At 40.4% G+C, this 72,089-nt stretch overlaps 1 protein-coding gene across 1 annotated transcript; it reads left to right on the forward strand.

Annotated features, from left to right (window-relative positions):
* Positions 1–14,190: 14,190 nt before the first annotated feature.
* CLCF1 (cardiotrophin like cytokine factor 1) lies at positions 14,191–40,820 on the forward strand. Its single transcript, XM_075217324.1, has 3 exons — positions 14,191–14,326; positions 18,107–18,270; positions 35,873–40,820. The coding sequence occupies exons 1-3, from the start codon at positions 14,311–14,313 to the stop codon at positions 36,362–36,364; spliced, it is 672 nt and encodes a 223-aa protein (XP_075073425.1). The 5' UTR covers positions 14,191–14,310; the 3' UTR covers positions 36,365–40,820.
* Positions 40,821–72,089: the final 31,269 nt, after the last annotated feature.

The following is a 72,089-nucleotide window of genomic DNA, read 5'->3' on the forward strand; positions in this document are numbered from 1 at the left end:
GAGCACACACCAAAATTCAAATGAAAATGTATCTTTAGATCCACTTGTACTTGATTATGGGAGAACATACGCTGAATTTCCGTGTTTATTTTAAAAACGCAACTTGCGTGCAGCTTTCATTTGAAGATGAATCAGACCCATTATTATCATATTATTAGTCTGTCTTATTTTCAGTCATAAATTTAGAAAATCATGGGCCTAGTTTGCAAAAAAGAATATATCTTTAGTTTTATTGCACCCTTATAAGCAAATCTTCAGTAATCATTGAATTTGAACCGAACTTCTTAGACCTTCTTAGATCTCCTCTCTTTCAGTGGCCCTTCATAGTTGTTTTTATTGTTACTTATTGAAGTGATAAAGAAGTCCCTTATAGAAGCATAGCATTTGATCATGTTAGGACTGACCAGAATGGGAAGACTTTGGCGTGAGTTGGTCAGCTTAACATATATTGCAATATGTGGAACTAACATTCCCTGTTTTTAATATAGAACAGTACTTGGTACAGCATTATGTGTTTGGAGAGTGCAGAGTATCCCTGTTTTCTTGTCTATACAATGTGGGCAACCCCCTCTTGCACCCCAGACTGTACATGGTGAGTGCAGAGGATCTATGTCTGTTTTTGTTTATACAATGTAAGTCCCATGACTCTTGCACCCCATTCTTTACATTAATTAATTCCAACTTGTGTCAGGTGAGTCCCAGGTCTCCCATGGCTGCTAGTGCTAGGGAAAGACTTGCCTTTAAAAGCTGTGTGCAGGTAAGCCTTAAGCCCAGATAAAATAGCATAGCATTTGATCATGTTAGGACTGGCCAGAATGGGAAGACTTTGGCGTGAGTTGGTCAGCTTAACATATATTGCAATATGTGGAACTAACATTCCCTGTTTTTAATATAGAACAGTACTTGGTACAGCATTAATTATGTGTTTGGAGAGTGCAGAGTATCCCTGTTTTCTTTTATATATATATATATACCATCCAATTTCAATAAGTATGACAGGTAATGTGCCCGGAGCACGATTCCCTCCTTGGAGATATAAAATGATAAATTGTTAGAAGTAAACATTTTTGGAGCAAATGGCTATCGTTATACATAGGTCATTTGCAATATACTATTTATGTGAAATAAATCTCATTTTTGCAACATAAGTTCAGAGCAATATAATAATGCAAACAAAACAACATATCCTCTCCCTGTGTGCCACTACCCTCTCCCATAATATAAGAGTTGTAAAACCAGAAATGATCACTAATGCATATCTCTGAGGCAAAATCTAACAGCTATGTATAAAAACAACCTGATATTTCTGTATTTGCATGTAACCAGTGTAACATAACATAGGATCTCTACAAACATTTCACCTTTGGAAATCAAATCCAATGTAAAAAGAATATGGTCATTCTCATAATGCCAAATGACAGGCAGCAGACCCAGGTTTTAATGATTTGACTCTGGACATTTTTTAAATCAGATCAACTGCTCAGTACAAGTCCTCTTATTTTGTACATTCAATTGTCAATATCTATACCAGTGGTCAAGTGGAATGGAATTTTATAGTTCTACAATGAAGGCAGTAGGAGAAGTGGCGAGATGGCATACCAATATATATACCACCATGCCAGCTACTGGTTTATACTTATTCTCTGGGATCTATATTTTAATATTTCATAAAGATGACAATATTAAACGCTTAAAATACATTATAGATAAGTTTAGTAAACATGTCATGTAGTACATGGCGTGCTTAAATACACCTGCTTAACAGGTTGGCAACTATGTTCTCAAGTTGGTTACAAGCTACAAAAAATTCCCTGCTGATGTGATTTTTGTAATGATTTTACCAACGATTGAAAATCCAGATGATCATGTAGATTTATGTGTACACACCTACACGGTTTAACGTCAGATCTGTGCTCTTCATCTGTGATAACCACCTGCTGGAAAGATTGTGACTCTGTAGAGATCTGCTCACACTGATGGTCGTGAGTGTATACACACTTCCTCATTTGTCCAGCATCATTTCATCGTTGATAGTGATTTTTAGTCAGTTTATAAAATCAAATCAAACAATACGATGTGCTTTGGTTCGATAAAACATGATTGTGGGAGTGTACATACTAATGCGATATTGTCCCTAACAGTCGTTTATCGTTTTATTGGCACGCTAATTGGTTTAAAAAACCTGCAGTTTGTTTGTACCCAGTTTCAGTCTTATTCAGTTTGCATACCTTTAGGTGCAGATAGTTGATGAACCACTCCATCTAGTGGGAACATCTAGGATTACATCTTAAATGTTATGATTAGGGTTCCCAGAATTTGGAAACAGAACACCGGGGCAATGTGATCATTGCTAAAAAAAATATTTCCTACGCTCCTTTTAGCTGCCAGCTGTAATAAAAAGTTATAGGTATCTATTCCCACTAACCATGTTAATCTAACGGTCCTAGCAGCCTAAGTTACAGGAAAATTAGCATATTGTGTTTAAGATTTCCAGTGGCAAAATCCAAGACCATTCTGGGTAAATCCAGACATATAGGAGCCCTTGTTACCCTGTAAGTCTCAATTAATGCTCAAATAGAACAAGATGTATAGGGAATTTAACAAAAATAAACATTGAAGTTTTTAATAAATTGATAGAAGTATTATGCATTACCTTCTGCTATTTCATCTTGGGTGTCCCTTGTTATGTAGAGCAGATAAACAGATAAAAGTTGCAATTGCTAAAGTCATAAAAAAACACAAACCAAACAATAAAAGCACTAATGCAGTGTCTGATCAAGTTAGCTGTAATAATTACTGCAGTGATTCAATGAAAACTAAAATTACAAATACTGTATATTTAAAAAACATATTGCACAATTAATTTAAAATAATACTTTTACAATAAGTTTACATTATTATTTATATACTCATAATTTTAGTTTTCATTGTATTGCTGCCTTAATACAACTTGTGTGATCAGGCATTGCATAAGAGCTCTTCTTTTGTTTGGTCAATCATCTTCCCAACAGTTAACAGAAGCTTCTTACCTAACTTCTCTATTTCTGTTTACCACACAACAGTAAACCCTACCTCTCGAAACTGTCCTTTGTTCCATACATCCAACATGTATCTAAATCCTGTTACAAACATCCCCAGAATACACACATATATCACACAAGACACTGGAAAACTTGAATTGTACTCATAATCTCATGTATTTTCTCTTGCAATTCCCTTCTTGCTGGTCATCACCTAACCAAACTTTTACCCCTACAACCCATTCTGAATGCAGCAGCAGGACTAATTATTCATGTTATCTAAACATCATCCCAAATATTGTACTTCCACTCCACTATCACTGTCAGTCCCTACACTGGTTTTCTGAGATTTACAGAATCCGATATAAAATACTTCTACTAATATAAAAAAGCCATTATTAAAAATGCACCCTTGTCTCAAAATATATCCGAAGTTGACACCTCCTTTCTGCTCAAGATTTGCGTATCTCATCTTCAGTTATTACTTGCTCCCATTCCCTGTTACAGGATGTTTGAGAGCTGCCCCCTCCTTACAACAAGATTTTCCCCCAAACATTAAAGCATTATTTGAAAACTCACTTTAGGCTAGTTTATGAAATCCCCAGGACACATTCTTAACCTCCCTAGGCTGTTCTACCTGGTTACCACTACTCTACACTGTTTAAATTTACATTTATTTTCTTTCTACTCTCAACCTACTGACCCACAAACCAGCATCCGTAGCAGAACGAAAAAAACAATGGGAAGATTGTCATGGGCGACAAATTGAGTGGAGAAATCTTTAATCAAGTAAATTGAGAATTATTTGGAACAATTTATTTAAAACCATACTTGCCTACTCTCCAAGAATTTCTGGGAGGCTCCCGAATATCGGAGAGTAGGCAACCCTCCCGGATCCTAAAAAATGCTGAATATCGGAGGGCGGGGCTTAATCACGTCATTAAGCCCCGCACCCCACTATTCAATGCAGTGAATTTAGGCTTTATATAGTGGAATAGTGAGGGAGTGGCTATGGTGACGCAAGACGTTACCACACTCCCCCTACCCCTATCACATGACCTGTCTTCCCGGAGGACATAGTCACAAGTCCGGCAACTATGTTTAAAACTAGATAATTGCATGTTGTGAAAATAGTTATTGATTTATGTTCAATTTCTTTACAGGTTTTTTTATGCTAACTGCCCATTTAAAGCTATAGAGTAGGGAAAACTGGTCGCTGACAGCTCGATTTATTAATACGACATAACTTCATAGTAAGTACGTTAGTAACAAAACAACACAAAATTATCTATGCTTTCACTGCCTGCTTTTATGTCTCAGGAGTTGCACTCAGCATTCCTTAATGTATGATTTACTACCTGAATGTGATGCATTGCACTATCCCAGACAGATACATTTGAAATGAGACATCCTGTTCTCTGATCTGGGACGATCAGGGCCGGATTAAGGGAATGGAGGCCCCTGGGCTAAGGGCGCCTCCATTCCCCCGTGAGGACCCCAATGTGAGCCACCCGCCGCCCCCCCCTGTACCCCGTGAGCCCCCCCCCAAGCGCTTACCTGTCACTGTAGTTCTCCGTCCCCGGCGCGCTGTAAGCTCCTTACTGAGGAGATCTTGCAAGAGTTCACTCGCGAGATCTCCTCAGTAAGCAGATTACTGAGCGTTGGTGGGGACGGAGGACCACAGTGACAGTGCTCAGCAGCATTGATCGGGCTGGGGGCGCCCCCGCCCCCGGACCGATCAATAATGCTGCTGAGGACTTTGAAGGGCCCCCTGGAAGCCCGAGGCCCCTGGGCTATAGCCCAGTTAGACCTCGGGTTAATCCGGCCCTGGGGTCGATAGCTGAATTCACAAAACTATTATATATATTTCAATATATGTTTTAACTATTTTGCTTTCAGCACTGATATCACATACAATGAAATGTATTTCAAACATGAAAGCAAATTTACAAATGTAATTTTTATATCTGGGCCTGTCATAACAGATTTTTGTGAATACTTAATTCAAATAATCCTTATTTACACACATAATAAACAAAATTTGATTTATTTTGTTAAAAGTACTTCTTTCAATATTATTACATGGATGCACTCTGTGCTACTATTAATACAGTTTTCAAAGTTTTTTTTTAAACCACTGTGTAATTCCCTAAAGATATTCAATATTGATAAAAATAACATTTAAAGTGTTTTTACAGTTTGCTTGTAAATGATAAATACTTCACACATCAATGTAAATAATTCTGTTAATATTATGTTAATACCAGATGTTTGTGAGTTGTGTCTATTTGAGGACAGAGCTTGAGCTGGAATAACAAGTAGGGGAAGTTTCTAAACATTCTGTAGCATTTTAATATATTCAGTTGTAATTTAAACACAAAAACATAAATAAGTGAATGCATTCATGTGTGTATGTATGTATACATGCACAAGTATTGTACATACATACTAGAATGTAAAAGTTATGCATGCAACATATATTTCCTTTCCTTTTAGTCACAGTGTTAATTAAGCCCAGCATTGGTATTTATTATTATCATCCTTTTATTTGTATAGGCCCAACATATTACACAGTGCTTGTGGAGAAAATGTAATCAGTCCCTGCCCCAGTGGGGCTTTCAATCTAAATTCTCTTATACCACTTTCATACTGCCGCCCCTGCAATATCCCGGGTTTTTGAAGCCGGGTTTTTGCAGGGACTCGGAGCGTCCCGACTCAGAAACACCATCCATACTGCACCTTGGACCCGGGAATTTCCTGGGTTGACCCCATTCATACTGCACAAGTCTGTGCACTGGCAATTTGTGGGAGTCATCACCAGAGCACTTTTAATTGGCTGAAAGCTGTAATATGGAAGAAAAAATCAATCTCTCTCTCTCTCTCTTCCCCCCCCCCCCCCCTCCCCTATGCAAAAACCCGGGTTGCACCATTCATAGTGCAGGCAACCCGGGTCCGACCCGGGAATTACCCCTCGATAAATCCCGGGTTGAAGATCCGGGTTTTTAGACCCGGGATTTTTCACTTGTACCATTCATACTGCACCAAGACCCGGGTCGTTTGAGCTCGACCCAGGAAAAACCCGGGATTTTGGTGCAGTATGAATGGGGTATTACATATACACAGATATCAGGGTCAACTTTATCAGAAGCCAAATAAACTACTAGTATGTTTTTGGACTGTGTAGCGAACACAGGGAGAATATACTAACAGATATTGCCCTGGTCACTTTGATAATTGATTTCTACATTTAATCACAGTACAACCCATTCCTCCAGAATAAATGCAAGTTGCTTACCCCCACTTACAAAGACCAATTTAATGCCTCACCCTCCTAAATCTCTTACCTTGTCAAGAAATACTCCCCTACTGGCCATCTACATTCTGTCAATGACCTTTGTCTGTCCTCATCACCTATCATCACCTCACACTCCCGCCTTCAGGACTTTGCCCGGGCTGCTACCCATATTTGGAACTCCCCGCCCAATCAGACTCGCACCCAACCTCGAATATTTTAGACGCTCCCTCAAAACTCATTTTTTTCCACACTTGCCCACACAGCCCCATCCTAAGACAAATCCCTCCACATGTTCCACCTCTATCGTCTCTTTACTACTCTAATCCTCTTAATGTTAACTCTCACAAGTTTGGCCCTCTTCTTATGTAGTTGTTTTCTCTATCATCATCATTTATTTATATAGTGCCAACATATTCCGTAGCGCTTTACAATTGGGGACAAACACAGTAAACTAATAAACAAACTGGGTAAAACAGACAAAAAGGTGAGAAGGCCCTGCTCGCAAGCTTACAATCTATGGTCTCTTGTATTGATTTTTACTGATTATATTGTTTTTCTTGTCCCTTATTATCTATTTTTTCTCCTGTTTCTTTTTTCTTGATTGTTCGGCACTGCAGATTCTGTGGCGTCATATAAATTAAGATGATGAATTATCATTTCTTATCACAATGATAAGAAATAATTTAACATTGCTATTTATTAAAATAGAAGCCTGTCCCACCAGTTAATGGTCTATAGCAGTGGATCCCAAGCGTACTGAGTTTGAGGCACCCTTAGGGTCTCCATAATTTTCTCAAGGCATCCCTAAGTCAAAATAATTACCAAGTAGTCCCCCACTTGTTAGATCTCCGTGGCACCCCAGGGAGCAGGGGCGCACAGTTTGGTAAATACTGGTCTATAGTAAAGTGATCGCAATTGCAATTGCTTTACTTACAAGTTCTGACCTGGCCTCTGCACTACGAATGCTCAGAATACAATTTGAGATAGGAAGGAGGGAAAGAGCACGAAACCTTCCGGGAAAGGATCCGAAGATCCCTCTCTTGCAATGCTCTCCCCACAGGATAGAACAGCTTACGAAATCTTCAGAAGGCGTTAGCTGTCAGGCTCAAGATAAAGGCTCTTGATAAATAGGACAAGACCACAGTCCCCACTGAGAATTACGGGGACTGCGGTATTCTGCGATAATTAGCCTAATGCAATGAGTTAAGCTTTTGTTAAACAGCCTATTAATTTAATTTTGTCTAAACCATGCGGTAACAGATGCATTTTTTGGAAAGGGTAAAAGCAGAAAAACCAGAGCAGAAACAAAATGAATGTGTGTGCTTATCCATGAACTATATGGGGATGAGTCATTCAGGAAAGTAAAGCAAAAAAAGGAAAGTTTGCTCCTAAACAAACCATGTTAGAATGTAAGGGGTGTAAATTAGTTTATTATTTTGCACTTAAGGAAAATACTGGGGTTTTTTCATCTAACACACAAATATTTGATAGCTTTATTTTTACACTGAAATATAAAGCTGATCTAGGACATGCTCTACCCCAACTATAAATCTGTGCCTACATTTTAAATTTACCTCCCCCTCAAATGCAACATGGTTTTGTCCAGATTCAAAGTTACTACTTTTTTATGCTTTGCTCTCCTTAATGACTCAGGCCCTATGTGTACAACAGTGAAATCCAAAGTCATGAAGGTGGTATATGTGCCATTCCAATTAAGATAAGTATAGCCGGTCCATATACTAGCTACATTTTGGTCTTTCCATGGTCCAACAAATGTACTACAGTGGAACACTGCACAGATATCAGTCTTCTCAACAAATCACATTATCACACCCCCAAAGTTGCCCCTTGAACCCCACTTCAGGGGATCTTCCAGAGGGGAGGCCCAAAAAGTAGGCAAGAATGATTTTCACTTTAGTGCAGTCCCACCCTGACCTACAATCCCGCAAATGGTTGCACAAAGCATTTGCATTTCACAAAGAGTAAATTGGGCATACACCTAGTTATGTGCTAGACAAATAGATGCAAGCACATAAAGTTCAGAGCGCTGCAACTTCATATTGTTTTGCACGTAGTAAACAACCTTTGCTGCTTCTTAGGTTTATATTCACATTTAGTAGTATAACAACTAGAACAGTGTAAGTGGTACTGTACAACTACAACGACAAATCTTTAAAACTGGTAATGTGTTTTAGGACTGGTTGCCAGTCCTTGCTTTATGTGTATCACGTTTACTAAAAAAATATATATATATTTTTTTTTAAATGTTCAAACCTATATTATAAACAATGAAAGAATTCCATTGGTCATTGGGAGAAAGAAGTTGCTAAAGGCTGGTGTGGTGACAAAGAATGCAGCAGCAGTGTGACTGAATGGAAAGTCTGCCAGATTCCCGCTCTCCGCTGAGTCAGGGCGGCTGAGGGAATATTTATCAATGGGCCTCACACCCCTTTCACCCGTGCCATCCTCCGGGTCACATGACTAACAGGTTACCAGGTCAATGTCTGAATGAAAGTCCAGGAAACACGACCTCTCTCACCATCCACACAGAAGGCGGTGTAATCATTGCCTTGTTACTCATTATCCGGCTATTGTCTCCGTGCATGTCTCTCTGTGTGTCTCTGTGTGTGCGCTGTCTCACCGCATGTTCGTCTGTCATCGGCTCCTGGCCGCAGAGTAATCTATTGCTGTTATGGAGCACAATATGTGTTTGTAACTCGTTCTTTACGAAGGAAGTAAATGTATTCCTGATACATGAACACCTAATGGTGAGGAACATGACTTAATCTGTAAATTATGATAGGAGGGCAATTGCCCCTGAGCCATCCTCGTTTTTACAGTTAAATCTGAGAGACCTGCATATCTTTATATTGTTAAAAGTCTTGAATACTGCTGCATGGGCCAATGACTTGTATTTGCCCCAACACCAAATATTGACAGCTGTTATGTTAATGTGTATACTTCAATAGTGGTATCTTGTTATCAGTGAATATATATTTTATTGAAACGATCGTTGGGCACTACTATGTAATGCTATATTGTTTCACTTATTTTTTTTTAATTGAATATTTTCTTTTGTTACTTTTGAACACTGCTGAGCAGGGACAGGATGAGATGGGGGTATCTGGCCCCTGGGCCGGTCCCATAGTGGGCTACCTTGGGCTGGATTACCTGCATTTTTTTTTTTACTTTAAAATAGGCTGCTGAGTTGAGTCTTGCCCCCTTAACCCCCGCTTAATATAAATATGTTAATAAAGGAATAACATTTTAATTAGTCTCCGTTTTGATGTCTTATAGTGCTGGTGTTCAACTTTCTTTGCTTTTGGAGATTGCCTTGGCCAAACAATCTATATTGTTTTACTATTTTCCAATGGCTACAATCAGGGCCGTAACTAGGGCTGTGTGATAGGGGCGAGCGCCCATGGCGCAACGCTGGAGGGGGGTGCAGTTTAGGAATATTTTAGGTTTATTTAGTTAAAATGGAGGTCTAGGGGGGCGGCATTTGTCTTTCTCGCCCCAGGCGCTAGAATTCTAACTTACGGCTCTGGCTACAATATAATACAATGGACACTGATTGGTACAATGTATTAGTACTCCTGAATGTAATATACTGGGCAATAGTGTGTACAACAACATTGGCCCTGGGGACAATGTGTTTGGCTTTGAAAGACACAGTGTTTGGACCTCATTATAATATGCTGTGTACTGATAGCTGCAATATACCTGCACTTCTGGATATACAATATTGGACACTTGTAGGTATAGTTTCCTGGTACTCCTTATTATGATATGCAATACACTGGTGGGTTCAAAAGAGTACTGAATATAATATGATGGATATAGACAAATAAAGTCACACACAACATTTTGCTTAACACTTTACCTGTCATTTGGACAGACTATTTCCTGACCGCATTTTTACTTTACCAAAAACATTTTCTGAATACAAAAATGAAAGGGAGCAATACACTGCTAATCAAATTGAATGACTTTTTGTGTGCATGGCTGTAATTATTAGAAGTTATTGGGATGATTAGGGATAATTTTTCTGAATGTTACTGTATTTTTGGGGACAGAAAGGTTTCCTTCCTACCAACGCAGTGTTCTCCCCAGCACCTAATCCCGGGTGCTCCATCCGGCTCTTGAAGTCCAACAGAGTCCTATTATAATAGAATAAACCATTGTTTCTCCTGTTAAAACAGGTACTACATGCAGCAGTGTATGTTTGGCCACTAATCCTGGTAGTGGCAGGTGTGGGCAATAACCACCAACATTTTTCAATATTATTACAAAATATTACAACTGCCCCCACACGGCTACATCTTAATGCCACCCGGCTGGCAACATTTTCTGGGGAGAACACTGCACTGTGAAAATACATTGTCAGCTTCCTCTGTGGGGTTTTGCTTTCCTCTGGATCAATACTGCTAGAATGTAGAAAATAGGTACATATTTATCAATTGCAACCTATGTACAATAAATTGAGCATTTGAATACTGATCTGAGACAGGATAACGGGCTTTGCACAGAGTAGGCCTCATTTTGAGTTAGGAGCAAATCCAGCTAAATAGACAAACAATAGTGCGATGCAAGGGGTACAAATTACATGTTTTATTGCATGCAGGTAAAATACTGCCTGTTTTGCATGTAGCAGACAAGCTTTATTTTTACACTTTATCAAAAAATGTATTTTGCTGAGACAGCTGAGCAATACTGCTTCACTGGGCCAGTCTCAGTGAATATGCACATACTGAGATAGCGATAACAGAACAGTCATTGAGGAGGTACAAGTACCATCATGATATTTGTAAAATAAGTTTCCCCCTTGCAGAGGCATACAGAAGCCATCACTGGCAGTGCTTTCACTGGCAGCTACCCTTTTCTGTATAGGGTGGAGCAACAAAGGCCTTATTGCCAGCGAAAAACACCCTTTTTCACCTCAATAGTCCTTTTTAACAGCAGTAAACTGAGACCTGTGAGTTAATGTTGACCTAGGATGCGCCCCCATCATTCTACATCTGTCCAAACATTTCAAAATCCCCTTTTCCCCACAGCACAACACAACATAGTTTTGCCAAGGTCCAAAATTGCACCACCAGGTGGATTTACAACCAACCAAATGAGGCCCAATAACTTAAAATACTTGAAGCAGTGCTTCATATGGATCCTTCCATACCTTAACTGATTCTGATTCAGGGGCATCTCTGTGGAAGCACATTAGTGATCTACCAGTATATCAGTCAGAGGTTTGTGTCCTGATAATTGTGTCTTACTAGGTCAGACATCAGTTCCTTGATGCCTGTGTATTGGAAAGAGTATGATTGTCTTGGTGCGGTTGTCTGTTTATCTGGTTACCTGTTTATTAACAGGAGATGATAGGTCCATGTTTAGATGTCTTTGTATTAGTAGGTGGTGTTAGCAATGGTGGAACTACCACCACTGCAGGACGTGCTGCTGCCCATAGGTGGTCCCCCCTCCTTGGGCCACGCTCTGGCCCAGTCATTACTTTATTGCGAATGCTTCGAACATGGTTAGATGAGAGCATCAAAAGAGCCGATCTGGGGCCAAGGAGGCTGAAGCAGCATTGCAGGGCCCTCCCCCACATTTTGCTATGAGGCCCAGTGATTAACTTTTCCACCCCTGGGTTTTAGGTCCATTTTCTGCTATTTTTGTATTAGGAGGTAAATGGTACTTGTTCTGATGTCTATGTACTAGGTGCAGGTGAGAGGTTCATGTTGTATTTAGAAGAGTAGATGGGATGTCCATGTTCTGTTGTCTGTCTATTAGTAGGAGGTAAATGGAGCTAGTTCTGATGTCAGTACTAGAAGGCGAAAAGACATCCATCTTGTGATGTTTGTGTATTAGAAGAAGGTGAGCTTCCATGTTCTGTTGTCTGTGTATTAGTAGGAGATAAGAGGCCTAGGTTCTGTTGTCTATCTATTAGGAAGAGTGGAATGGAGCTTGTTCTAATGTCTAAACTAGGAGACAAGACATCCATCTTATGAAGTATGTGTCTGTGTATTAGTCGGTGACAAGAGGCCCAGGTTCTGATGTCTGGGCATTAGAAGGAGATGAATACTACATGTTCTGTTGTTTGTGTATTAGAAGGAGATGAATGCTACATGTTCTGTTGTTTGTGTATTAGGAGTAGGTGAGAGGTTCAGGTTCTGATGCCAGTGTATTAGGAGTAGGTGAGAGGTTCAGGTTCTGATGCCTGTGTATTAGGAGTAGGTGAGAGGTTCAGGTTCTGATGCCTGTGTATTAGGAGTAGGTGAGAGGTTCAGGTTCTGATATCTTTGTATTGAGAGAAGGTGAAAGGTTCAGCTTCTGATGCCTGTGTATTAGGAGGAGGTGAAAGGTTCAGGTTGTGATGTCAGTGTTTTAGGAGGAGGTGAGAGGTTCAGGTTCTGATGTCAGTGTTTTAGGAGGAGGTGAGTGGTTCAGGTTCTGATGTCAGTGTTTTAGGAGGAGGTGAGAGGTTCAGGTTCTGATGTCAGTGTTTTAGGAGGAGGTGAGTGGTTTAGGTTCTGATGTTAGTGTTTTAGGAGGAGGTGAGAGGTTCAGATTCTGATGTCTGTGTATAAAAAGGAAGTGAGAAGTCCAGTTACTTATGTCTGTGTATTAGAGGAAACTGAGAGGTACATATTTTGACATATGTGTATTAAGTGGAGATAAGAGGGCCACATTCTGATGTCTGTGTATTGTGAGGAGTTGAGAAGATCATCTTGTGATGTATGTGTATTAGGAGGAGGTGAGAGGTTCAGGTCTGATGTTAGCGTATAAGAAGGAAGTGATAGGTCCAATTTCTTATGCCTGTGTATTAGGAGGACGTGAGAGGTTCATGTTCTAATCTCTGTGTATTAGGAAGAGGTGAGAGGTGCATGTTCTGATGTCTGTGTATTAGGAGGAGGTGAGAGGTTCAGGTTCTGATGTCTGTGCATTTGTAGGAGGTGAGAGGTCAATGTTCTGATAGCTGTGTTTTAGGACAAGGTGAGAGGTTCAGGTTCTGATGCCTGTTTATTAGAAGAAGGTGAGAGGTTCAGGTTCTGATGTCAGTGTGTTCTGAGGAGGTGAGAGGTGCAGGTTCTGATGTCTGTGTATTAAAAGGAGGTGAGAGATACCTGTTTTGATGTCTGTGCATTAGTAGGAAGTGAAAGGTCAGATGTCTGTGTATTAGAAGGAGGTGAAAAGTCCAGTTTCTTACATCTGTGTATTAGGGGGAGGTGATATGTACATATTTTGATATCAGTGTATTAAGAGGAGGTGAGAGGTCCAAGTAGTGATGTCTGTGTTATAGGAGGTGGATGGTCCTGATTCAGATGTCTATGTATAAGGAGGATGTGTGATGTCCAGGTTCTGATGTTTGTGTTTTAGGAAGAGGTGAGAGATCCATATTTTGATGTCTGCATAGTAGGAGATCTAATGTCCACCCCTCATGTCTTCATGTCCATATAACAGAACAAGCTAATTAATGTACTTGTTTCTAGAAGTGACAATTAGGTGGATGTAATACATATATCTCTTTCTTCATGAAAGTGTAATTTTATGTGAATAATAGATAATGTAAGGGAAAATATGAATCCTTGTAGTGAGTTTGCGAAAGGAACAGAAAACGTCCTCGGAGTGAACCACCCTGCCTCTCTCACCTTATCCTTCTCTTCATCTCTCACCCTCTTTGAGCCTGATAACTTTTTCTCTCTCGCTCTCTCCCTCCCTTTCTTTCTTTTCACTTCCTCTCTCTCTCTCTTTTTCTCTGTGGTTACTCATATGACGTCAGGGGAGAGGCTCCAATTCTCTCTCCCTCCCAAAAATTCCTGCTCCCCCCTCCTTTTTCTTCCCCTCGCTCTCTCCTCCTCTCCCTCCCCCCTCCCACAGATCACCCAGTCTGGTTTTAAAGGAAGGTAGGAGTGAGAAATGGCACTCTCTGCCCTGGCTAGAAAAGACACAGCTGGGCTACCAGCAGACAGTAGCCACTAACTTTCCTGGGGCCTCGACATGCTGCTTATCACAGGTACCCAGCTTCTACAAAGTTTTACATCCATCTCTGTTTTTTCCTTGCTGTCCATCTGGCTGGGCCGCTTCACTCTTCACCTCCATCACAATCACAATGCTCTCTGACTTATTCCTCCTTTCTCTGTCCTAAACTGTCTTTCACTCCCCCTTATTCCTTCATCTACATTAGTTCACTGTCTATCTTTCCTGCAGTGTCAAACTTCATCATGCTTTGTAAGTTGCCACTGACTTTTTGCTTGCTTACATTCACTTATTTTGAAATATGTCCTCTTTTTCGTTCACTGACTGCCAGCCATCATTCTTAGCGTGACTGTATCCCCATGCTTGTTGTCAAAGTTGGCTTTTCCTTCTTTCTCAAAAAAAAATGAATGCTGTATAGTACACACCTTTCAGAATGGAGTGAAGCATGGAAAATTGGCAAAAACTAGATAAACTGAGGTGGCTAAAGTCAACAGGAAAACTAAGAGGTGTGCTTAGGAGATAGGTAGCCACAGCGTCTGTGTCATTTAAGGGTGAAACATGAGAGGGGCCCTTGAGACAGACACTTGTATAAGAGTGTCAATATCAAAGACAGATTGTGACATCTCTCAAAGTTCCCCACCCAGAGCACTGACAAGCAGCACTCTAACACGCAGCTTGTCTAACTTGCTGGGCTCACCGCCCTGTCTCACACAGCTTCCTTCAATCTGTTCTGATGTTTCTAATCTTCTAAATATTTTCACACCTTGGTCCTCTCCATGTCGCTGTTTCACTGCATCTGTCCATCTCTCATTCTCCAGCACTGGTCCTCATTTCTGACTCTAGTACTCTAATATACTCTTCAACTCTCTCCTCATTCTCTTCTCCAAATATACCTCTGCCTTCTCTTCATGATTCTACACTAATTTTATAATTTCTTCCTCATCCTTGAGAAATCCTGCTTGTAACAGCTCTTCAACATCTCAGCTACACTTTTCTCTGTTGTATCTTCCTGTGTCTTGCTGATATCTTCTCCAGTTACTATTTTGCTTTTCTGAATCCTTTATATATTCTCTTTTTCTCTGTCCAATTCACATTTTGCTTAATTATTTTTTTTCTCCTTTAAAACTGTCTTTCTTGTCCTAAATATGCCAATTTTTGTATCTTGACCTCAAAATATCTGTTTTCCTCATTTTTGTTACTTGTTTGCTCTTCTCTGTTTTTTTTTTCTCCATCAAGAGCCCTCAGTCTCTGCATTGTTCATCTGTTTGACATCGTCATATCTTTGTTATGTTTTTCTTTCTCTTTGTTTTTCTTTTATTGTGTTTTATTTGACATTAGCTTTTTAAGTGACTTACACGCTGTTTCACATTCTTATATGTATTTTGCTTTATTAACCTCTTTTTAAATATTATCTCATGTCCTCCCAATGACCATTTTTTATTGGAATAAATAAATAGTCCTGGAAATGTTCAAGGACTTTAAGGAAGGAAAGTTGTTAAAGAAGATGTGCTGGACCCATCTCTAATTTCATATTTTTGTCCGAAAAGAATCTGGAATACCGTTCACAAATTAATTTGTTTTCTTAGCTTTGTTGTTTTTGGTTTTTTTAACTATTTATATTTGGTTTATCTCCTCTACTGTTTTCGTCTTTTTTTTTTTTGTACTTTTTGTCTTCTTTTTCCACTAATTTCCGGGGTACAAAAAAAATCTGGCATTTTTTAGGAAGTTGCAACAAAGGTTCCTGAACTCTTTCAATACTGAGGATAAAAATGTTTTGGAGTTATGGAGTTTTCCTATACCCTATGTCGTGTTTTCCATATAATATCCTAGTACATAGTTGTAGACAGGTTTCTTTGATTGCAATCTTTTCTATACCTCTTGGTCTGCTCTCCTATATTGTCATCTACTGTACGTTTCTAGTATCTTGTTCCTTCTTACACTTTTTTTACTTTTTGTCCCTCTTTTCTGCCTGCTTCCTCTCATTTCTGCAAGGCTCACATATGCTTCCCATTACATGTAAAAACAGAGTGAGGAACCAAAATAGAGATAGAGGTGTCAAAATATGAGAGCAAGAAATGAGAAAACAGGTCTATGGATTTATTTATTTTTAATTATTTTCAGAATTCCAACTCGGTGACCTCATACAATTTTCTGTTTTCACACAAATTTGCCGCTGTTTGCCAGCAGCGCTAGATACGTAGGTTTTCTGTGTGTGTGCAGTCAGACGGTTCTTCAGGGAACAGTGCTTTCAGTGGGCGGGCTGTGGGCCAGGTATAGCTCTTCAAAAATATAGAGAATGTTTTACAGCTCTTCAAGTGTAAACATGCCTCTTAGTTGTATCCTCTTTTTGGTTTCAACTATGAAATGTTCTGCAGAATACATAAATATACATCCAGGAATGTGTAGTTGGAACAGGTTGGTGAATTAGTGGTACAAGAAGTAAAAGAAATGCTCTGCAAAGAAGAGCTATTAGTTTTTGGATAGTAAAGGTGTAAAGACCAATATGTTCAGTTCCCATAAGAACAAAACCTACTTGTACTCTCGAGTACAAATATTTTTCGGGCGCACCAAAGATCCTCTGTTCTTAAGCATTGTTCCATTTTCAATTAATAATATATTCATTTACCCTTGTCTTCATTTAAAGTATAAGGGTTGTTATTAAACTACAACTACCAGTTAGGTGCTTGAGCAAAATAATGATATGTAAATATAGAAAATCTTTAAAGTTTTATTACTTGGCAGTATAGACTAGTTATTCAAAATATAGGATTATGACGTCCAACTATAATAAATACGGAGATTAATTTTTTTTGAGGGTTATAATCTGTTTTAGAGAGTAAACAATAAATCTGATGTAAATCAATTGTAAATGTTGAAATATTGATTTAGAGGTATGGTGTAATTGTGGAGGGGACTTTGCAGAACAGAAAGCTCTTTTAGATAAATTGGATATCGTTAGTATAAATTGTATATATTTTTAATATATTACAGGAGTTTTCCAGATAAGCCCTGCTATGTTTCTGCATATTTAGATTTGTACACATAATATTTTAACTGTTATTAAACGGCCGTAGAAAAATGTGATTTTGTCCAATCAATTTTGTATCAGTGAAACTATGCACAATGTCTGAATTGATCATTAGAAAATAATACGCCAACGCTTGGCAGTTATGTTTATTCCCGGGCGTATAGGACTTTCCATCCCTGGAAACAAGTATTTAAGAATATAATTGCAGATACATTTTTTTTTGTAAAAATTAATCATACATCTAGCTAAGGAGCGGAAACTAAAAATCATGCAGTAGGGAAGTGCACCAAAAACTGTCCTGCGATCTTTTGTCTCTGCTGGTCTATAATTAAGAAGGGGGAGTGATTGTGAAACGTTTCAACAACTTTGTTGAAAATTGCTTGTTTAAAATGCCCATCAGAAATTCCATCATCAAGTTTAGTAGGCTTTTATTTGTGAAATTATTGTGTGCCTTTATATTAGACATATACAATGGGTAATACCTGGACATTCTGTGAATAGATCATCTAATTGTGACATGTCTGTTATATTTTGTGCTTAATATGGTATATGCAGCTATTGGCAAATGTTACTTTTATACTGATATTTTCCTTTTTCCTCCTCTTTTTTTTCTGCTGTTTCCAACTCTTACTTTGTTTCCTACTTTGTCCCTGCACCTGTCTCTCTCTTTCTCTTAAACTTTCTCTTTCTTCCCCTCTTTTTACACTCTTTTCCCATGTACTCTCTCTTTTCTCTCTCTCTCTCTCTCTTTTTCCTCCCATACAAACTGGTCACTGCCTGTGTCTGAAGAGGGCTCCAAAAGAGTCCTATGTGCTATGCTGATGTCTCTCTTGCACGCGGTTTCTATCGATGCTTTAAATGTAACAGACCCTCTCGCTCGAAGCTCAATTCAAAAAAGCTACGATCTCACAAAATATCTGGAACACCAACTGCGCTCTCTGGCTGGGCCATACGTGAGTATCATGCTCTTCTACTACCTTTGTTTCTCTTATGTTATGTGACACCAGTATGTCTAGTATGTAGTCTAGTATGTTTGTTAATCATCAAAAAGCTTTCACAAAAATAAGATTAATTGTATGCTATTTTCCATTTATTTACAAACACTGGGGCAAGGCAGTGGAAGCAAGTGGAATTCCTGTAAAAGGTTGTTTGTAGGAATCAGGTTCAAATAAGAACTACATATGTTCAGAACGCAAGGGATTAAAATAAATGTAGTTTTATGGCATATTCCTGATTGCAAAATATGATATGTTCCAATGGGTGAGCGGCATGAGACAGCAATAGAAATGGGGCCCTTCTCAGCCCATAAACAGCGGACATAATTGACTAATGGCGCCATAAACATTTGTATCAGTGTGGTGTATGCTGTATTGATGTTTCATCACTATTGACAAAAAGGTAAGTTTCTGCAGCAGGAAAATTGGAAGTTTAGTACATTAGTTTGTTGGGTTTTGTTGCTGATACCACCGTACAATACAAGTCTATTCTGGATCTTCTGCAGAATATATTATGAATGTGCAGTGTCAATTCTGCCCTCCTCTAACGCTCGCACAATGACTTACTTGTAGCTCATCAAGAACTGACACAGACACTTGTTAGGATGCAAGTTGGCCGCTTTATTTGTAGATTTCATAAGCAGAGAATGCTGTTAACACATATTTTTATCTGCAATTATATATCTAGGCTATATATACACCCATATCTATCTAATTTCTTTTGTTACCACTAGCTGCATCACACATGCAGTGGCCTTGAAGATCTGGTTAAAAAGATCAGCCACACCAAACACTATCACCCCCTCTGGCCCTTGCCTGTTCCATACCACTAGACTCCTTTACCAATGTAGGGGTAACCCACATAAATTACGACTCACACAAACCATGCTGTGACATATAATTTTGCATGAAACTACTTTTCTCCACACCAGGCTAGTTTGGGAGGGCGGGAGACGTTGCTACTACTGTCTGAAAACACACATCCCCTTCTCTCTGTACATAGCTCCACTCTTCAACTAAACTCTCTCCCTAGCTACTTAACCAACCAATCTCTTTACCCTGCAATTCATATATTCCCATTATAATTTCTATCTCAGTCATGTTCTTCCACTAATCTTTGCTTGTTCTAGGGTCTTCTGTATGTAGGTTGTCAAGGAATAGTTGGAACAGAGTGGGATACTGCAGGAATTTAGAGACACTCGTAAAACTAGTGCCACATGTACACATTCCCATAGGAATTAAAACCTAATTGCATCCCTGAGCACAGTGACAATGTATTGTTTAGCACTGTACAAGAAAATTTGTATATTGTTACAGTGAAGAGGGTCCTTTCACATGGGAATCTTCTTTTATAGTCCAGAAGAAAATTACAAATAATAAATCCGAATAGATGCCAGCAACATATCTTTACACCAGGCCTCCAGTACCCAGCAAAGATATGCCTCCTAGGAAACGTATCTGGGGATACGTCCAAGTCTCATTAGGTTGCGTATCTTACTCTATTCAACATACGCTTGCCCGTCCTGATCCGCCTCTCCAGATGTAAGGGGCCTCAGACAAAAATACAATAAAGTTTAAATACAGACACACTTTGGTGTGTATACGCAATAAGGAAATGCACATAATTACGCCCCAGAAATGGACTTATGTCCACCTCTAAATGAGCCCCTATGCCTCTTCCTGTATAGCTGCATTGACCAACATACATTACGGTGGCATTTTAGAATAAAAAAGGTCTGTACTCATCCTCTTAATTATAGTTAACTGATGTATAAAAAAGAGTCCCAAGTTATATAAGAACTGATTGCACATAAACTGATATAGATGTAGTGTTCTGTATGCAGCAATGGGATAAGTCGATAGTAAAGTGCATGAATCTTTTATTATTCCTATATGCCATAAGAAATATTTAGTTGCTGCACCTTGTATTGCCCTGAGCCACTCTGTTCAACTACCTAGAACCAATTTTTCATACAACCTGGGCCACATCTTAGTGAAAACACACAGGTGTGAAAAAGGAACAATGTTAGTTTTAAGCTGAGAAGAAAAAAATGTAAAAGGCTTGGATGGGGGCAGTGTGAGGTCAGTATTTAAACCCCTCATTAGTGGCTTTGACCTTAGGGATTTTTTTTCTAAGACATACAGGGGCAGATTAAATTCCCTGCTTTGTTCTTTAGAACAACACGGATTGCACACTATTACGGCTACTAGGGTCATTTTAACGCAGATTTTTGCTCACGGCTCACAGAGCAGTGAGGAAAAATCAGCAGAGAAATTACCATATTAACGGTTATAGTGCGTGGGGAATTGAATCTGCCCCACAGACTCAATCTGTTAATAAAATAGGCTCAAGCAAAGCACTAATTCTTGTTGCTGCGGCATTTAATGTAAAATAAGAAGGATACAGTACATTCCCTCAGAATGTATTAATTTAATATTTAGCATACCCAATTAATGTCAGTATTTTGTGCTGACATCCAATGCCTGTCGTTATCAGTTATAAATACTTATGGGACCATTTATCTATATGTGTCACTGGAATTCCTCCTTTAATGTGTCAGTCACTGATCTACAGACAACAAAAGCTGCTATATTTGGAAAAGGTCATAAAAACAGCATAAGTTAACTCGGGAGATGGACTGTCCCCCTTGTGCTAGCCATAGCTTATTTAGATGTGATGTGCAGATTTTATCTCATGCGCACCAAGTACATGCTATTCTCCTCTCACAGGAGGTGCTTCTGCAAACTACAAGTGTGCCTAAGATTGCAGAAAAGGATGAAGAGGTGCACTTTGCAAAAAGTCCAACTTCCTACAACTTTAACAACTTTAGAACTCCCTTTTTCATTAAATAAAATGTTTCCATTTATCTACTAAAATACTGCTTAGTTTATAATATTTATGCGAGCTAGGGGAAATCAGAACTGTCCTTATTACACGTGTCACTTTTGTGTGTTTGAAGATTTTCTTTACTTTTGAAAAATTGTGCCTAAAAATATACTCTAGCAGCTGCTCCTATTAAAAATAAAGAATAAAAACCTGTGCGCCTAATCCATACTTTACAAGGAACGCCATCGCTCCTCCCAAGTCCTGCTACTGGCTGGTGCAAACTTCTGCTCCTCTGCAAACGCTGCCTTCCTGCTCTGCAAACCCAACAGCTAGATGCACCTCTGCAGATCAAGAAGCACTGTGCTGAACCTTGGTTGTTTTACGACCTCGGTTTTGTAGCTTCAAGGCCAGTAGAGGGCGAAAGTCTCTTCAATAGTCAAAACTTATTTTGGGCCATCTCAGTGCTACATTGTTTTAATATTCCTCCATAGACTTTTCATGTGCATTAATCTGCACTGTGACTCATAATAACATGTTATATATAGGATTACATGATAACCGTGGTGTATACTTGACATTTGCATTCACTTGGCGTTATATTGCTTTGCATGTTATAGGATGATTTTGCTAATTACTTTGGGAGTCATTTAGAAAAACTCCCCCAACCCATGCAGAATTGGCCATGACTAAGGAAATAAAGCTACTTTATAGTGTGTAAATGCGGACAAACACATACAGTTGGAGCAGAGCTTATTGCAGTGAATGGTGATCCATGACAGCTTCTCCCTAGTTCCTTTTCAGTAATGCTTACTCTTATGAATACCTCTTTAAAGTTTCATTGTGAGTCCTCTGAGAATATTAAAGTGTCTATTATATCATTCTTCTAAGATAAATATATATATACAAGCCTCTGAGAAGGGCTGCATATGTCATTAGGTACAAGTCTATGGACAGCTCAAGATGAAAATCGGCTTTTCCATGCTGCTTAACATAGATTTTTTTCCTTATTTTGATTTAACGTTAATTGTATTACTTGGTAATGTACAACATGCAGAGATGAATTATGGCAGCATATTTACTGAGTGTTGCAATGGGTGTGGTAAAAGACTACATGTTAATGCAAGGGCTGTAACTGGGATGGTTGAGGCTTTTAGAGACAAATGGAAGGTGCCTGAAGGCTCCTGATATTTGAATATTATTTTTTTAGGGGTTTTGTCATGTTTGTTTTATTATAAGATTTTTTTTTCTTTCCACAAGACAAATTGTCTTAAATTTAAAATTATTTTTTCAAAATATGTGAAATATTTTGCGATCTGTAGTGAATGATTCTTCACAGGGATAGAGGGAGGGCCTGAATTTTCTGCACCGTTTAGCACTTTTTGGTTTTTGCACCTTTTATTTGCACTTGGGGCACGAAAGCTCTGATCTTGGGCTTTCAATAAAATATTATTTTATACATGTAATTTGACTTTAGGCTTCACCAAAAACAATATCCAACCTCTTTGAAAGAGCAGACCCTGTAGATTTGTCTCTACTTACCCATCCTAACCAAATCACCATCACTTAATCTTCTGTTGGGAGTTAGTTACTGTATATGGGCTCTATTCAAAGATGAAGGAGGTGAAGTTAGCTGCAATCTGCCATAATATAAAATAACTGTTATTATGTCAAAATATGTTTGTAATTTTACTAATAAAACTATGCTTTATAGATTTAAAATATTTTGTTCTGATGATATACTGTGGCTGTTTACAGGGAAGATCTAGTATGGCTGTACCCTGCAATCCCATAAGGCTCTCTGCAAGTCAGGTAATGCCTAGTGACATAATAATGACATCATTGAGTTTCCCCAACATCCATTCAGCCATTGAACCCAGAGGGACTCAGCATTTGCATATTCAACGCACAGGTTACGCAACTCTGTACAGGTTATTTACGAACTGCAAAGAAAATGCTTTTTTATTTATAGCTGATTGGAACATTTTAAGGTATACATGAACTACCCAGTAAAATTGACATGTGCCTTCATTTTGAGGTTTGCGGATACTCCTGAAAATGTGTATGGTGGAACCACTACAAAGCCTAACTTATGTCCACTTTAAGACTCCTTCTTCATGCATGTCATCAACTTGCATAACATTTTTCTCCTAAAATACTCCCCTGCTTAGCCTCATTCATGAGAGTGCTGGGACATCGGGAATGTATTTATTACGCCAGCTCAATAATTCCATTCTGCAAATTGAAGCCTGGGAGCACTTGTGCGCCTTATTCTCACTTAACTACCCAATCTTTTACCTATCAGCGGTGCAAGCTTTTTCCCTCTCGTGGATGTTGACATTTTGGTCCCCTCACAATTTGATGGACCTTGAATATTTTTTAAGGGAAGAGTGGTATAGAATTGCAAAGTCCAGGGGTTAAATGTATCAAATAGCGATTTTTTTGCAAATTGCCGATATCCGACGACTTTGCATGGTAAATTTAAAGTGGCAATAGCTTTAAAGGCTACTTTTGCCTTTAAAGCTGTTGGCACTTTAAATTTACCAAGCAAAGTCGCCTGATATCGTCGATTTGCAAAAATCACTTTTTTTATATATTTACCCAAAGGTGTGCGAAGTTGACAGAGGCTTATTCTTAGTGCTATAATAAAAGCAAAATATGCTTCCATAAAGCATTAGTTTAGTGGTGTGCACAATTGTAGTTTCCACTCCTTTTTCCCAACAAAACTCTCCTATTTGTTTATTGGTTGCAAGGTCACATTAAGGGTGAAAAAAGGTCTGACATGGTTTATCTTCATTAGCTGGACCAGTAATAGTGATGGGTTCCAGTGCTGATCAATAAAGAAATATGTAAGAAGAACAATAACATGATCTGCAGCTGCAGGACTGGTTGTCTCATGCATGTATCCGCTTTGTATCTTGGGTGGTAATGCACTAAAATAATATATTTTTAAGTAGTAATAGGCATAGGCTAGATATGGTTAAATACTTTTTTACACGCTACCAGGGATTATATATGGAAAAGCTATTTAGAGAATTAAAAAGATAGACGTGGAAAGGTTTTATTAGAAAATACCAGGAAATATGCGGGTCGGTTATATAAAGGGGTGGGAGGGGCATACACGTCCTCAGTGGTGTATACACATAAACACAGGTGCAGATCAGTATACATTGCTTTATAAGACCCTCTCGTCTCCACGCTTTTCACTCTCTCCAGTTCTCAAGATGTTTGGCTCAGTGCGGTCTAAAATGAGACCGCTTCCGTTACACTGAGCCAAAAGAGGGCGAGAAACAGAGAGACAGATGTGTACAGAGTAAGATAGAGATTTAAAAGCAAAAAAGAAGAGGGGGAATCCATGGCGAGATGTACAAAAAAGAGCGAATGAAGCCACACAGTGTAGAAAAGAAAAGGTCTGAGGTAAATATACAGGAAGAAATCAAACAGGCAAAGGGTTATGAGAGTAAGATTGAAGTAAAAAGCGGCTGTGTTTTTGCTGAGAGAGCGCCTGGTTATAATATGAGACATGGCAGCGGTCTCGCTTTCTACACACTGTGTAAACTTTGTGTGATTAAAGGCAGCGCTCCCTATCTGTCTCTCTTCACGGACCTCTCCAACTTGGCTCTCTCTCTCTTTCCATCCTCCCCCTTCTTCAGCTTCTCCCCACCGCCTGTTTCTCCCTATTCCTTATTCCGATTTCTTTCTCTCGTTTCTCACGTTTTCCTTTTCTTCCTCTCCCTGGATTTTTTTTTCCTCACACACTTCTGTCACACTGCTGTGCTCCTTCCTGTCATGTAATTATATCTGTATTGCCCTGGGGTTTGGTACAAATTACAGGAACATCCTGCATTATGGGATCTGAATATTCTCACTGGGGGTAGGACCTTGCAGAGGCAAAAGCGATTGTCACAGTATCTTTCATACCTGGAAAGAGGGAACTCTCAGCTCTGATCCTGAAACTCTGGGCTTTTAGTTACATCTCAGGGTCATTCAGCAAATGGGCCTTTACAACAAACATAACAATGTCTTTTTGCCGTTGATGTTACATATTCTATGCTTTACAATTTCTGGCAGCTTTAAGAACTTATTGGTTATTTCCATACTTATAATCTAAAAAAGGAAATAACGGTTTAATTTATCTGTATATTTAATTGAGATATAGTGTACAAAAATTCTAATGTTAGGCACAGGTTCAGGAAAAAATGAATTTTCTTGTAAAGATGAATAGTATTTGTTTATTGTTTATCATCGGATATTGATATAGCTCCTCTGAGCTTAGAGACTAAGCAATCTATTTGTCATAGGGAGATTATCATAGGGGGAAGAGCCATAAATCCTTTTCACCTGAGATAGGGCTTCTTTATGTTTACCAACATAGCTATCGCCGACGGTTGCCTTTGCCAGTGCCTCCTGTGATAGGCTTTGCATGGGGAACCTATGTAAGAAGGACTGCATTGGTACCTGTACCGCTGCAATCTACTGTTTGCAATTGCCATCTCATGACGGCGATTGCATCAGCAATAGAGGAAAATATGCTTTATTTAATGAAATAAAGCATTTTTCCATTTAAATTATTTTAAAATTGTTCATTATTTTTTTCCTTTCAATTTTTTAACTATATTGAAAATTTTCTTTGAATCTGCTACTGGAAGCCTATGATCAAGCCTCTAGTGCAGTGTGACCTGGCAGTGCAGGGCCACGCATGCACAGAACAGCTCCCCTACTGGTCAGTGAAGAGGTAAGTCTTTGCTCATTGCCGAGGAGCTGATTATCGTTCAGCTGCACTGGCGGCCTTTTAATGATAATTAGCAGTGCTAGAAGACTTTCTATCACTGCTTTTTGTTAAATAGAGCCATAAATTCTCAACCACACACACTCGTGTCCAATTAATCTACCAGTAGATTTTTGGACTGTGGGAGGAAACCAGGGCACCCACAGGAAACCCACACAAACATGGGGAGAACATACAAACTGCACACGAATAGTTTCCTGGTCGGAATTTAGCTGTTTAAAAGAACACTGTTAGCATGCTGCCCATATAGTATATATTATCTCTGAAAGTTTCCGGTGATGAGTGTCTGTAGCACCAATGTTTTAACAGTGTCGTCCACATTTTGACTATAACTAATATGGGCATTTTAATTCAGCCTTTGTAAAATGCATTCTTATCAGTGCTATGTAGTTTTTATTTATTTCTTGCAATATAAATCAGACTCTATAAGTGATATTAGAAAAAGTGTACACCATGACAGTGAGACAGTCAATAGGAACAGTTCATTTTTATATAGTAATCTTATCGTTCTTATGCTATAAATACTGTAATAGTGGACTGTAGAAGAGCAGACTGTAAGGATGGTTGGAGGCAACAAAACACACTTGGAAAAAGTGGCAACCTCTGTAATCCCCAGTGGGCTAGGAAGAAAACAGAAGAGGGGCAGGACTCCAATGTCTGCTTTGTGCTATTGCGCATGCCCAGATCCCGCAAACCGGAAGTTTGGCTTTTCGCGCCGTTACTTTCAGTCAGACACTGAAGGGGACAAGTTGAATCGGAGTTAGCTGCGTGCCACATATATATATATATATTAGAGGAGTCTGCCACAAGTACCTGCACGGTAGTGCACTGTGTTAATCCTGCATCATATGTATATCTGCATCCACATATATGAGTGCATAAGCCTGCATAAATATCTGCATACAGGGACCTGTACTGCCAAAAGTGTATATTGCCTGCTGTACTACAAGTCAACCGTTGTGAGTACCTGCTTTCTGTTGTTATCCACTTTAATAAACAGAAACCTGTTTAAGTTGCAAAAGCGTTGTGGCTTAACATCCACATTAACACCGCTGAACACCTTTATCAACATCAAAAGGTATAACCAACACCGGGAAGGGGAGTGTCCTAACAGACAGTGAAAGTAGATGTGGGCATTGCTTGGTAAGATCATAGATGAACTTTATGTTGTCCTAATTTTCATTTTTAAAATGTTGGGGATTAAAATTAGGGCTGTCATCAGCTTGGGGATGTCCCCAGATTTTTACCTAGTACCGACAGCACAGATTGACCATTCTCGAAAACAGACACTCTGCCACTGCAAGGTGCAGGAACAACCTATCATTGTTGCGAAAATATGGTGAATTCTGGAAGCTCGTAGCCTGCAACGTAGGAGAAACAAAGGAAACAATCACCAGTGATATTTTTCTCTTGTGGTGATCCAAACTGGATGTAATGCAAAAAAGTCTTTGGGAATAGGGCAGGATTGATCTCTGACATGTCGTGTATGCTGTCCACACGGACTACAATAATATATGTAGAATAGAGATTACCGCAAGGGAATAATGTCGGTATCATTTTGTTATGTTGTACAGTCCTTCCTCTTGTTATTTAGATCACTATTTGCAAAGTGTTCTAGCAGCATTCTCCTATTGAATTGAGTCCAGGATAACATATCACAGATAGCTCTAAAATTAGTGTGCTGTTTTATTTTACCTAAAAATTTCTTACTTTTCCCAAATTTAGGGTTACCAAATATGCTTTTCATGCAGTCTCAGCACCACAAACAGTAGTATGTTTTTTAGCTTTATTTTTTTTTATTATTGCATTCACATGAGACCTCCCTTGTTTTGTTTTTCTCTTGTTTTTTTAAATCGAGTATTTCTATTGAAAGTTTTCACATAGAGGCGCGCGCTTATCCAATAGAGATGATAGGCTTGTTAAATTGGATAACAGAAATCTATGGAGACTGCAGTGATCAGTGTTAGACATGTTAAGTCATCTTTGATTTCTCCTGCTTTAACCCCTTGATATATTAAAAGAAAAGCTGTGATAGCCATTCTCTGGAGAAAGCAACTGTTTTTTTCCAGATTTTTGGCTCCTCGCAGCTTAGTAAATAGACCCCTTTGAGGTATTTATGCAGAGCTTCTCTACTCTCGTACATAAGTTGTTCATGCTTTCATATATCATTAACCAATGCAATCAATTGTGAATGTTAGGTGCCTCAGGTGCCATCCAACATCTAGCGAGTATGACCCTAGCCAGTGTTGTCAATTACAAATATATTTAAATAATTGTTTACTAAAACACTCCTCCAAAATAAGGCCAAAGAGGTAAATGTTAGGGCAAAAGGCAGGGGTTGCTACCACTGTGGAACATATACATTTCCACACCTCTTACCAAAATCTATGCACAACAGGCAAGCTCCAGGCCATGTGCCAAACAATACCAAAATGGATAGGGTAAACCCTATGAAAAATATAGGAATGCACTTGTTGAAACCTTAAGCAGGAGGTAGCCTCTTTTGTGCTACGGATCATCAAACTCCTGTCTTCATCTGAAATTTCACCCAAATCTTCTGCCCACTTAAGTCGAAGAGGATCAAGAGCTTCAGGTGGCACGTGAGGCAATAGGAGTGCATAAAGAGCAGATATCACCTTACGTGATCCCACCTTGCGCAAGACAACAAGTTGAGGAGCAACCTCACCAAATTGGGATCTAAAGACGTGGCGCAGTTGTAAATGTCTAAAGAAGTATAGGTTGGGTAGTGAAAACTCGGATCTCAACTGCTTGAAAGATTTTAGTTATTTATATAAACCTGGCAAAGGGTATGGATCCCCATTCTCTGCAACATTATGTCTTTAGTGAGCTTTGTCAATTCCCTGAGCCAATTGTTAAATCAGAGAGGAGTATCCGGATCGTGGCCTTCGTCCCCCATAAGCTTATGGTCCACTGACCAAACGTATTCTAATGAGAGCTACTTCATGAGACTTATGCCTTACCAAGAGTATATGCAATGGCCCCTGTGAGGGGTCTGTCGCTCATCCCAAAAAGTGTCTCAAAGATGTAATATTACCATCTGGGACAGTCCAACCTATAGGAAAAATATTGGATTTGGTCCAGTTTATTCTGAGACCAGAAAAATTGCCAAATGCATTTACCATCTCGAGAAGGTTAGTCACAGAGTTGTCAGGATCCACCAGAAAAAGATAACATATTATCATCATAAATCGCTATATTATCAGTGACTTCACCATACGAAGACTCTTAATATTTTGGTGGAAAAGTATGTGACAATTAAGCAGTTCTATGGCCAGGACAAAAAGGACAGCCGACATATTCTGGTCGCTGGCACAGAGTAATTAGCTTCAACAAGCAGATGAAACTGTCTCCCACACCAAAAGGAGCCAGTGCCTGCCACAGATATTCCCATTCGAGTCAAAGGCCTTGGCACTAACTAAGGACTCCACCATGGATCTGTCATCCATCTTCTGGGTCATCTGTAGATGAGTGTACAGTCATGGTGAAAGTTTTGAGAATTACACAAATATTGATTTGTTGGTTTAACCTTATTAAGTCTAATGGATACAATTTTAGCTAAAATTTTGATATCTGTGGTGATGAGAGATATGGGCTGTACAAATCTGGATATAGAGGATCCTTACACTCTTTAAGGATCATTATTATAAGGGGCTTGGACATAGAGGAGGGCAGGTTCCCGTTTTCTAGAAGGAGGACGATATTATCCTGTAGTTTAGGTATAAGAAACTGCATAAACGTTTTATAGACCTCAATTGCAATACCATCAACCCCTGGGACGTTTCTGTTAGGAATTGTGGTTATAGCCTGATCTATTTCTTCCTCCATAATGTGAGAACTCAAAAACTCAGCAGTATCCAATGAAAGTCAGGACATCTTGACTTTAGGTAGTTTGTCCGCTAAGAAACCATATATGAAACTTGTGACATATGCAATTGTTTATATAAATCAAAGAAATCATTTGCGATTTTATGTCCCACATAATACTTTGTGTGGTGGCAATCTACAATGATGATCGTCCTGGGATCGTCCTGTTAAACATTTCATCCCTGACAAGGCAAGCAAAGTATCTACCACCCATATCTGCCTAGAAATACTGATTGTGCCTAGACAAAAGCCTTTTCCGATTAGATTTATCAAAGAGATAATTGGACCACTCCCTCTGTTCGTACAGCCAGTTTAACATGACACCTCTTTAGATCTTCTCTATTGTCCACTCTAACAGAATCAATGTATAATGTATCTATTTGTAGCATATAGGACAACTTCTAATAAACCCATATTCCATAGATCTGTTACAGTTGTCTGTCAGAAAAGACATCCCAAGTGTTGCTTACAATAGATAAACAGTAAGGACATCACTGAATATTATCTGTTCTAATGCAATAGCGCCTATCACTCAGCAGTAGCTGTATGCAACACTCATTTCACTAAGAAATGGCAAAATACCAGAAATGGAACAGTTCTTGGACCTCTCACCAAACCCAAAATGTATCATTGACCGCGGGGACCCATAAATGACAGCGCACAGATATTTCTCTCCTATTAGTGTTTGTAAACATCCTCTTGGTAGAAGATGTAAAATAGTATAGTATATTTTTGATTGTTTATCAGCTTCCTTCTACTTCTTTGTGTGATTTTCCTCATTGCTGCTAGCAAAATATTCAAAGAAGAGAGATGACATAGATTCAGCAGGCATTCTAATAAAACATAGATCACATATTGTAGAATTTGAATTTATCACAGAATAACAGCACCTGCGTCACTACAAATATAAATTTCAAGCTAAAACTGGCAACTTAGAATTACTTTTAGCTTTCTTTAAACAGCAGTGTGGAGGATAAAAAAAAGCATGAAACACAGTGTAAGTCTGATTCAATTGACACTTTGCCTGGATGCACACTGGAACATTTACGTCCAATAATCGGGCAAATCAGCTGACATACAACTGTTCAGTCGCAAGCCGGGTTAGTGACACGATGGTCAAAAGTCGTTACAAAGTGTCGATTGTCTTCTCATTTGATTGGTCGTACTGTTTAATATTTTCCGACCAAAACACCTAATGATTATGTAGTATGTATAAATTTTCGATCGATCCTTGAGCAACTGCTGATAGTTCCCCGAGATGCAACTCCTTTGGGGGCATGTGTATGTTAATTTCTTATGTCTGTACCAGTTCCATGTGGTGAAGTGTCTGTACATCACTCATTTGGTAATTAGGTGCTTCTAGCAGTAAAGCAATAGCAGGTGTCTATTGCATTAATGTGTACAGAAAAAAAAAACAAGTCCCCTTGGGCCGGTTACAAAACATAAACAGGAAGAAGAATTTCGCAACAAAATTCCAATGCAGAACCTTAAAGGGATGTTGTGGAGTGTGGTGTTGTATGCAATATTGAGAACATGGAAAAGGGGAGAGGTGGGAGTGGGGGAGATGGAGGATGGTTTAAGACCAGGTCTGGGCTCCCCAGCGCCCAGAGGTCAAACCAAATAGAGCAATATGCGACCAGCTCCCTAGACAGAGCTATTCACAGGAATAGGGCGGAGATATTTTGGGCTTGATCAGGTTCTGGATTTTAACTGAAGAGACCATTGTAGATGAACCAATCACCCCAAATTTGGGAGAATTTATGGGTTTTCTTATTAAGGTATGCTGAAATTTTCTCCATGAATGCTAAATGCCAGAATTTATTAAGAAGTTGTTGTCTGGGGGAAGGGTTTGGATTTTTTCAATGTTTCGCAACAAGGCATCTGGCCATGTTGAGGATCTGAACAGACAATTTCTCTGAGTGTTTGTATAGGACCTCTATGGGGGAGCCAAGAAGAAAGGACCATGGGCATTTTGTAACTTGGACGGTAGTGACAGCGCTAATCATAGCCGCCACATCATCCCAGAAACAGGCTATTCCTGGGCAAGACCACCAGATGTGGACCCATGTTCCCCAGAGGCCCTCCAACATAAGACGGAAGTGGACCCATAGATTTTGTTCAGACGGGTAGGAACCAGATACTTGCATTTTTTTTAACAAGAGATGAGATGGAAGTCTTGGAGACCCTCTCTCTAATTGTCTCCCATGTGTCCTCATCTGGCGGTCTACCCAGGTCACTCTGCTCTTTATTTAAATTTCTTGGGCATATCGTTACATGGACCTCTTAAGTCATTTCAGCATTCTAATCTTTGCTCACTACAATATGGGTGTGAAAAGTCATTGCCTGGACGGTCAGTCTTTTGTGAATCGTCTAAAACGTGACTAGTGTGTACGCATTAATCGTCCGAGCGATTGGACCTTCTGTCGTAGACATTACGTCGGTTAGAAAATTCTTCAGTGTGTACCTAGACTTCGTTGTTGCTTCTTTGTAATGGGTTCTGAAAGATTCGGAAGCGGAAATACTTAAATATTATGTCTGATTAGAGAAAGCAAAGCTATCACAATAAACAATTAGTTTCCTTCTTTATACAGTGATTTAGCACTAATGAGTTATTTCGATCAAGGAAGTTGGATCTCTCAAAGACTTTGCTAGTTAGAGCAGTCTCCATTTAAATCAAATGTGTTAAATTGGCTAAGAACGTACATGTCTTTTATTAGTACAGTCATAGATTGCTGATTAGGAAACCACTAAACTATAAAGTGCAACAGGTTTCTGTAATGATCAACAAATCTCTAACAAGTGCAGTGTATATGAATTGCGCCATGGAGGGCAGGATGAGGGTGAATGGCCTGCTCTCCCAGGATACCTAGCTGGAATTTGAGTCTTCTGGAAATTCCGCGGAAGTTGGCAAGTATGCCTTAAAGTGTATTGTGATAAGAAGTTAAGCAGCTTAGGAATGCATATAGAAATAATAAAAAATGAAAATGCTATACAATTTTAGTACAAATGTAACTACAAATACCTAAATGGAATATTTTTCTGTATTATGAAATACTTGAGCACTGCAATATCATGTATAGAAAGCACATTATATTATTACCCTTCTCATCACATTATTGTAAGATTTACTTACCTGAGGTGTGACGTTCCCCTGATCCAGTGGGTTGCCCAATGCCTTCAATGGTTTGGTGCTGCTAAAAACTGGCTTATTTCAGACAGGGAAGCGGTAATGGTGCAAGTAAATCATCAAGGATCCCACCAATTCAGGAGATTGTTGCACCCTCGATATGTAAAATGCTGTGTGTTATCTTCATATAGTGAACTCCATCCAAAACTAAATTTAAAGTACTGGGTGGAGTTCTTTAAGTTTAAATATAACAGTTCTTTCTGGTATATTATTTAGGTTAATATTGTGTCAGGACTTGTTTGCTATCACGTTTCTAGGCACAAGAATTTAAGCAGGGTAAGGAAAAAAATGTTTATATACAATGGAAATGAAATGCAAAATATATTTTAATTGAAGCATGAAAGAAATTGATAAGATTTGCCCTGGTTTCTTGTGGTTTTTATTATTTCAGTTTTATTTATTAAAATACTTCATCATCATCATCATCACCATTTATTTATTATAGCGCCACTAATTCCGCAGCGCTGTACAGAGAACTCACATCAGTCCCTGCCCCATTGGAGCTTACAGTCTAAATTCCCTAACACACACAGACAGACTAGGGTCAATTTGTTAGCAGCCAATTAACCTACCAGTATGTTTTTGGAGTGTGGGAGGAAACCGGAGCACCCGGAGGAAACCCATGCAAACACGGGGAGAACATACAAACTCCTCACAGATAAGGCCATGGTCGGGAATTGAACTCATGACCCCAGTGCTGTGAGGCAGAAGTGCTAACCACTACGTCACTGTGCTGCCCACTTTAATATAGATGGCACCAAAATATGTTACTTGCTTTATAATAACAAAATTAACAATAAATCCCCCTCCCTAATTTAATAAAATTTTAACATTGAGCCATTTTAAGATCGGTTTTATTTTTACCTCTGATTTATCTTAGAGCTTTTTTTGAAAAGCCTTTATGTTGTAAAGTATTTCAAGGTCTGCTTCTTTAAGTTCCCAGAAGTGCTTACAAGTCTAGCTCAGAATGAAAACAAAATGTTCGGGGCCCAGAAATGGTACCGTGCCTTGGGCCTAGCAGAGTCTTAATTTGGTATTTAAAACCGCATCAGAGATTGCCAGCACGAGACTCCTATTTGTACTGAGCAGGAGAGTGCAGTCTGTGATGAGACTGATCCCTGTGTTTATTTGTTCCAGGAATGTCAGTACATAAACACATGGGATCAGTCAGTAGATATACATATACTCTGTGTGTACACACACAGATACACTTACACAACTACAGATTCCCCTAAGGCAATAATCAGCAATTTGTATACACAGGGTAGGCACAAGGTGTCATCGGATCCATGTATCTATGTATACTCTGACATAAACACTCTCTGCTGTATATACACACACATTCACATATAATTATCTCTTCAAGGTCTCCCCCCTTCCTCTGTTCGCTGACTAATTTTCCTCTCCTATTCGGCTCCTCTCTGTACGCTACCAAAAACACACTGCATGCTTCCCTTGGGGCTTGATTGCAAAACTAGTAACTCTTAGTGATGTATACATTGCCATGTACTTACATAACATGCAAATAAACAGGCTGACAACATTGTGTTATATAAGTAGACAGAACAAGACAGGTATGCTGTTGGAGTTTGATAGATGTGGAAAATACAACACATGCATTATATTCACACAGTCTTTTAGGATTGTACCTCATGATTAGTGTTCTCGGCATTTTTTAAATACCTCAAGTTTTCTCAGGCCATAAAATCTATCCCATACTTTCTTTTAGGTCCCGAATTAGGTAACACAGGTATAGAAACCTAGCTCAACTTGTCCTTAGTAGCTTTAATTATGGTAAAATAAGTATTGTACAGTAAGGATTTTGGATGGAAAATATGGGGACTGTCCTATGAAAATCAGACACATGGAACCCTACTCTGGTTAATACCTCAAAATGACTGTTTCCATTGTGAATAGGTGACAGGTACAGGTAGATCCTTTGTTGTGGCTCTAGTAGTAAAGTGACTCTAGCAGTCATATTGTAAGGGAAAAAGGATATAACGCTGAATTGCATTGACCAAGCAACAATATTTGATCACCACATGTCTCCTAAACGGAAGTATCTGCTTTAGAAATATTTTTTTCAGGTTAAGCAGTTGTCCAGTCTAATAGATGCATTGTGAGTAAGTAATTGCTTGGCAATAGGTAGGACTAAATGACAACTTATAGCCAATCAGATCATCACAATGCTCACAGCAGCACAGGATATTTCAGGAAAGGATTGTGCTGATCTTGTGAGAGGAAAGCTTTTGTAATTATGTTAGTGAGGACAGGGCTGTGTGTAACAGAGACAGTGCTCTGATATGAGGAGTGGAAGGTCTAAAGCTAATAGTTAGATTGGAGGAAGAAGAAGAGTAGTATAATTGAATCGCCCCATAGTAGGGAAGGGTTGGCAAATTTTAGCCAAGACTCAACTCAGCAGCCTATTAGGAACATTTTAAAGGAAAAAAAATGTAGATGGCCCAGTTACCCAGCCCAAAGTAACCCACTATGGGACCAGCCCCCAGCCCAGCCTGCCCCTGGGCACAGGCAATACCACTCTAGCCTCCCAGGCCACTGCTCTGCTCTCAAAAGAGCAGAATGTGGGTCTTAGCATGTGAAGGTCCAGAATTGCTGAGGCCCCTCACCTCCGGGCCACACTACCTTACCTTCAGTCACTGCTAAGAGACATTTTATTTTAACAGTATATCAGCTTTATTCATACTAATCATTTTCAATATGCAGAAATATGAGGCTCTTTGTGCAGAATAAGTTTTATGTTTTAAGTGATTGTTCATAGCAAGATATATTTAACCCTTATGTCAAACGTATGTATATGATATATAGTTGTACTGTCTCAAACAAACTCAAAAGTATTTCTTTTTTCTACCATCAGCTAAACTATCTTGGCCCACCTTTCAACGACCCAGACTTTAACCCTCCACGTGCTGGGGGACAGGAAACTATCCCTAGTGCCTCAGTGGACTTTCACATGTGGCGGAATCTAAATGATGGTCTACGTTTGGCAGAAAACCACCGGGCATATAGCCTGCTTCTCTGCTACTTGCGTTCCATTGATAGTGAAGTGGCGCGAACTGAACTACGAAGGAGTTTGGGGCGCTTTTGCACCAGCTTGCAGGGTTTGGTCGTCAGCATTGCCGGGGTCATGTCTTCACTGGGCTACAAGCCACCACAGGAACTGGCTACTTCTTCTCCGCCACCAGCTTTGGGATTTGGGAGGGGAAATGACTTTCTACGCAAGATGGAGGACTTCTGGCTACTGAAAGAGTTGCAGATTTGGCTCTGGAGGTCAGCAAAGGACTTTAACCGGTTAAAAAGGAAAGTACCGGCTGTTGTATCTTTCCGAATGGATTCCCGTGGCTACTGAAGCATTGTGGAGGATGCAAAAGATGTATAGTATGAGCTTATGATTTAAACAGTGACAAAGGGAAGAGTACTGCATAAGCAGAGTAATTTACAAAGATGCTCCATGATCTGCTGGGTGTTCTTGCCAAAGAGACAATTGATGTAAAGAAGATTATTTAAAATTTACCATTCACCAGGAGTCAAAGCCATGGTCACAGGAAGATGCCGGCTTAGATTTCTATTTTCAGAGCCTTTGTGGCTTGTTTTACCTGCAAGAGAAAACACATGTAACTGAGGGAAAAGGTTGTTAGCCAAATGGGAACACTCCCATTATATGACCCATCAGTGAAAAAAATGAAGATGCCTTGAGGCATTTGGTAATAGACTTCACGTGACAATGTACAATTTTTAGGTTACTTTACAGTTAAAAAGGGCTTTATAATGAGGTGAACAACCACTTTAATAGTATAGCTTTACGAGTAAGAGAAAACTTTGTTGTTTATATTCCCAGTTTATTTTTACAAATTTCTATGCCAAAGTTGTTTAACGGGAGCTAGGCCCAGTTGTCCAACCTTGAATAATGTGCAGTTTCTAGTGCCAAGATTTTGTATGAGCATAGTTGTTGATTAGTGCAGGTATTGTGCAGCCATTTTGTTTAACAGCAGACCTTGACATTGGAAGTTTTTAGTTACAAGCAGTGATGTAGCTCTACTCTATCTGCTCCAGAGTCCGCTGCTACGGAGGCTGCAGGAGCCTCAGCAGCAGATGAACCAGAAACGAAAGCCCATAGAGTGACTGCCCATGCAGGCTGTGAAGAGCAGAGTGCATTAGAAGCAGATGGAACAGCATTGCTGGGCCCCCACCCAAAAAATGTTTTTTTTTCTATTGGGTACTTTACTGGTATGTAAAAACTGGTCTATAAGCTGATATCATTGATAAAAGAATGATATGTGTTATGTTGGCTAATTCCTAAGTTTATACACTTAATCACAACATCAATCATAGTAGTTTGATAACGTCAAACACACATTTATTTAAAATAAGACTAGTAAACAATAAACTACAGTCAATATTGAGAGATAATTTAACTTTGTATATTTGTTGTTATGCTCCTCTTTCAGTATGCAGTGTAATGTAGTGTCTCTACAGCCTGCAGAAGTCACGTTCTGCCACAACTGTTAAGAAGAGGCTTAGGGGTCTATTTACTAAAAGGTGAACAGACTTATGACCACTTAAAATAGGTGTTTTCTCTAGTGATAGGTCTTTGCCATAAAAGGGATACTGCCAGTGATAAGATTTGCCAGGTTTCTCTGCAGATATCTTCCCCAAGTCTATGTAGCAACAATTGCGACAGTAAGAGTACCACCACAATCCTTGCACAGCTGACTTGGCAATATTTTATTGATACATTTCATTGATAAGTAATTTTTTATCTTATCAATCAATAAGCAACGATTGCAAATAAGCCTTATTGCCACACAATAATTAATAGGCCCCTTAGTGTTGGATACAATGAGACTGCAACTTGCAAGTGCTAATGCAAAATGTATTTTATCTTTTGCACTCTGCACATACATATGAGCATGCTTACAAAGAGAATAAACCAACACTGAGTCCTGATATGGTATTGTGACCCTTTGCAGAACCCTACCATTTTAAGTTTATTATTACATTTCTTTACAGTGTGTACAACGGTACACACCTGTTTGCTTCTAGAGGCTTACACAGCTTTCCTCTGAATAATCTGAGTTTAAACATCCTCAAGGTAGCAAAATAATACAGCCTGTCCTTGTGCTATAAAAGTTTTGTACCACTCTACAAATACAGATCAACCTCCAACTTTGCCCATTCAACACCTCTATAATCAATTTAAATATTTGTGGTTGTGGTTTTGCACTACACTGGGCACAAAATAACTCCTGCCAATTGATATTAACAGCATGCCTCACCGGCAACTTAAATTTGGTGCATACCAACAAAGCCACCATTTAATATTGCATTAGTGCCAGTGCACGAAACAGGCCCAAAGATACTACAACTTATAAAATGAGCCTGCTCATCATGAATTATCCACCAATCTAATCACAGACTTATAAAGTAAAGAGGAGCAGAATAACAGAACTAACCAAAAGCTAGTATCTGTATTTTTGATACAAAAATGGTCAAAATTCAATTCTATGAAATACAGCATAAATGCATTTTGATGACAGTTTCTTTTTTAAGTTAATCAGACATAACTTGCCCATACACAGGATTTTAATGGTGAATTAGACCGTTTTAGTTCTAATTGACTGTATATAACAGAGTGTATCGGCCCAAAAAGACGGCCGGTAAATTTAATGGTATACAAATCTAATGGTGTACAAAATCTGGCTGTTGGAAGCACTGAAAAGCTCAATCTTTTATAGTTGGCCACATACATGTATGTCCACATTTAACACTGATCTTGCTATATGTCGCCCAGTTCCGCCTGTGGAAGGGTACCTCTACAGTTGTAGGTGTAGTGCACTTATAAAATCAGATATGTTATCAGTGCACTTTCTATTTATCAAATACCATTGTTGGCTTGTATGTCCCAGAAGTGTACCATGATGCCGGCATGACCATATTTATTGGATGGGGAACTCTGTAGCAGTGGGATGTACCTGGTCCCCCAGATTTGGAGGTCGTAATTCTACCCAAGCATGCCCTCCTTAAACAGGTATGCTTTGCTGATGTTGAGTACCCTGCCAAGTCATAATACATATTGTAAAGATTCCATTCATCATTTAAGTAATTTAGGGTTATTAAATAAAATGTAGCAGAAAGGGTCAAAGTGCTACTTACAAAAATATCATTACCTTTGCGGCTGTTGCCATATTCTTTGTAAGTAATATTTTGCATCTGTCTTCAAGTGCCTTTATCATATGTACAAGTTCTGTATATGTAAAATAGTTGTCATTTTTGTATATACAAATAACCTATTTGTTGATTTTCCTGTGTAATAATGTATTGCTAGTGCTCATTCTGCTGCAAAACTAGAACAGCCTGATTAAATGGACTACAAAAATACAAGCCATATAAAAGAACTTCTAATAACAATCAGAAATATATATATAAATATAATAGATGGACGCTCGTCCACAAGAAGGCGGCTGCACTAGATGAGAGGTACCTGTTAGGCTCACGGCCCAAACATATGGATCTGTTCTGCCATCACTGGGTTCTGCTAGTGGGGTTGGAAGATGATTTACCAACATGTCTAATCATCTAATTTCAATTCATTATTATCAGACATTGTTTATTTGGGGGCCAAACACTCTGGGACCTATTGCAGTCTGTGGACAGCATAAGAGAGCCCTTCAATAGACATTTTGAGAGAGAGTCACAATTTTATCTCAACTAGGTTTAGTTCTAATAATCTCCTGATGCTTTTACATACACCTGCATATTTTTGAATGTTATTAGTAATACTTTTATATAGGGCAGCTTGTATTTAGATTTAGTGGTCCAGTTAGATTTTAAAGTGCAATATTGAAAATATTAGCACAATCAATACCTAGCTAGTACTTTACATCTTTTCATAAACATGTCAGAAGATGCATTTAATAAAATGTTGCAAATAGCACAAGTGTTCTGTTACCAACAGGAACCAAGCGGATATTACTGTCCAGTCTAATGCAAGACATACTAAAGAGAGCTAAGTTGGTTGTTATGGGTTTGTACAAATGTGCTATCTGCACCATATTATTACATGAGATTTATAAGGGTTGGATCACTCCCTTGCTTTTAAGCCGATCACTATATTTGACAGAGATTGGCCTGGACAATTGAAATGTGCAGGGCAGGCGGTTGATTGAATGAGAGCTACAGCTAATCCATTATGTGCCTCCTTTCCCAGCTCTCAACTGTTTCCTGGCTGGTCACCATTACAAATAGCCATCAACTTTAAGGAGGTGATCCTTACCCTTTAAGAGCTGCATTGATAAGTTTGCCCTAGGTACAGTTCATTAAGGCTGATTGGCTCTACATTTGTATATGTATGTGTGTTGTGTGTGTTATTAGCCCTCACCCTTCTTTGTATGTACATATTTATTTATTGCAGTTTGAATTGTTATTTATTTTCTCTTTGTATTTATTTTGGTATCCTCAGTGGTACTGTACCTACAGGTATACAAAGACTGTTTATATATACCTTTACCTATGGTATATATACCTATGCCTATAGGAAGGTCTTACTGTATATATCTAGTCCAGTTCATTCTGGACCCTGTTCTGCTGGCACCCATTATTAATGCCTAAAATGTGTGTTTCAAATGATACTATACCATGCATCATAGAGGTAAGTCTCTTTGTGTATATACACACAAGTACTTGAGGTATAAATATGTTTCAGAATGTATAAATAATGTACCCAATAGACCAGTCCTAGAGTTATCAATACAGGCATGCAAAGTGTCTCAATCTGAGTGTTTAATAAACTGATTATTCTTTATCTTTGTGCTTGTCAAATCCTGGAGGTTTTATTTTTGGTTTGTAAGTTACACATCTGTGTGTATCTATCCATTCTATTGCCTGAGGCAGAAAATTAAATTGTAGCCTTCTCATTCCTTAATGGGCTCTTCATCCAGCTTTAAGTTACTTACTTATATATAGGCTATCCCTGGAAACAAGTACAACCATCTCTCCTTGGTGCAGTTGACAGCACTGTCCTCTTCCTTGCTGTTTTGAGGTTGCCTGGTCAGGGTGACTTCCACCTGAATACACACAAAGAAGATTAAGCGGGTGTCTCAGGGAAGGTGCACAATGAACAAAATATTAAAATTGCATTAACCTTATTTATATGCTATAAAATTTATTTCGCATTCCACCAAACATTGAGTAATAAAAAGCAGTGCAATATAAAAAGAAAAAGTGTATCAAAAAGAAAAATGTGCTTAAAAAAAAACAAAAAACCAAAAAGCAACAATCGATTTTAAATGTGCTTCATGAGGATACTTGGATAACATTTTTCTTTCTGTGTATCTCACAATTGATTATAAATGTCCTCATCAGTGTTTACAAATCTTACAATGTTATTTAATTAATTTTGCCTGCTGTTTTTTTACCCAATAGTGCACACAGTAAGTCATTCTTAATATGACAAACTTGTATTAACATTATCCTCTGTGATTTATTAAAAATTCATTATTTGCGTAATCTAACTTTTGCTCATTATCTTTCCTATGTTAAAATTAGAGAGGGTTAGTTTGTAGTCAGACTATTAATTGTAATGTTTTAGCATGTATAGCATTAATTCTATTGAATCAAAGGTTAATCAATGACTTTAAAAGCTATTTTTGTATTAAGAAAGTAGCACATTTAAAAGACCCTTTTTATAATATGGAGTAATTTAGTAACAATTTGAAGAATCAAGAAATTTGCTTTAAACACTGTTTTTGTGCTATTAATATATATTATAAGACCTAAAAAAATGCTACTTAAGACAGTGAGGATCATTCAGGAACAGCAAAATCTGCAGACTCACAAGCTTCCATACAGAAAGAAGCAAAGTGCATTTCACTCTGTACACTCATTTCACCGTCTTTGAAAATATGCCTGTAATAGCAATCTGCATATGGTTTTGAAGGATGGTGGAGGCCCCAGAAAATGTACTACTACCACTATTATGAACCCACTTTATTCCTTTAAATGTTTCTGTTTCCTCATAAAATACTGCCCTGTTTAGCCCATATATGACTTAAATTAACCCCAGAAGTGAGTGGACATCAGGCCTGTCTTCATTACATTTGTCACTTTTGTGTGTTTGATGTTTTTTACTAAACTGGTCGAAATATGTCTACAAAAAAGCTTTTCCACAAAATTTGTATAGGGACAAGACCCAATCTCCAAGACATATGAAGGCAGAGCATTCAGGTCCTTTTTTGGCTAGAAAAAAGCTGTACGTCCTCCTGCAAGGCAGGGAATACACATGTATATGTGTCCTCTCCACCTCCACTCATTTAAATAATTCCTTTAACAAAATTAAATCTCATCTCTGCAGTTCAGTGAAAAGCTAGGCATGCTCAAGGATTTCATCCACAATTAGCAAGGCATGTCTTCAATTCATTGATTAGAAAATTGCTTTTTTACATACGTATTGGGTGGTCTCATGCCCTGGGAGAGCCCTAGGAAGAATCACCCCCCTCAGGCATTGTACTCCCATCCCCACTTCTTCAGACTTTGGCAAGTGGGAGGAGGGGGCGGCATCCTCGGCTCCTCTCAATGCGAAAGTTGTGCTCGACTGAAATAATAGCCAAGCACCACACTCCTTTTTTGATTGAAAAAGTAACTTTATTTGTATAAAGGTACAAAAAACACACGATTCATTACATTCAAGTGTATGCAGTTCACCGTGAAACATAATCATTCATACATTTTAGTACAATACGAGGCATAAAGTACAAGATATAACATCCTACACTACACATCAAGTACTGCACTAACCATACAAACTTAATCAATATAACATTTCAAAAAAGCAATGGATGTGACGGGACGGTAGGGGAGAGGGGTAGGATGGGATCACAGGCCCGAAGCTTTATTGAGGACAGACACAAATATGGGAAGGGTGCATAAATGAGGCATGACATTCAATAACACTTCAAACAGTGATGGGGGAATGGGTTGGAGAGGGCAAGGGAGGGAAAACACAAGCCCAAGGCTTTAATGAAAAAAAAAACCAGACACATAGGGGGGAGAAGGAGAAGAGGGAGACAACAATCAATCAACTTCTTTAGGACTGTCAAGAGTGTTCTGGTCTCTTAGCAGGCTGTGGATCAGCCTGCAACAGTCTTGGATGGTCATCCAGGAATAAGGCAATTCCTGGCAAGCCACATAGCGTCCTTAAAACAGTTCATAAGGCGCCAGGCCTCCTGGATTGCCCTAATGGTGTGGAAATAATAAAATACCGAATGGTATGAAAGACAAGTCCTGGGCACACTGTCCTTAAGTTCATGTTCCAAGACATCCAACAGTGCCTGTACAGTGGGGCAGTCCCAAAAAATATGCTGTGCTGTTTCCCTTCTGGTGATACAAAATGGGCAGTGAACATATCTGCACAGGTTCCGGGAGTGCATGAATGTCCTGAGAGGCAGATCCCCCTTGATAGCCATCCATGCAATGTCTTTGTGTCTATTAGTAAGCCTCTTAGAGGCCACATTTTCCCCACACATGTTTTGCTGTAGCAACAAGGAGCCCTGGAACAGACTCCATAATGTCTTTCGCTCTGATGAGCTTGTGGACAGTTTTTGGCTTCCACAACTCTGGTTTAAGTCCCTCCAGATGGTGCTTTTTCAAAAATTGTCCAACATCCAGGTAAAAGCAAGTTGTAGTCCAGTTGTAAGGGAAGGAGCTGTCCCACTTGTCTGACTTCCTGCAGTTGACTTTTTCACCTGAAGCTCGGCTGAAGTACTCACAGGTCTGAACGAGTGCTGTCTCCGAACACTGGTCAGCGCAGAAAACAGTGACATCGTCCATGTAGAGCGAACACCCGGTTCAGTGATGCCTCTTATCTCTGGATTCCGCCTGATGCACATTGAGAAGAGCTCTGTACAACAAACAAAAAGAAGGGTGAAAGAGGGCAGCCTTGTCTGATCCCAGACAGTACGGAAAAGGGGTTAGTCTTCCAGCCATTCACCAACACCGAGCTGTAAATGTCAAGGTACATCAGGTTAACATAAAAACAAAACATATCACCCAAGACAAACCTCCACAATACCCTATGCATAAAATAATGAGAAACACAATCAAAGGCCTTCTCCTGATCAAGACTGACCAGGATCACGTGTGCATGACGATCTTTGATGTAATGGACCGTGTCCCTCAGCTGCGCAGGGCTGCCTGCAATCCTGCGATGAGGAATGCCACAAGTCCGATACGGATGAACAATTTGCCCAATGACAACCTTTAGCCTGTTGACTAGTACCTTGGCGAGGATCTTGTAGTCCACGTTCAGGAGAGAGCTGGGCCGCCAATTTTTAAGGTCACATCTCTCCCCCTTGCACTACAGGATCGTGATCAGTCCCTGTCAGAGTAGGAGGCATTCTGCCCTCCACCACCATCTCCTCATACAGCTCTAGCAGGTTCGGGCCAATGAGGTCCCACAGCGCTACATAGAGCTACACTGGGAGACCGCTACTGCCCTGGGTCCTACCTGGCCTAAAGGATCTAGCGGCAGAGTGCAGCTCCCCCAACGTCGGGGGGCGTCCGTGGCTTCTTTACCTGACAGGAACGATTCAGAAGCATCAGTGTTGATGGTCTTAGGGGAGTAGAGGTTGCTGTAGTAGTCTGTTGACTACTCCCATGACGCCCTCTTTCCCCTTTTTGGGAATGCCGGTCTCGTCCCGCAGCTCAGTCAGGGGCATGTGGTCGGAGTGGAGTTTTCTGAAAAAGAAAGAGTTACATTTCTCACACTTTTCCAGGTTCTCCACCTTGGAACGGAAGACGATGCGCCTGGACTCCTCCTCAAAGTGCCTTTTGGCCTCCGCCAGGTCATCCTTCACGTCCCAGCTGCAAAGTTGGAGATCCAACAGGGACTGCAGCTTATGCTGCAGTCTCCTGATGTTTCTCTTCCTCTCACACGCCTGTTGTCTTCCCTTAGCCTGAAAGAAACTGTGAATCTTGACCTTGACAAATTCCCACCAGTTAGACATGCAATCAAAGTACAATTTAATGTTTTTCCACGTGATATAGGCATCCCTCAGCTCCTCCAACACATCCTTCCTCTCCAGCAGAGCACAATTCAATTTCCAGGAGCCTAGACCGGGAGGAAAATCGTGGCCCAGAACCCCCTTGAAGAGAATGATCCTGTGGTCCAAGAAGAAGTAGGGAACCATTACATGCCTGTTCTGCCTTACTACTCTTGAGGTAAACACAAAGTCAATCCGGGAATGCACTGAACCATCGGGGCGGCTCCAAGTATAATTTACAGAGCCAGCCCCCATGGATCCCACTGCATCCCGCAAGGATGCTTCAGCTACCATCTCCTGCAGCAACCTAGAAGAAACATCAAGTTTAGCAGTGCTGTTAGTACTACGTCCTCCTTCCTCTATATTACAGTTGAAATCCTCGGCAAGTTGGGCCCGTAGGGTCTAGAAAAGCTACAAACGCTCATTCTTACCAGGGGATGCATACACACAGATTAGCCTGATAGGCTCACCTGCCCAAGAGCCATCTACGATAAGCAATCTGCCGCAGATAAACTCCTGAACGGAATCCAGTGTGAAGAGACTTCCCTTGATAAGTATGGTGACCCCCGCAGACTTACAGTCACTCCTCCCAGACCAATAGGAGGGCCCATGAGACCACTGCCCACCCAGATGTCTATAAGATCTAGAGAAAGGCAAAGAACATTCCTGTAACATGTAAACATCACATTTCTGACTGTTAAGGAAGATAAACACAGACTGACGTCTAATCTTATCCTTCACACTCCTCACATTAATGGTAAAAAGGGAAAAGTTAGCCATTAGTTGGGAGAAAAAGCAAAATTTAGCACATACAATACATCAGTTACCATACTTGGTCCAGTCTGCCTGTGTCCCCTTGTTGAGATGGGAGCAGGCCTCTCTCTTCCAGCTGATCATAAAGGCAGATGTCGGGCAGCTGCAGGAATTCATCCACATCCAACTCCTCCTGCGTTTCAGAATCCTGAGCTGCCAGCAGCTTCTCTACCATCTCTTCCTGGGCCTCCTACTGTGGAAAGGGGTCCGCTCCGAGCTCAATCGCTGGTTTCTTGGAAGTTTTGAAGTCTGCAGCTGGGCTGTCAAGCTCTTTCCTCTTCCACCTCAATTTGCTCTCCTTTCCTGCAGCGGACACAAGAGGGGGAAAATCTTTCAGGGAGAGGGAGGGAGCTGCAGTGTAACACTGACATGGAAGACTTCACATGTAAGAAACTGCTGGTTGATTGACCTTAATAACAGACAAAGAAAAAGAAGATTTATGTTGATTGGTGCAATTTTGGACATCACATGTCCAATGTCATGAAGAGTGATCAAATGAATTGCAATTAATTCCAAAGTTCCTCTTTGCAATGACAATGCACTATATCCCAAAAACAACATTTCCACTGCATTTCAGCCCTGCCACAACAGGACCAGCTGACATCAGGTCAGTGATTCTCTCGTTAACACAGGTGAGATTGTTGACGAGGGCAAGGCTGGAGATTACTCTGTCATGCTGTGCACAAAAAAAGGCTTCATAGGCAAGGATATTGTTGCTAGTAAGATTGCACCTAAATCAACCATTTATCAGATCATCAAGAACTTCAAGGAAAGAGGTTCAATAGTTGTGAAGAAGGCTTCAGGGCGCTCCGGCATGTCCAACAAGTGCCAGGACCGTCTCCTAAAGTTGATTCAGCTGTGGGATTGGGGCACCACCAGTGCAGAACTTGCTGAGGATTGGCAGCAGGCAGGTATGAGTACATCTGCACGCACAGTAGGGTGAAGACTTTTGGAAGATGGACTGGTGTCAAGAAGACCAGCAAAGAAACCACTTATCTCCAGGAAAAACATGAGGGACAGACTGATATTCTGCAAAAGGTACAGGGATTGGACTGCTGATGAATCCCCTTTCAGATTGTTTGGGGTATCTGGAAAAACACTTCTCTGGAGAAGGAAAAGTGAGCGCTACAATCAGTCCTGTGTCATGCCAACAGTAAAGTATCCTGAGACCATTCATGTGTAGGGTTGCTTCTCAGCCAAGGGAGTGGACTCACTCACAATTTTGCCTAAGAACACAGCCATGAATAAAGAATGGTACCAAAACATCCTCCAAGAGCAACTTCTCCCAACCTTCCAAGAACGGTTTGGTGACGAACAATGCCTTTTCCAGCATGATGGAGCACCTTGCAATAAGGCAATAGAGATAACTAAGTGATTCTGGGATCAAAACATCAAAATTTTGGGTCCATGGCCAGGAAAATCCCCAGACCTTAATCCCTGGTCTAAAAACACTGAAGCAGCAAACTTTGTGAAAACCAATACTTGTGTCATTCTCATAACTTTTGGCCATGACTCTATATTACAGCGAAATATATATTGAAATCAATTGTAAAGAAATAATATGCCAAGTGACATTTTTAAATAACTTCTGACTAGGAGCCTAAAAGATAGTTTGGTACACAGCCACTTTGAGTCTTTTTCATGTTCGGATATACATCTAGAGTATCTTGCCTGAAATAGCTCTGCGCATGCTCAGAAACGGACCTTAAGCCAATTAACATAATTGCATGCAAGTCATGTCCGAACACAAATGACACTTACGACTGCCTATTACTTGAGAGGCGGAACAGGGGAAGGAAGGAGTGGAATAACATGTACAGTAAGGGAGTTCTGACACAGATGTAACCAATTCAAGTCCTGGTTTTCTTGTAAATATGCTTGTTTTCATGTGCAGCCACTACAAGGCTGGTGTAAATGCCACTGACAGTGATGACCACCACGGCATAGTCTTTACTTTAAAAAGTACACCTATGCTTGCTACTAGCTAGCACAGAACATCAAGTGGCACAGAACTACTAGCTAGCACAAAACATCCACGCTCTCATCATCTCCCGCCTCGACTACTGTAACCTTCTCCTTACTGGCCTGCAACCTTCTCCTTACTGGCCTCCCCCTTTCCCACCTCGCCCCCCTTTGTTCTGTTCTCAATGCGGCTGCCCGACTCATCTTTCTCTCACGCCGCTCCTCCTCCGCCTCCCCTCTCTGTCTTGCCTTACACTGGCTCCCCTTCCCCTACAGGATCCTTTTCAAACTCCTCACCACCACTTACAAAGCTCTCTCCCAGTCTACTGCCCCCTATATCTCTAACCTCCTCACCATTCACACCCCTGCCCGCTCCCTGCGCTCGGCCAATGACCGTCGCCTCTTCTCTACTCTGATCACCTCTTCCCACTCCAGAATCCAAGACTTCTCCCGAGCTGCTCCCCTCCACTGGAACGACCTCCCTCGCTCCATCCGCCTCTCACCCAGTCTGTGCTCCTTCAAACGGGCACTTAAAACTCACCTGTTCCTCAAAGCCTACCAACCATCCACTTAACCCTTACCTTGTTGCTCCTTCGCTAACCTCCTTCTCTCGTTCTCCCCTCTCTCCACCAGCCCCGCCTTTCTCTCCCTTACTTTAATGGCTCCCTCTTGTGCCTGTTTGTCCACCCTCCCTTAGGATGTGAGCTCGTATGAGCAGGGCCCCTCTCCCCTCCTGTCTCCATACCTGTTCTTCTGCTCCATCTTCGCCCATATGTCTGCCCGGAGTTCTGAAGTCTTGGTACTTTGTGTTTATTGCTCTGTACTATGTCACCCTGTATGGTCTCCTGTTTGTATTATGTACGGCGCAGCGGAAACCTTGTGGCGCCTAACAAATAAATTATAATAATAATAAGTGAGATTGTGTCACAGTCACTATGGTAATCGGATCCTTGTAGCCTGTGTGACTAGGCACTATTCAGCCCAGAGGTGTCTAATGAGGCAGATGGTTTTCGCCAGGGACCTCCGTAAGGAGGTTTGGACTTTGCGGCCTCTGCCCCGCAGGTCGCGGTCCTCTGAGTGAGTGCCAAATGAGACCTGTAGAGAGAACCCAGAGGCTGGGAAAAAATGATGATCAAATGGAGTCTGAGGAAGGCCTGGTGGTCTGCAGAGTTGCTAGAGGCAAGGAGCAATATTTTTGGCAGGTAAGGAGACCACTGTGGTTAGCTGCAGAGTTGCAGGAGACAAGGAGCGATATTCTGTGGCAGGTATGGAGACCACTGTGGTTAGCTGCAGGCTTGCTGGAAATAAGGAGCGATAGTCAGTGGCAGGTATGGAGCAGAAGAGCAAACAAATCCACGTCGGAGTGCTAGAGAGATCTGACTCTGTTCTTACCTGTTCAACACCGGTTGTGTTGCAATTGCCACCTTTATAGAGGGAAATTAAATTATGCACAAAGTGTTCTTGCCTTAAATATCCTGAGTGATAATTTGTCTCAATGAATGGTAGGAGGAGGTGATAAAAGTTGGGTTTGCACATGTGCAGTCCAGGAAAACAGACTGGTGGTGTCAGAGGAAGCTGCCATGCAGGATGCTCAGGGAGCGTGGGCAGGTGACTGCGCTGGACCCCGGGTGTTAGGTCTGTGGGTCTGACGTGTGATAGACTATAAAAACACATTGTATGTACAGTACGTATTGCAAGCATCTACATTTATGTAAATCATTTTTTTCTTTAATATTTTAAATGTAATCTTTTCATATAAATGAATATGCTGATAGCAGTAGTTATTTTATTTCAGAAAATGAATTTTCTATGCTTTCTAATGTGACCCTTTTATTGCCCATACCTTTTTGTGTATAATGCAGTCTTTTCTGCGTGTCTCTGTACAGCAAGTACTGTGTAGGTAGAGCATACTTCCACCCAGAACTAAACAAAAGTTCTGTGTTCTTTTTTTCCAACACAACTTATGTGCAAGTTGCGTTTAGATGTGAATCAGGCCTTTTGTGTCCAAGAACAAACGTAAAAAGCAAAACCACCTCCAGAACATGGCAATTTCCAGCCTGAAATTTACACTAACTTTTGCTCACACATGCAAGCAAAAATGAGCTGGGATTCCTCTACTGTAGTAAGCGATCATGGTGATGTCCGACGGCACTTTGCGCAGAATTTAAGTCCCCTCTATAAATGTGGTAAATGCAACACAACCGGTGTCATATATTGTCAATTGTCTAATATGCTGTTGCAGTAAAACAATATGCAGGGATGACGAGTAGACCCTTGAAACTAAGGGTAATCAAACATGTATGTCCAAAACACTGAACAATATCGTAAAAAAATTAAAACTTAAAAGCAACTGTAGCAAACATTTTCTGAGGAAACATGCTGGAGATCCTAGAAAGTTGAAAGTATATAGAATTGAGAAGATTAAACTTGACATAAGAGGGGAGACCTAAATCAAGAGCTTTTAAAGAAGCAAGGCAGATATATTTGTCTCCTGGGCAGTATAGCTCCACAGGGTTTAAATGAGGCAAATAATTATACAGTTTATTTGTAATTCATAAAATATGAGGACAAATTCCTCAATTATATAATAGCAATAATTAAATATATGACAATAAGTAAATACATATGTCTTTCTCTCTTTTGATCATCACAGAAATACACATATACTCAATATTTAGAATAGCATACACTATAAATTGTGTATAACTACAAACCTACACATCAACCTCACATATTAATTTTAAAATCACTGATAAAGTTAAGATATAGGACTGAATGAATCATCAAATAATTATTCTAACATCACTAAAATCAATAATAAATATCACAGAATTTCACTATATTCAAATTTTCACAAACATTTGCAAATTGATTTCACCTTTAACCACAAGTGCTTCTTTTCACATTCACAATATAGATATATTTTATTATTATTTTTATTAACATTGATGTTACTCACAGAGACATATTACTTTTCCGTAATCAATAAATATTATAATCGGATCAATACATATCACTAGTAAATTAAGCAATAACTACCTTTTTAAAAAGTCAAAATACCCTTAATATATACAACAAATTAAAATGATGTCACTTCACTATACTTGTTGCAAGAGAAACATGATTTTTTTCAATAGAAATAAAAAAATATCATTATATAGTATGCCTGATAATACCCAACAGAGATTAACCATTATGAAAGTGAAAAAATAGATGTACAAGGAGTTTGAAAGATATCTCACTCTCAGGTATGATACACTCCCCAGGTTTAGGAATGCCTGACTAAGATGGTGGATGATGTTCCAAAAGGTGAGAGATCTAAAAATACCTGATGTTCCACATGTTGGCGTTTCCACTGCATACCTCCGGTAATAAGACCATAAGCAAGATTAAATCAACTTAATTAAATGAGTCTATAGAGGACATGGGGTTAAATAAGAAAGGAGGGATACAAACGTGCCCTGGCGTAACCAGAAATAAGATATAAATATGAATGTTTACAAATGTCTGATTTTCCTCCAACAATAAACTGGTTTCTAAAATGTAAATTCATTCAGGGCAGGGTTTAATCTGATTTAATTGACATCTTCCCTTGTCCAGGTGTCGAAGTCGTATAATTGGATGAACGAAAGTATATTGGTTAATATTGTTTTGCAGTGCGATTGCGATCGCACTGTAAAATACGCACGCACACACTCGCATTACAACATTTAGTTATTTATATAATTCATATTCATATTGGTTCCGTTACACTGTAATTTATGAGCAGATAGTATTTGGTTTATTATTAGTCTATATATATATATATATATATATATATATATATATATATATATATATAATGATTATATGTACACTTCAATGATATTCAAAGTTCAGGTTATAGGAAAGGTATCATGCCTAGTATCATATCGAAACCCTAATCATCAGCAGCTGTCCGGTGCAGTTGGCGAAGAGATCACACATTGCATACTTTAGTTATTGATATTAGGGAATAAACCTTTGTATGATGCTGGCTATGAAAGGAGCAGACCCCCTGGAGAGACGACCCCCACCTTTGGATTCCTTAGCTTGAATCAGCCTATGACCTGTTTACCCTGGAACCACCCTTGTCTGGACCTATAGAAGCAAGCTACGTCATCTCTATTGTTCACTGTGTAACACTGTACTGTATATAATCATAGCTGCACCCCTATGGCCCTCAGTCTTCACTGATCACAGTATTCTAACAGATATACTGTCCACCGGGTCCCGTGGTTAGCGCAGCGAGCGCATGCGATAAGAGAGCGGTATGTATGTATCTTTTGGTATTGGCTGTACTGTACTGTATCATAATATAATAATGTATTGAATTGTTGACTATTTACATCTGCTAAAATAAATCACTTTGTGCGTTAGAAACACAATACAATCACCTATGCAATGCTTATTTGAAAACGATAGAATTACTTTAACACAGGGAACAACGGGCACCATGCTATACTCATGCCTTGTGTCCTGTTGAAAGAAAAAGTTTCTCACAGTTAAGTAAGCTTACTGGCCAAGCTACAGGATATTGGAGGTTTCCGTGTCACAGTGGTACAGGTGGTGTGGATGCTATACAGTGTGCTTGCCTGTTTGGACCAGGCCACCTTTGTCACTCACCGGACTGTTAGTGCCTCTAGGTTGGGACATGGGTCTCTCTCGCTCCTGCCGGCACCTCTCCTGAGCCACGGCCGCCCGTCATCTTGACTAAGATTGCGCATGTGCAGAAACCCTGAACTGTTAATACCTCGCCTCTAGTCTCATTGGTTAATTAATCACCTCTCAGTATTTAAGGCACCTGTTGCCCTATTACCTTTGCCTGTTCTTGGTTCTCATTCCTTGAGACTCTGTGGTGTTTCCTGTTTCTGCTCGTGTTATCCGTTTGCTCTGGACAAGTCTCCTCTCCTCATCGGTAGTAGAACTTACCCGCTGCAGATTACTCTCGCTGCCTCCGTTACCTGCCTGCTTCTGGACAAGTCTCCTCTCCACATCGGTAGTAGAACTTACCCACTGCAGATTACTCTCGCTGCCTCCGTTACCTCCCTGCTTCTGGACAAGTCTCCTCTCCACATCGGTAGTAGAACTTACCCGCTGCAGACTACTCTCGCTACCTCCGTTACCTGCCTGCTCCTGGACAAGTCTCCTCTATACATCAGTGGTACAACTTGCCTATTGCAGACCACTCACGTTACTCCGTTCCACGCCTGCACCTGGACAAGTCTTCTCTACACATCAGTGGTAAAACTTGCCTATTGCAGACCACTCACGTTACTCCGTTCCATGCCTGCGCCTGGACAAGTCTTCCCTTCACATCAGTGGTACAACTTGCAAATTGCAGACCACTCACGCTATTCTGTTACACGCCTGCACCTGGACAAGTCTTCTCTACACATCAGTGGTAAAACTTGCCTATTGCAGACCACTCACGTTACTCCGTTCCATGCCTGCGCCTGGACAAGTCTTCCCTTCACATCAGTGGTACAACTTGCAAATTGCAGACCACTCACGCTATTCTGTTACACACCTGCGCTGGACAAGTCTTCTCTACATATCCGTGGTGAAACTTACCAGCTGTAGACCATTCATGTTTCCTTGTGATATAGCTACTACTCTGTATGGTACCTATTAGCTGGACTAAAGTCTACAAGTGCCTCTGTTTTGTAGCTGCAAGTCGCTGACTCTTCTACTATATTGTTGATTGGTCTTTGCCTAACGTTATCCAGTTATCAAGTACTGGCCTGCTATATGCTACCTGCATGCTAAGGCACTTGGACTCTTTCCTCATTTTATCCTGTTTACTAAACTGCTGTACCATCACAGTTCCACGGTGCCAAGACTCAGCATTTATACTATTGACATTCCTTTCCTTTATTCTACTGTATGGTTCCACTGATTCACCACACTACCCAGAGGTCCGCACTTCTGGTAAGTGTAACTACACCTGGTGAATTCTGGGTAAAACTCCTAGTGCCCGTGACAACCTTCTTCCATTTCTCCGTGGTCAAGTTCTAGTGCTCATGTGCCTATTGTAGGTGCTTTCAGCAGTGTTCAGAGGGAGGCATGGGCAATCTGGCCGCACTCTTGACACAGCAAGCTGTAATGCACTGTGTGCTCGACACCTTTCTATCACAGCTAGCATTAACTTTTTCAGCAATTTCTGCTACAGCTGATCTTCTGTGGGATAGGACCGCTTTTTGTAGGAACTAACCACTGTGTATCGGGAACACCTCTTTAGACCTGCTGTTTTAGAGATGCACTAACCCAGTCATCTAGCTATCACAATGTGGCCCTTGTCAAAGTCTCTCAGATTCATATGCTTATGTGTCCTACTTCCAATACACCAATATCAAGAACTGACAGCTCACTTGCTGACTAATATATCCCACCCTTTGAATGGTGCCATTGTAACTGGATAATCAATGTTATTTACTTCACTTGTTAGTGGTTTTAATGTTGATCAGTGTATATTTGCTGGCCCCAAAAACTTGCTTGCTGAGACAGCTTGTGTCATCACAGGCACACCACTGTTTACATCTCTGTGTATTATGGGAGCACGAGGCACGTTTTTTAAGTCACACATTATACAATGTATAAAATATGTTAAATTATATGGAGCAGGGACTGATGTGAGTGAGTTCTCTGTACAACGCAGCAGAATTAGTGGCGCTATATAAATAGCTGCTGCTGATGATGTCAATGAAAGATTGTCACACACACTACTGCATTTACTACCGATTATCGGACCAATCAGACGATAAGCGACTGATTGGCCTGATATCACGAGTGTGATTCGATGAACGATTGTCATTCTAGAGCACATAAAATTGTTGATTGAGATTTTCAAACTGAACTGAAAATCCTGCTCAATAGTGGAATAATGCCATTCCAATTCTGCAGTGTGTATGAACTCTGCAGAATTGGAACGACAATGTAACTGAAAGTCACAGCCACATAACTGAGAGCAACCCGTGTGACAGGTAAACACAAGGGGAACTGGCAAGGCATGACCTGCCCATCTGCATTACGGGGGGCGGCTTGAAGTCCTCTCTCTCACCTCTGATTATAACTCTTCAAGTATGGACCCTGTTTGGATCATAATTCTCTGTTCTGTCACTGCAATCAGATATGAAGCAGAGTGTAGAAGTGACAGGTAGAGGATCATGCAGCTGGATCTGGGCACACAAGGTGCTACTGCGGACTACACACAATACAGCACCCAGTGGATTTTGAGATAACCCAGCCGGGAGTGTGCAGTTTTCCGTTCCCTCTCCCCCCTCGTTTGCAGCTGGCTGTCATAATCCTCATGTCCTGCTGTGTCCTGCAGAGCCAGTTTCACCTACACCCCGATCACTAAAGATGAAGAGGGCTGTCTACCACAGAAGCATGGCAGTGCTGGTACTAGAAGAAATGTTTCGGTAGACATAATCCCACCTATGAGGTTAAACTCTTACCCCACTAAAGATGGAAATCAGTATGTAGAGAAAGGAAACTTGTCCCACCCGATCAGCGGGGTAGCCGGCTTGTTTCTATCTAGTTTAACCTCATAGATGGGATTATGTCTTCCGTTTGACAGCCGAAACATTCCTTTTTGTTTTTACACTTTGATGTTTTTATCTATGTTTGTGTGCAATAAATGAGTTAAAGATAATACACTATTGGCGGCATCTTTTCTTTCTGGTATATGATCTAAGAAAAATGTGGTGGGAAAATCGCTCCATGATTTAGGAAGATAAAAATGACGCCTTGTATATACAAAGCTGATTCGAGTTTTCTTTCCTGTAAGTGTAAACCCGAAAGGGTGACGAGTGCTTAGTCACGTGGTGATATTGTCTTCTATTACACACACTTTCAGAGTAAGTGGGATACTCTGTGTGTAAAGGTTTTTCTTTTAGTGTACATGTTGCGCTATGATATACTTTTTGTTTTGATTTGCATATACTCACATTCGGGGAGAAACATCTGTGGAACTCTAAATTGAATTTTTTGCTGGACTTGAATTTGGAACTTTCACAATCTATACTTTATTCATATATGAATTTCCAGATCCCGAAAAGCAGTGGTGTTTTTTTACATCGGACTGATATGTCATGTATGCATGTATTTTCCCTTCTATTTATGTATATTTGATGTATTGGAAGATCACCAACTCTATTTCCACTTTCTTTGGCTATACAAAGTCTGATATCCGCTCTGGACCCAGACTGCTTTCACCACATCTGGCTTGTACCCTAATGTGGATACTGCACCATAACTGTGTTTATATACCCATGTTTATATCCCAGCGCACTATACAATACCATAATATCCAATAAATATATCTAGCACTAGAGTCAATTTCTGGAATGAGCCCCTACTAATACATGCTTAAAACCTTGGAGCAAATGAGTACCTGTGAGCATTTTCCGCTCTATGGGAAAGGGGGCTGCTGGAGGTGAAGACCAGGATTAGCTGGGTCTAGGGGGTCTAGGGATTGGCAGACGCATGGGTAAAAAAATGTATTTTGGACAGAGCTTCCTTGCCAACCCGAAAAATAAGTGGAGACAATAATCCTCTGTCTTGGGCTATCTCCACTCAGTATCCAGGGAGCACTAGTGTGTAAAGGAAGGTATAAGGTTTGGTGCCCAGGAGAATGGAGGGGATTTGAGGCAGTACTGGTTGATGACTATGGTTCCTTCACAGCATTTTACAGATTTGTGGAAGAAAGAAAGAGTAATAAAACAATATCACTTCAAAGTCCTGACTACCAGCACTTTAGGAACATCGCCTTCATTAAGTACATCTTTTCCTATATTTACTAAAATACTGCTTGCCTGAGCCTCTTTTATTTTCTATAAATCATGATAGTTGGGGGACATCAGGAATGTTTTTATTACATATCACCATCATACATTTCAGTGTTTTTATTAAATTTGTAGAATTCCATCTATAAAAGTGCTTTACCATATAAAGTGCACCTGGAAGTATATATCAAGACTCAACCTTTGGAGATGTCTATTACAACAAACTGTTAAATGTAAAATTATTACCATATAAGCTGATGTTGCCACAACCTCACAGTCTCAAGATACTTGTAACTGTAGGTGTAAGATAATGTATGTCTGTGTACATCAGTACACAAGTCATAGTTCTTAGCAAACTGAAAGAAGCCATATCAGTTTCAGGAGTTGAATTTCCCAGCCAATCAGGAACAGCTGCCTCCCTGTGGCTTAATAGCATGCCTACGCATTGGCTGGGGCTTAATAGCATGCCTACGCATTGGCTGGGGCTGAAGAGCATGCCTACTCATTGGCTAGAGATGAATAGCATGCCTCTTATATTTTCAATATGGATGTATTGACAATATTTGTTTGCATACCACAGGCCTTCTGTATCCAAATACCATAGTCAGTGTGTGCTCATTTCAAGGAATAAACAGAGCCACTTGCTAAAGCAAATGTGGTGTCAGATTTTGACATTGATAATCCGGGTACCAGCCATCAGGGCATTGGTCCATATGGCATTTTTCAGAGCTGCCAGGTGGCCAGTTCTGCCATTGTAGGTAGGGTGATTTTTACATCCTATCCAGAAATGTAACATTAAGTACATAGGATGTTGATAACAGATGTAAATTATTGAAGAATTGATTTAATCTTTGAATAAAGCATTTTTTAGTGTTTGGTTTTTAAATATATTATTTTCTACATATTTAAAAAAAATATATTAGTAGAATTAAGAGCCCATATCTGAACTTTCAGTTCTACTTCAATGCACACAATTAGCCAGCTCACGCATGCACTTATCTAGAGAGACAGGTTCGGCAAATTAGCACTCCGGGCCACTATTACAAGGGCAGCCAATTATCTTTCCTTGATAAATTGCAACTATAAGTTATTTTTTTATAACCAAGATAAGCAGAGATTAAAAATCATCCTTATCGACGCAGATTGATAAATAGCTCTCTGAGTTACTATGCTATGTAATTCATTGTCGAGAATCCATTGGATTTTAACAAAACAATATTTTTGCTTAAATTAAAGTCTTAAGTTAGTCTTTATAATGTTAGCTTGGTGATGAGTATACCAGCTGTAGTGAGGTTTTATGTATCGTATGAAGATCTTTGTGAGCCTTCACAGAATGTTTTATGTATGTTGTGATGTAATTTGTAGAGGGCAGGTTTCCTTTATGGAGCTGAGGCCCTGAACCATTTTCGGCTCCTTCAGGTCAACTTCTCTGTGCGGACATCTGGTTCCACTAAGAACTCTTCCATTCTGTCATCCTGTTCAGCCTTGTGTATGCAATAGGTTTAAACTTCCAACCTGGATTTTACAAACATTTAGTCACTAGTGTAAGCTAAGATTTTGTATTTTCCTCATTAACCTTAGACCTAGACAGCCTGGTCTTTAATTCATACCAGCTATACTGCAGGACATGTCCTGATTATGTTCAAAGTGCCCATGTATACAAGTGTAGTTTTGGAATATAGTAGAATGAGCCAACTAAGTTTTTTTTGACACATTGGTACCATTTTATAAGACTGTTATTTATTTGAAATTATGACAGGTGAGGCCATAACCCGAATGCACTTAAGCTCATTTGTTTGTGCTAGAGTCATTCACTTACCTATTAGGGGTTAAGTCCATTGCATACTCCGGCCAATAATATCCAGGGGGAGAGCCTTTGGATGCTCTATATATGTCTCACCCAGTGGCTGCTGGGCCTCTTTTGCTGCACAAATTCCCTCCCTCCCATAGTCAGTCGCCGATGCCTCTGTTTTTCTTTTATATTTAGTTTTTTCTCTTCCCAGGTAGGTGTGGGATGCACAATGGTGTTACTAACCTCTTTTCTGCCCCTTTGCAGAAGAGACACAGTAGGTGGGAAAGCTTTTGCAGTCATCGACTAATACAGTGGTTCCCAAACCTTTGCAGTTCGCGGCATCCTTTGAGTCTCCACAATTTTTTCAAGGCATCCCACCAAAATAATTACCAAGCAGTCCTGTTTTAGAAGTAGTTGGGTCAAAAAAATGTAATAAGTTTTTAGGGTCAGGACAGAAATACTTATTTAGTTCTATGCAAAAATAATTCACATAGATCCAAGGAAAAATAATATTTTTATATATTTTTTTCAATTATATTTGTCAAAGAATAATTGACAGCTAACCTTCATCTACACACACTCTGCCCCCTCTGCCTCCAGTCACGCTACCCTCTCTGTCTCCAGTCACGCTGCCCCCTCTGTCTCCAGTCACTCTGCCCCCTCTGCCTCCAGTCACTCTGCCCCCTCTGCCTCCAGTCACGCTGCCCCCTCTGTCTCCAGTCACTCTGCCTCCTTTGCCTCCAGTCACGCTGCCCCCTCTGCCTCCAGTCACACTGCCCCCTCTGCCCTCTCTCACGCTGCCCTCTCTCACACTGCCCCCTCTGCCCTCTCTCACGCTGCCTCCTCTCACTCTGCCCGCAGCTTGTGGGAGAGAGGAGGATGCTGGGTCCCGGGCACTGCGCGGATTATTAAGTTTTTAGTTTTCTTTTTAGTTTTTTTCTCTGGCTGGTTGCGGCACCCCTGTGACAGTGCGGAGCCGCGGCGCACACTTTGGGAACAGCTGGACTAATACACACGGTGTTTTCGCTCATTGGCAGCAGGTCACTGCCCCTTTCAAAGTACCGTGGCTCTTGTTCCTGTTGTGTGGAGGATCCTTTGACCTTTGTGTGGGCACATCATTGTGAGTCCAGAATGGGTGTAGGCCCCATCCAATCGTAAAGGAGTATATCCTGAGACAAGTGGTTAGTGCCGGATGGTCATACACTGTTTGGTTCGGTTATTAGTTAGCTGACTTGCAAAGGCTTTCGCTGCCACCATAATTTTGTCTTTAATAAACTGTGACCTTCTCCCCAAACTTAATTTTGTGCCAATTTCTTTATTTATATGTTTAAGTATTAAGGGTTAACAAGTAGAATAGTTTGTGTAATGAGGAAAGAGATCCACAGTATACAGTTTATAAATTATGACACACTTTCGGCATGCCTTCAGTGCAGTCCTTAAAGGGAATTTAATGCCCATTTTATTGCTATTTACTATTATTATTATTATTATTATTAATTATTATAATTATTAGTATTATTATTATTACTAATTTTCAACATGCAACATATTTTTTTAGAATTTGAATGTACTACTTTTTTGGTCCAGGACACTAAATTAGAGTTCTCACCTTTATAATGTTCAGAATTTGTATGAATAATATTGTCAGTTTGCAGAGTCTGAAAAAATGTTCATAATGTTCTTAGTGCTAAAACTCTGGGCAATTAGGTGGTCTAAAATGTGGATGAAAAAAATCTGAGTTACTTTAACAGAGAAAATTTTACTACTACTACTACTACTACTACTACTACTACTACTACTACCAGTACATATACTCTACTACACATTGAGTTACCTCTTTAAGAGTGATAGTTCTTGCAGAGGGGTGTAAGTCTGAATAGATTACAATACTACCAATACAAGATATTTAGTGGTAGGTTATGCATGATAAGTAAGATGCACTCCTAAACTGACTGGCTTTCTAGCTTGGAGTCTAAGAGGTAAATTTATCAAGCTGCAGGTTTGAAAAAGTGGAGATGTTGCCTTTAGCAACCCATCAGATTCTAGCTGTCATTCTGTAGAATGTACTAAATAAATGATACTTGGGCTTCCCAAGTCGACCCGTGTAACGAAGACTCTGGTGGAGGCACTGTGGCGAAGATCAGAGATGAGACCCCACAAATTTTCTGTGTTATCACCATCCCTTCCATATACACAATGTAACACACGCAAATATACTGTACACAAAAACAATGAAAATATAACATAATTTACAATATCTTGATAAGAGAAAAAGAAAATATCGGACATTGTGTTACGATTTGCGGCTTCACTACGAGCCTCCGCAGCTCGCTCGTTGTCACTTCCTTCTCAACCCAACTGTTGCCAGGGCAATGGCTGGGACGCATTCCTGTATGACCTCTGGCTTGTTTTTTGGTCCAAGATTTATTGCTGGTGACCCTGACCTCTGCCTGTGACTCTTTGCCTGGACCTCACCTCGCTGCCTGCTTTTGCCCTGTGACCTCAGGCTGTTCTTGACTATGCTTATCTCCTGCCATCATCCCCTTGACCGCGCTATGGTTATATCCATAAGCTTGTACTACGCTGAGTTTAAGACTTGGCACCTGAGTACCTGTGAGCGCAACGGGAAAGGCAGGTGCTATAGGTGAAGACCTCTACAACCTGTTCTACAAGCTTTAGACAATAGCCGTTAGCGGTGAGACATTGCCAAAATATTCACAATAACCATCAATTCAGTACAGCTCTGCACAGCTCTAACCTCACTGATGTGCCCAGCGGAGGAGGGTTCAAAGGTTTAATAATAGTGCGACTCTTCACAGTAGCTCACACTGATAGTGCATCCACATCACTGTGGTGAGAAATGTTGAAGCGGAGATTAAAAAGTCATAACTAGCCAACATGTCCCTTAGACCTCTTCACCTGAGCCACCCCACATGTCATCAGACCTCTCCACATGCCATTAAATCTACCCACATGTCCCTTACATGCCTATCAGCCACCCCACACAGGGGCGCTTGCAGGATTTTTAAAGGGGGGTTCCCCCCCAAAAATGAAAAAAAAGCAGCTCCGTTTTCGGCAGCTCTGTACTATCCAGCAGCCCCGGTGCTGTATACAATACAGGACTGCCGCGGATGCTTTTTTGACAGCGCCGCGGCTGCTGGATAGTACAGGGGCACTTCTTTAGCGGAGGGGAGGGGTTTACCCAGAAACCCCACTGCGTGCACCACTGCCACATGCCATCAAGCCTTCACATGCGCATCAGACCTCCCCACATGCCATCAGATCTCCTCAATGCCCTTTACATGCCTATATAGAGAAGCACAGTGGCTTAGTGGTTAGCACTTCTGCCTCATAGCACTGGGGTCTTCAGTTTGATGGCCTTATCTGTGTGGTGTTTGTATTTTCTTCCCTGTGTTTGCATGGGTTACCTTCTACACTCCAAAAACATACTAGTAGGTTAATTGGCTGGTATTAAATTGACCTTTGTATGTATGTATGTGTGTGTGTGTGTGTGTGTGTGTGTGTGTGTGTGTTAGGGAATTTAGACTATAAGCTCCAATGGGGCAGGGACTAATGTGAGTTCTCTGTGCATGGTTGCGGAATTAGTGGCGCTATATAAATATCTGATGATGATATCAGACCTCCCTCATGCCTCTTACATGCTTATCAATAATCCCCACATGCCACCAGACCTCACAACATGCCCACCAGACCTCCCTACATGCCTCTTACATGTCTTTCAGCCTCCTTACATGTCACCATACCTGTTCAAATGTCATCAAATCTCCCCACATGCCCCTTACATAGCAATCAGCCTTCCCACATGCCCCTTACATACCAATCAACCTTCCCACATGTCATCAGATTTTAAGCTACTTACAGACCTCTTACCTTTACCACTGGACCGTGTGCAGAGGAAGGAGGGAGCAGGGAGAGCACACTACACTCGCTCCTCCCCTGATTGGATGCATTGTTACAGCATGACTTCCCTGCATAGTGCAGTGGAGGTCACATTATAACGCATATAGCGTTAAATACTTAGACCACCACCGGGAAGGTAGTCCCATGAGATGACACTGGCGGCCGCATCATCGATGGGGGCATGGCGTACAGCATGGCGCAAAAGCACTAGTGTTGGGTATAGGGCAGTCAGTCAGGTGGGACTCAAATAAATATAAAGGCTTCCCACCTAAGAGGAAGGCAGCCATATTCAGTGAAGCGGGAAGGAAGAAGGTGGTCCCGGGTCCCTGTTGAGGAGGGTGCGCAGCATGTGTCACGAGCTGTAATAAATAGCTCGGATTGGGGCGAGGACCCCATAGTTATAATATCACAGAGAGGGCAGAAAAATGGGAGGTGTGACCCAGAGCTGCAACCTGCAACTGAATGACCCCTTGAGGGGGAATACACAGCTCCAATAGGAGAATGCCCCACAGTGAAGGGACAGTAACACTGGAGGATTTCCACCTTAAAGGGTACCCCAGGAAGAGGCAGTATCAATTGGTGCATGGAGACTGAGGCAGTGACCAGTCTGGATAAGGGGGAGGGGGGGACAGGACAGGGGAGCCTTTGGAGGAGGAATTGTCTGCAGTGAAGCACAATGAAGCAAGAAACCCCACAGGAGTATATTGTGACATAAAGGAGGGAGAAGAGGAGTGTGTGTGTGTGGTTGGAGAGCCACGGAAGGCGGAGTGAATGTCTCCCGAAGAGAGTTCTCATACGGGAACACGCAACATGTGGGGAATGTTTTAAGTGTAGAACAATCAAGAAATGTCCTCTAAAAAATATTTGCTAGCACCAGGAGAATTATGATGGAAGGTCCCTGGTTATTTGGAGATTACTGTACAGTATCAGTAGGAAACCCCATTCAAAAAAGTACCCAATATCAGTTTAAGAGGAAGGTCCCTAATGGAGGGGATGGAGTGGACGAAACGAATGCAAGAACCTCTGATCTGTACTCATGTTTACACTGACTGTTTGCTCTGTAATTACTTCACCCACAACACCAGGAATGTGAGTTGAACAAGAAAATGTTTTATTGTTGCTCAGCGTGAGCAGGAGGAGTTGGTGATAGAATGTAACTGCATTGCAATCGTTATTATCTGTCTTGGAGGAAAAGTTTTCATTATTTGATCTGATATGTCCTGGCAGAAGAGGAGGCGTCAGTGAGTTGGGTACCGCAAAATAACAAGACACCCCAAGTGTTGAGGGCAGAATAGCATGAGATCCTCAACTACTAGAACTGCTTCACAAGATGTTCACCTTTAACAAGCCCCATTCCGAGGAACTTGTTACGTTCCATAGTACTCAGTTGCCCTCAGGACTTAGGCTTGGTTAGCAGCAATTATTGATCTAGCACTTGCCCAGTGGAGAGGACAGAACACAGTAATTGGTAATGAGCAACCAGGATATACTAGCAGAACTCTGAGCCAGACAGGCAAGGATTAATGCAAGAGTACTCTGGCACTTGTCTGATGGAGTTGACAGCACACAACAGCAGGTCGTGAGCAACCAAACTGTTAAATAGCAGAGTTCTGAGACAGACAGGCAAGGATTAATGCAGAGTAAGCAGGCACTTGTCTGATGAAGTGGACATCACACAGCAGCAGGTAGTGAGCAAACAGCCTGTAAATAGCAAAACTCAAAACCACACAGGCAAGGGTTAATGCACAGTAGTCTGGCACTTTTCTGATGGAGAGGACACCTCACAGTAATAGGTAGTGAGCAACCAGAATGTATTTAGCAGAACTCAGAGTCAGATAGGCAGGGATCAGGAGTCGAGAAGACAGCGAAATTCTTTAAGCAACGCAGGAGTCAGGGCAGGTAGATATATGAGAGCAAATCAATTTAACAAAGCCAAGATTCAGGAGTGGAGAAGACAGCAATTCCTATAAATAACCCAGTCAACACTGATAGCAGAGCAGGCCAAGATACAAGGCACATTAGGTCAAGCAGGAACTATCAACAGCATTGGTATGCTGCCAGGAAGAGGTTTATAAAGGCAGCAGCACCAATCAGAACTGCAGGATAATTAGCTGCATGAGTGCGATAATTGATTGCACACCTGAGGCTGAAAGACTGAGAGCTGAATGAAGCTTGTACCTATTTGCCTATCATCCAGATGAATCAGTGAACTACAAGAATGATCTTACACATAGAAGTAGCAGTAATTTGACAGATGATAGATAAAACAAACAGGAGAGCTCCTATTTTTTAACACCCAAGTGGTCGAATAGCACCAGTACCAGAGGGGTGACTCCCAACTGTTCCCATTTAATCTTCACTTCAGTCAAATTGGGCGCAGTCGACTGGGGTCCTATTCCTCCTTGAGAGCTGTGGGCTGGCCAGTGCTGTGGCACGCTATAAAATGATAGGTAGTGCCTGAACAGATTACGCCCAGGCAAGAATTACAAGCTGCCATGAACTGTTTCAACCCAGTGGGGGTCGGTATCCTATAAGCTGGTAGCACATTGTCATTAAAATCATGGTGACAGCAGAGGTGCTGAGAAGGGGGAGAGCAAATTACCTGGGCCTGGGCTTGCCTCAGAGGCCCAGCAGGGTGCCACGAGATGTTATTTAGTAATGTAAGCAATGCCTCCAGTAGAAGAAAAAGTACAAAATTAATGGCTGTACATGGGTCATACTATGATTAACTGGAAGACCTTGCCTTAAGGAAATAATTTCACCATTTATTCCATATGTTTTTTTTGTAAAATATTTTAGTGAAATAAAGAGTTCATTATTATTATGTTACGGGGGTGACAATTATGAAAGTACCTTTCCGTAAGCGGTAATTCCTGCGGGTTTTTGTATATTTTTGCTTTTGGTGAAAGGCTTAGGTGTGCCGAGGATGAGAAAAGGTTGCGGAGCACTGGTATACTGTATTATAATGCAGAGGCTGCTAAGGGGAAAGAGAACCAAGAAGCTACTGCACTGGCACCCGAAAGGAGCCCTGGATGACAGTTGGGGCAGCTTGAACTCCATAAGCAGACAACAGTATTGAAGTTACAACTAAGCAACTGAACACAGAGTGGTGTACTTCCAAACAGCGCAGGAACACGAAAATGTGTACTCATACATCCATATATAGATGTTTTGTGCATCACTGACACCCACAGAAGCGGAACAGGGACCAGCAAGTTTTGGATCAGTACAGTAATGGTGTGTTCACGTAATTTCTGCATAATTAAATATTGACGCTTTCCCAGCTACATCTTTTAAGGTGTACATAGCTGGAGGCTTGTGTCCCTGACAGGCTGATTACATAATGATCCCTGTACATAATGTACATAATGTTAATGGTATATAATAATTGAAAAATGCAAATTATGTGGACTTTATAATAAACAATAATCAAATATAAAATATAACTATAACTATTTGCAAAATAAAAATGAATTGCGAGTTTAGAATCCTTAATCTTCACTATCTTCCTTTATATGTATCCTGAAATAAGCAACATGGCTTTTAAGTTGTAAGCATAATTAAAAACTAAGTAATATTATGGGCAAGTTTGATGAGGCCTTTTTAAAAAGCTAGATGTGGAGAAATGAATGAAGCGTGCTGGGCTGTTGTAAGGGGAGTACAGGAGGTAGCACTGTATCGAGTCAGGAATGACAAGGGTGCCCACTGTGACCTGCCTTCCAGGCCTGCTTGAATCCAGATGGGCCCACACCCAACATGGATGACCCACAACACAATGAGGCTCCAAGGCTCAGTGTGGCTCGGAGGGGGCGGCAGTTGAAGCAACCCAAGCAACAGTCTGATTAAGGGGGGTCAAAGAGGGCACATGCTCTCTATGAATTCAGATGCAGGGTCGTACCTGACCCCAGGTGCCTGCTCTCTGCCCTGAAATGCCACCCACGTGATGTCATGATGTTGCACAGATGTGAAGAGAAACCAAGAGGAGCCAGCAGAGACAAGAGAAGAGGAATAACTAGAAGAAGAGGGAAGGAAATGGAGAGGAGCCTGTCAGTAAAGTACTGGAGTCAAGGGAAAAAAACTGTAAGAAATATATAGGGGGGGTGGGGGGGATGAGGGGGAGTGACATGATTAGTCTGGTGCCAAATCTCTAAAAATTATATAAGGGGGGTTTGACATGATTAGTCTGGTGCCAAATCTCTTAAAAATGATAGGGGGTAAGTGGCTAAGTGGTTAGCACTTCTGCCTCATAGCGCTGGGGTCATGAGTTCAATTCCCGACCATGGCCTTATCTGTGTGGAGTTTGTATGTTCTCCCCGTGTTTGCGTGGGTTTCTTCCGGGTGCTCCGGTTTCCACCCACACTCCAAAAACATACTAGTAGATTAATTGGCTGCTATCAAAATTGACCCTAGTCTCTTTCTCTCTGTGTGTGTATCTTAGGGAATTTAGACTGTAAGCTCCAATGGGGCAGGGACTGATGTGAATGAGTTCTCCGTACAGCGCTGCAGAATCAGTGGCGCTATATAAATAGATGATGATGATGATGGGGGTACAGTTCATATAGCAGTACAAGAAACCGAAAATGGCCAGACAGAGATTGATATTGCCTAAGAGTAAGGGAGGATTGGGTTTTCTTGATATCCAGGATTTCAATAGATCGGCCATGTTCAGATATAATTCAGATTGGCTGTTGGGCATGGATCATTTCACAAATAAGTCTTTGGAAGATGATTGTTTTTATCCTTATGCGCCAGCTGCATTGCTTCACCTTCCCAATACCATCTACAAAACTACATAACATCTTGTTCAGGGACACATATACTGCCTGGTTAACAATAAATAAGAAGTTAAAAAATGACTCAAAATATACAAAGTACTTACCACTCTTGGGTAATCCAGAATTTTCCCCTTCACTCGAAAACCAGACTTTTAAGTCGTGGAAAGAGAAGGGTATATTAGCGGTAAAGGATATATTTGATCCAGTAGGTGTTATGTATTCATTCCAACAGCTACGGGAGCTGTACGTATTCCCACACACTCACTTTTACCTTTACCTACAAATTCGCCACTGCGTTATAAACAAACAACGGATGTTGGTACAAAATAATGTAGATAATTTGATGGATCTTGAGTATTTTAGTTTTTTTTAGACTACATAGATTCAGGATTAAATACTTATATACAGATTTGATAGACACTGAGTTTGATTCTGTGTGGTCCAAAACTTGGGCGTCTTGAGGACGGGATCTCCCAGATCTTCGTCCTCCTGGAGAGATCTTACATTATATGGAGCATACAATGAAGGCCCTATGTACTGCAAGACTCCAAGAGGTGCATATCAGAATGATTAATAGAGCATATATTTCTCAGATACAGAGAAGGCACATGGTAGTAACTGATTCGGGCATTTGCCCTAAGTGTCAAAATTCCGAGGCTACGCTGATACATAACTTGTGGTCATGCCCAAAAATGAATAGATTTTGGAATAAACTAGTAGTCTTTATAAACTTTACATTTGGGTTACAATTAAATCCTCATTATGAGGCACTGTTATTTGCAACCTTTGAAGCCTGGAAGGACCAGATAAAAGACCTTTAAATACTATCATTGTTGACAGTTATAGTCACGTTGGAAAAAAAGGCCATCCTGGGTAAATGAACCTCTCATATATCTCCGACGGTAGTAGAATTGAAATCGGAATTGATGGAGATTTTGTACTTTGAAGTGTGTGTCACTTTCTCTGATTTGGAAAAAGGGGTCAAAGGTTTTCACGCCAAATGGGGAACTTATATAGATACACTTGAAGAATCGACTCAATCCTATATCATGTAAGTGTTTAAGGATACCAGGTGGTCTTTCATAAGACGTCTATGAGGAGATTCATTATATGTAAGCATGTAGAACAGTGAAACTAGTGGCAAATAGACAACATCGAATGTAAGATGGAGAGAGGGTGACTGTCCTTCCTCCACTCTCATTCTCTGTCTCATGTTATTCCATGGTCTGTTTTACCCAGTTTGTTTATTAGTTTACTGTGTTTGTCCCCAATTGTAAAGCGCTACGGAATATGTTGGCGCTATATAAATGATGATGATGATGGGCTGTACTTTCTTCAAATGACCCTTCATCTACTTTGGTCTGAGTCAAATTGGAATTTTGACTTTTGGAATTTGAAATGTAAGAAGCAATTTGATTTAGATGATGTTTTATTGCTGATTTCCTGACTTCGGTACCCTTCTTCCATTCCCCCTTCTTCTCCTCTTCCCTCCCCACACACCTCTATTTCTTTGTAAAGGTTGAAAAATGTTTTCTGTACAATTGATGGTCATGTTTTAAATGTATGTTATCTTATTTTCTTTTGTACAATAAAAAGTATTGTAAAAAAAAATAATATATACATATATATATAGGGGGTAGGGGGGTTGATGAGATTATTCTGGCACCCAATCTGTAAAAAAGGGAGGTGGATTGACATGACTTTTAAAGTGCCTATTCTGTAAAAAAATATGCGACATGTTGGAAAAAGTAGCCCTTTTTACTAAGTGGGAATTATATTAATTTAATTTCAGGGCTGGTGGTGGGTGAATACATGTACATATCAAGGGACTGCTTTTAGTGTTGGAGCTGGTTGGACGGAATGAGACCTAATTATTAAATGTGGATGCTATTAATTTAATGTCTGGCTGGTTGGGGTTATTGTAGCTTAGCATTTAGTCATTGCTCTGCTTTCAAGAAGGTGAATAGTAACTATCTCTTTTCCAAACAGGTCCAAAACATTTCAGGATCCTGCCAAGCAGCGACTGACCTGAAGACACCATCACCAGTTAGTCAATGCCATTTATAGTGATGTTAGTAGTGAAGTTGGGCGGTGGATTTAAAACAACATCACCGCTAGGACTGTGGATACCAGGGGCTGCATCCTGTCATCACAGTGGGGGTGATCTTCATATACACAGTGTTTGTAGCTTGAGGGAAAGTGCACTTCAGTGGAGACAAGCACAACATATCCACTTGCATCTTTCTTGACCATACAAAACAGGTAATATAGTATAATATATATAATGTGGGATATACCGAGCGCGGGCTTATTTTTCTCTGGTTTTGTTTCAAAATATTGCCTTTTTGTCATAGCAGCTGTCCATCAAGCCTATATAAGGCACATTTGGGTGTGGCTCACAAGCCAGCCTTTGCTAGATGTAAACCCCTATACCTGGGAGGTGAGTGCATCTGATTTTAACTGCATTTTAATAGTGTTTAAAGCATATAGGTCAGTGTAGGACCTGCATATAATGAGGTACCCTTGACGTTGGGATGCAGGCTTAAGTCTTTTGATCAAAATATGAACTAATTCCTCATGTTTTCATTTTGCTAGACACACACAGATATGCAGTTTAAAGGATAAGCGCTGACAAATTTCTTTCTGTTTTGTATACATATATGGGCATTTATATTGCCACGCAGCTGGTACCACATACAATATGGGATATACAGAGCGCAGGCTTATTGCCAAGCAACTGGTACCATATATAATGTGGGATATACCGAGCGCGGGCTTATTTTTCTCTGGTTTTGTTTCAAAATATTGCCTTTTTGTCATAGCAGCTGTCCATCAAGCCTATTTAAGGCACATTTGGGTGTGGCTCACAAGCCAGCCTTTGCTAGATGTAAATCCCTATACCTGGGAGGTGAGTGCATCTGATTTTAACTGCATTTTAATAGTGTTTAAAGCATATAGGTCAGTGTAGGACCTGCCTATAATGAGGTACCCTTGACATTGGGATGCAGGCTTAAGTCTTTTGATCAAAATATGAACTAATACCTCATGTTTTCATTTTGCTAGACACACACAGATATGCAGTTTAAAGGATAAGCGCTGACAAATTTCTTTCTGTTTTGTATAAATATAGTATAATTGTACCATTTTTATATCAGACATTTAAACAAATGGTGGATAATAACTATCACTTTTCCAAACAGGGCTCCAACATTCCAGGATCTGGCCAAGCAGCAAGTGAGCTATAGACACCAGGTAGTCAAACTACAAGAACAGTTAAGGTGGATGTCCGTAAGGGCTCTAAAATATCTAGTTAGGTCTCTGCAAATGGTACTTTCTATTTATGCTGATTCTCCCATGGTGGAGGGTGTGTGGGAAACCATTCTAAAGTGCAGTCTGCACATAGAGGTTGGGTATGTTACTGTGCACTGGTCAGGCTAGGTATGAATTACATACATCACAAGCCCATTCTATGCACACTACGCTGCCTCTGGTAACTGAGCAGAGTGGGTATAATAGTTACTTTTCATACACACTACAAGACCTCTTATCTTGCTAGCAGTGGCCCTGCACTAGTCTTTACTCATATCATGCACTGTGCTCGGCCCTTGCTGCGGATGTGTACCCTGTGCAGTTCCAGTCCCAAGCAGCTGATTTTGAGAGAGACTGGTGTAAGCACTACGATGTTATAAGTAAAGAACGCAGGTGTCCACTCTGTTGCGAGAAGCCAAATCTGTCTGGGAGCATTGTCATTCATTATTGGGATGTTGCTTTACACCATTTGCGGGAGGATTCTTTTGAAGATCATTTCAAATAAATACTCTGAAGAGTAACATACTGTAAATTCCTGTGATTAATGGTGACACAGAAAAATGGGGGGTGGAAGGAGATAAGGTAGAAAAGGGAGGGCTTCCAGTTTCATCAGTACTGGGCCCCACTGGGTCCCACAATTTCTGATAGCAGCCCTGGAAGCCTGCAGTTGAAAAAGTGAACCTGACAAAGCATAAACAAGCGCTACTCCAGCTAGTTGAAGTGTGAAAAAGGCTAAAAAAACATGTTATTCGCAGGCTGTGCCCCATCTTAATAGCAACCAGATCTGACCAGGCATAGCTTTCATAAGATAATATTGGCTGTTTCCAGGGTGGTGTGGCCATAGGCAGTGAGAACCTTCTGACTTAGATCTTTTGTGACTACCTATCTGTCTCCACCCCCATATCCAGCTGCTGAGTGCTCTGTGTTTATCGTGCATGGCACAGGTTTTAAGTAAAGACAAGGTAAAAACATAATAGAATATGTACAAAATCCCGGAGAGAGATCTACGTGATCTATAAGTGGCCTATTGTTCTGTGAAAACATTCATAACTGTTGCTGCTTTATTTTGGAATTGTGTCCAATGTATCACTTTTGATGTGTATTGATATTTTATTATCAGCAACTATTATGTTTAATTGTAGTTGTATCTCACTATACTTCAATAAAAAATTAGGGCTTCATTCATCTCATCACAACCTAACCTTTATAGGTAGTAGGGCATAATTGAAAATGTCTATACTCGTTCAGCCATTTTAATATAAAATAATGTTAAGCTGTCAGAGCGCATATTTATATGTGCCTACTGAGTGCTTAATAGCTTTGGACATAAACACACCTGTTCTTTATGATTTGACGGCTTATTCGAAAGTGTGTATATTCTATATTAGCTATTGAACCTCATCTAACATCATGATAACCACACCTGTTTATGCTCTAATTATTATGAACAATTGTTTTACTAAGGAGCGAGTTTGCATTTTATTTTTTGCTGTGTGGCAGGAAAATTGCCGTACTTTTGTGCAAAGAAGCCTATGACAGGTTGATATCGATCAGTAGCTGGATTAAATGTCACCTTACAGTAGACCAGTCTGTGGTTCCGTCTGCCGCTGCTGTTGATGTAGCTGATGTTGACACAGATGACACATGTAGTGTCCAGATGGTT

Source organism: Mixophyes fleayi, chromosome 6 (assembly GCF_038048845.1).
Source record: "Mixophyes fleayi isolate aMixFle1 chromosome 6, aMixFle1.hap1, whole genome shotgun sequence".
In the NCBI taxonomy this organism is placed as follows: domain Eukaryota; kingdom Metazoa; phylum Chordata; class Amphibia; order Anura; family Limnodynastidae; genus Mixophyes; species Mixophyes fleayi.

Bases quoted from the DNA above. Each gene is read 5' to 3' on its own strand.
- CLCF1 (XM_075217324.1), top strand. The intron at 18,271-35,872 runs GTGAGTATCATG...TTCTACCATCAG, and splicing joins GCTCTCTGGCTGGGCCATAC to CTAAACTATCTTGGCCCACC.